The 72,089-nt window shown below is 41.3% G+C and overlaps 1 protein-coding gene across 1 annotated transcript; it reads right to left on the reverse strand.

Annotated features, from left to right (window-relative positions):
* Nucleotides 1-32,567: 32,567 nt before the first annotated feature.
* Nucleotides 32,568-43,120, reverse strand: LOC143513831 (uncharacterized). The gene is made up of 4 exons (XM_077004539.1): nt 42,987-43,120; nt 42,581-42,645; nt 33,485-33,562; nt 32,568-32,682 (listed from the first exon to the last, which is right to left on the reverse strand). Exons 1-4 carry the CDS (start codon nt 43,112-43,114, stop codon nt 32,624-32,626), a joined length of 330 nt encoding a protein of 109 aa, XP_076860654.1. The 5' UTR covers nt 43,115-43,120; the 3' UTR covers nt 32,568-32,623.
* Between the last annotated feature and the right edge of the window lie 28,969 nt (nt 43,121-72,089).

Genomic DNA, 72,089 nt, shown 5'->3' on the forward strand with positions numbered 1-72,089 from the left:
TCTAATTGGCGATGACTTTCACAGTATTTCACTAATAGGAATACTTCTGGAGCAATATTATATAATCTTGTACACTTAGAGGGGGCCCCACACCACCACATATAACAAAGCTCTTGTATTCCTCTGTCCAATGGAAATAATATAGACTTCCATTCATGTAAGAGGTACCTTTTTTCTATGCTAAAAAACAATCAATTTCATTCATTGACTTTTGTAATCATTTATAGTCTAATTTCAGTTCCAGTGTTTTCATCCTATTCCTGGACAAGTAAAGAACTTGTGATTTGTGAAAGAACATCTGTGATTTAATGTTCAAAACCCCATTGGAATCAAAACGTCTTTGTTCTCTACATTATTTCTCAAAAAAGCTTTCCGAAATGAGGAAAAATTCTGTCCATAAGGAACAAAAAAAGGAAGTTCAAAACCCAGTGACTCATGCAGGACTCTATCCTGACATTGTCTCCCTGATGCTGAAACACCTATGTGAATTACAAAGAAGATAGCGTTTCCTCCAGCACTCATGTACTGAAGACCAGTACAATCTTGTTAGCCTCTGCTACAGGTATACTCACTTTCTCCTCTTTTTTTATCTGCAAAGATTCTCAGGAACTGATGTGCAGAGGCTGAACTCCCCAGAATTCTTAATAGCTGCTGTCCTTTGTGGCCTGTGACAGGTGAGGCGAGATCTGGAAGTGCTGCTCTCTCTGTCAGGGCTGTGCCAGCCAGCCGCACTGACCCGCACCAGTCAACCACCTTTCTGTCAATCCAGCCACTTTAACAAGCCCCTCCCTATTCCTGTCATCCGGTTGGTGTTCTTCCTCTTCTCTCTTCCCTGCTTTCTCCAGACGGCTCATAAGCATGAGCGTGGAGAGAGAGGCTGGCTGTCTCTGTGTCGGCTTGCTGCTGTTGGCATTCAGCTCCTCACTGCCAAAGTTTTTCTCATGTCAGTGCTTACTTTTGAAAAAAGCCAAATGTGCTGTCCCTATATATGGAATCAGATTCTAATGATTGTGCAGGATTGGCAGTGCATTATGTGGTTAAGTGACAAAGAATGAGGGATTTGGTTGAGGTGAAAGTGAAATTGGATTATGTTAGGCCTTGGTGTGTCACACCTTACCAGCATGTGACTGTTCAGGTGACTGTTGAAAATGAAGTCTACTTTAAACCCAACTGCATAGTCTTGCTTAAATCTTATGCTGCTGTAGTAATTTCTGCCTCTGGTCCTGTAGCACCAGTTATATAAGTGTATTTCTCAAATGGGTGAACAAATTCTTTTAGTATAAGGCATCAAAGCCATAGTTTTAAGAATTACTTTTATAATAAATTAATTATTAAAATGATGAATCAAGTTGAATATTAATGTTTTAATGATTACATTTTAGCCCAGTCTCTTTTCAACAATGTAATATTAATGACATGAGTTAGGAAAGTTCTGAAACAACTGAATTCTTTTTATAGCTGTTGGCAACTCATATTTGCAGTGTTGCAATTTACAATGGTGCAAACGAATGAGGATACTACAGATGGCTCTGGCATTGTTTGTATAGTGAAGAGCAAATATTTCTACGTCCAACCAGCTCAGTATGTGTAGCAAATGAGTTCTGTGTTCAGAAATCTAGCTGGATCTTTGAGAGCAGAGTCTACACTTTTAAGATGAGGGTAGTCCAGGTTTAGTGTTTGGCACAGCCTTTCGTGACAAAGTGCAAATATCAAGTGGGAGTTGAGAATTTGCATTAGGTTCCTACAGCTTGAAGTCCAGCATCCATGCACACACTTTTACTCTCACTTCAGTTGGTCCAGTGAATATATTCTGGTACAGCTGGACTCAGGCATAGCGACATGCAAATAGCTATTTTGTGTGTGTGTGTGTGTGTGTGTGTGTGTGTGTGTTTTGCATTCGCTGTCCTGGGGCAGACAAGGTTTCACATGACGTGTCACATGAAGTGTGAAGTGGGGTGTTCTTTGCACCACACTCTCGTCCGCTCTCTCTTCTGGGTAGGAAGATATGGACGGGTAGAAGTAAAGATGGTGTCTTCTGAATCCCCTTTTTGTGAAATACGCCCAGTTCATCTGGCAACAGAGGAGATGGCGCTTCGAGCGGTCCTGTGGGACAGATAAGAGCAGCCAGAGGTTACTGAGATGCTGACATTTGCTTAATGCAGCTTACCTCGCCTGTGTTATAATTGGCCAACACTGATAAGATCCTGGCGGTGACAGCAGCACCCACACTGAGATAAAGCAGGTTGAGGACATCACTCAATAGACTGAGCATGCACAGCACAGAGTTAATGTGTGCTGTCCTCGCCTTCCTTTTACAATGCTATATGCCAGCACATGTGGGTTTATGAGTGGAGCAGGCCTCGGTTAGCCTCATAAAACTACACCTCTATAACTGCAATCTGCATGGCTGATGTGAAGCCAAATTCACAAACGTCCCTATAGTCCCTGCATGTGGAATTAACTCTGAACAAGAGGTAATAAACCATGACCATCCACCTTGTTCGCCGCATGCACAGAGCATCTTTACACCCATAACCATATTTTAATTGTTCAGTATGGATTTTCTAGCTGATTTTCTATGGATTTTTCTAGTTAGTTGAACAGTTAGTTGAACTGAAAAAAAGATAACGCTTTGGGGGTGCGGATGGTTGGGCATGCGCTATGCAGAAATGTTCTTGCCTTTTTCATGATTTTATTGTAGTGCATGAGTCTGATAAGCTTGACATTTAGCCTATGTGGATAATATAAATAATCACTGTGTGATCACACAGAAAATATCAGTTCCTGCAAAACGGCTACGATCTTTTAACAAGAGTCTGGACAATAACCTGTGTTTTATGTTTTTAAAAATGGTTCCAACAGTTTGTTGCAAATAATTAAATTGTAAATGGTTTTTTACCATTTCTGGTGAACAGTCCCTTACTTTATTGACTTGCATTTTTAGTTATTCATCTCAGCAACATGTTTCGCAAAATGTGGCAAACACATATGGTGAGTAAGGTGGGGGAGTAAGGTGAGTAAGGTGAGGGAGTAAGGTGAGAAAGGTGAGGGAGTAAGGTGAGTAAGGTGAGGGAGTAAGGTGAGTGAGTAAGGTGAGGGAGTAAGGTGAGTAAGTAAGGTGAGAAAGGTGAGGGAGTAAGGTGAATAAGGTTATGGAGTACGGTGAGTAAGTAAGGTAAGCGAGTAAGGTGAGTAAGGTTAGGGAGTACGGTGAGTAAGTAAGGTGAGTAAGGTTAGGGAGTAAGATGAGGGAGTAATGTGAGAAAGGTGAGGGAGTAAGGTGAGTAAGGTTAGGGAGTACGGTGAGTAAGGTTAGGGAGTAAGGTGAGGGAGTAATGTGAGAAAGGTGAGGGAGTAAGGTGAGTGTAACAAATCAAGGAAGCGGGTGCGATGCAAATACGTATAATATGTAAATATGACATATAACTGAGAAACATTAACAAGGAGGGGGATAACAGACAAAGGGAAATACGCATGACCTGTAACTACTAAATTAATCACGGTAATCAACAGTGAGAAGTGAGAGGGGAACACAGGCTAGTGAACACGGAGAGAAGAGAGCACTGGATCATACAGAAAACCTTACAAACACAATGAATGACAACGAGGGGATAAAACAGAGGGGATTAAATACATTGAAACAGGGAAGAGAAATGAGACGCAGGTGGAAACACTGAGGACGGGGGCGTGACAGACAGAAACCAAGGAAACGGGAAAACAAGGCGGGGCTAGGGCAGACGACACGAGACTGGGGAGGAGGGCGGAGCTGGATATGACAGTGAGGGAAGTAAGGTGAGTAAGGTGAGTAAAGTGAGTAAGGTGAGGGAGTAAGGTGAGTAAAGCGAGTAAGGTGAGGGAAAAAGTGTTTCATGCTTACTCAGTGACACAGCCTTGACCGTAATTAGTGTGTTCCTGCAAGGACATCATAGAGTTCTGTTCAAAGAATGTTTCTTCCCCTGGCTGTGATCTTATGATGACACATTTTGTTGCTACACAGCTCAGCACAGTTTCAAGCTGCTAACTCATTAGCAGCTTTGCTAATTGGCTTCCATGCCATCCAGTTTGCAGACATGCTGGTGAGCCTCACTCAGTGTACCAGCCCAGGGCTCTGCCCCTTTTAATCTAGCTGTGTTGTTCAGTGCAAGTTTAAGGCTAAAGAGATTTGATGTGCATGTACATTTTGACAATACAATTACAATACAATACATTTTGACAATACAATTTGGACTAATTGTATTGTCAAAATTTATTGTTTTTTTTTTCATAAATCCATTTGCTTCTATTAACAAGATTGGTACTCCCATTCATATATAAGTGCATGTCTGTACATAAATATTCCTAAAGCAAAAATCCCCAGGTAAAGGAAAAATGTTCCTATCCCTTTTTGAAAGTTCAGCTATTGTCATACTGTCACATGTGCTAGTCTAATGACCTCTATAACTAATGACACTGAAATTATTAGTGATGAAGCCAGAATGACACTCATTTGTAATGAGCTTTTTTGCAGCAAGTATCCAGAAATGAAGAGCATGTGTCTAAAGTGTACGGTCACTTCCTATGAGTTTACTTCATCTCGGTTCGATAGAACAGCTAGAGGAGGATGCTGTGCTGAGAGGGTGAGAGAGAGGGAGAGGGAGGGAGAGAGAGGGGGAGAGGGAGAGGGAAAATTATGGCCAAGGCAAAGAGAAGTTGCAAATCTCTGACTCTTGCTGACTATGTTCGAGCATTGAATGCGTAACTGGATTTTACAGTCTGTCTAATAGAAATGACTATCCACTGTGGATTTATCCACTTGGCATCTTTAGCTTTGTTCATCTTCATGACAAGTTTGCTGACACCGTAACATTTTAGTTGAAACACTCGTACCATACAACTGGTGACTTGAAGGTATGCACAGCAGTAACTCTACACAATACTGAGTGTTTAAATCTATACTTGTATGTTTATGTATTACATCATAATAGGGAATGGCATAAAAGGGGGAGGAGCTTTTATAATCCACACACAACATTAGGCCTACTACATTATATATGGGTCACAGTACTGGTGATTGCATACTCTGCCATGAAGTAGGCACTGAAACAGGAGCCAGAGGAAACCAGCAGGCCATTCAGGACATTTAATGGGCCTTTATGTGGGCAGCTACCCAAGCTTCTCTGGAGAACTGAGTATCTTCCACAAGAGTGGAGGGAAGATAGCTCTCTTAAGATATCCATACCAGAAATACGGTTGTATTTATGAACAACAGATGTATTCTCCCTGGCTCTGTGAGAAATTATGGGATGAGCCACAGAGCCACAAAGGTCTGCTAGTATAATTTAAATTAAACAACCTAAATGGTTCCCAAAATGGTTTTCATTTATTGTTGGTTATATTAACTTCACAGATGAAGGTGAACAGTTGGATGATATTATGCCACAGTGTTGTCTGGAAGAGTCAGCTCTCCAGTGAGGCTGCACTGGGCTGTTTTAGAGGTCCAAACATTTTCAGTATACATCGGTCTATATCGGAGCAACACTGTCTTTCATTATTTGCAAGAATATGAAAAAAAGAAACACAAAACCTTTTCTTCCCTACATCCCTAAATCTGAGTGTGACTGAGTGAAATTCTGTTCAAAATAACATTTTCTCCTTCTTTGGTATGTTAGTGACATTTCATTACAAGAATAATCCCTCCCCCAATTGATATATGTGTATAATTTATCTCCATTCTGGCTTTATTGATGTCCTATTTGCAGGGCCGGAGTGGGCCACTTTTTCAGCCCGGGAGTTTCATGCCCAAATCCGGCCCAAAATTATTTTCCCCTCCCAATCGGCCCAAACTAGAGATTGACATGAGCCGGCCCATCGGGAATCCTCCCGAATCTTCCGATTAGCCACTCCGGCTGTGCCTATTTGTTTTATAAATGTCTTTATTTATTTACTTACATATTTACTTTTTATTTCCATTTATTCTTTGAGCATATTTCTGTGAGGGGGTTGTATTATTAAACTTGTTTCAATTGATAAAAATGTATTACGTTTGTTTAATATATGTATGCAGTTTGTTCTGAGCTCATCTGCTCTGTACTTCCTGTACCCTGGAAGTGTTTAACATCAAATCTGGACCTAAGCATTAACCTTTTGAAATGTTAATTCTGTGAAGATGTGTCACATTTGGAGCAACGCCTTCCCTTGCATTTTACTTCAAAGCGATCTCCAGATCTGTTAATCCTCCTGCCCGTTTCATCAGTTAACACCAGATTAAATCTATAGTTTCTCCCTCCAGCCTGAACGAGGACTTGGTAATGATGTGTCAGTAGCTGATGACTGCTTTCTACCGTGTCCTGGGCCGTGAGCGTGGGACGGCACTGCTGCAGCGTTGCTGTCAGACCCTGTTTGTCCTGCTGTCTCTTCATGAAACAGCCCTGGCCAGATCTTCTGCATGCATCCCTCTCTGCGCATCTCAACGTGGGCATTTTTGAGAAACTACAAGCTAGCAAGAAAAGGCAGTGATTAGAATAAGAATTCTCTGTGTAAAAAGCCCATAGGGTGGCAAGAAAGAAACAATAAAGAGACTTTAGAATTCAAGGGTTTTTTCTTTTGTTCTAACGTCTATACATCTAATTGTAAATTATCATTTATTACACTTTACTGAATCACAATCATTTAGAATGTAACTCATTTTAAAAACTGCTGAGCAAAGCGAAGAGAAACACCCTCAACCCAAAGTCAGTAGAACCACCAACACAATGTCAGTGTCTTCACCAACACAGTGTCAAGTATCTTCACCAACACTGCGTCAGTGTCTTCACCAACACAGTGTCAGTGTCTTCACCAACACAGTGTCTTCACCAACACAGTGTCAAGTATCTTCACCAACACAGCGTCAGTGTCTTCACCAACACAGTGTCAGTGTCTTCACCAACACAGTGTCAGTGTCTTCACCAACACAGTGTCTTCACCAACACAGTGTCAAGTATCTTCACCAACACAGTGTCAGTGTCTTCACCAACACAGTGTCAGTGTCTTCACCAACACAGCGTCAGTGTCTTCACCAACACAGTGTCAGTGTCTTCACCAACAGTGTCAGTGTCTTCACCAACACAGTGTCAGTGTCTTCACCAACTCAGCGTCAGTGTCTTCACCAACAGTGTCAGTGTCTTCACCAACACAGCGTCACTGGACAGACAGAGATCTGGGAGCACAGTCTACCACAAAATGATTTTTGCTTCCTGCAAAGAAAATCTGTTTATTAAGTATTTTTTCCACACTGAATCCAAATATGTTTTAAAAAAAATTTCTATAACCCATGTTTTTCTTCCAGTATTTTATTATGTATAGTTTGGAAAAGCAGTATCTAGGGAAGTGTATCCTCTGATGCCAAGACATGAAAGTGACCCTGGAGTGGGGCATTTGCCAGCGTGAGGCAGGGCCATAATGGCTAGCTGTTGAATGGTGTTCTCTTCACTAGAGTTCAGACCAAAAAGGCTTGAACGGTTGGATCCCCCCAAACCAATACTGTCATCATGTTTAAGACCAAGTGCAATAAATCACGTGCATAAATGGTATTCTTTTTTATTGCGGCTTTTTCTTGACAACAAGAGGCCCTGCTTGTATATAATAAATAGCACAGAACAATAAAGAAGAATACAGTCAAACAATCAACTTTAATGAGCCCACAACAACTAGGCCCACTTCTGCTAACACTCTGCTCTGTAGTGTCATCAAAAGTTTTGGTGCTTTAGCACAAAGACGTTATAAACTTTTCAGCTACCAAACAATTTCACAGTGATCAACAATGATTTTGGTCTCTGTCAAAAATACCTGTTCATTATGTATTTTTGCCCACTGAATCCAAATATGTTGTTGTTGTCCCAGAATACATCATATGTCATATGCTGTAAGAAAGACCATGGTTCCTCTATGCTGCTGAAAGACACTAGAGAGGAATACTCCTTCTTTTATCAACAAGCCTAGTGTAAAATTAATGTGCCCAATCACAAATAAAGATAAACCATTCTGCAAGGAAGGCTGGACATACCGATGTATCTCCAGTGTGTAGCTCTCCAGGTAAAAGTCACACGGTAGCTGGTCCTGTCATTCAAACTAAAAACTGTACAAGTACATAAAAATTCATTCAGTTTGCTAAATGGTAAAGCCTATCAGCCACTAGTGGGATATGTCAAAATAATATACTGATGAAAGCCTAAGGTCGCTTCCCTATAAATATGTCCCGTGTTCCCATGGCACTTATCTGTGACATACGTGTTTTATTGCCCACATAGGAGGAACCCTTGAGCCCCCCCTATAAAGTCCATTCAATCATAACCCTTGTTGTTGGTCGTGGCTTGTACGTCACTGTGACCCATAGGTTTGTACTTACTTTCGTTTTTCATTAAACCTCCACTGAGCCGAGCCCACACCTGCATGTCTGTCACACCAACCTGTCAGCCTGCCCTTTCAGACCGTCTTACCAGCCTCATGCTGTCCCGGGTTTAAATGTCTCCTCAGTCCTGTCCCTGTCCATCCATATATATATACATCCATCTATTCTTATCCGCTTATCCGGGTCATGGGGGCAGTAGCATAAGCAAAGAGGTCCAGGTTCCCCTCTCCCCGGCCACCTCTTCTAGCTGTTCACGGTGGATACCGAGGCGTTTGTAGCCGAAAGATATAATCTCAGCAGCGTGTCCTGGGTCTTCCCTGGGGTCTCCTCCCAGTGGGACATGCCCAGGGCACCTCCCTAGGGAGGCACCCAGGGGGCATCTGGACCAGATGCCCGAACTACCTCCTCTGGCTTCTCTCCACATCTCCCGGATGACCGTACTCCTCACCGTATCTCTAAGGGAGAGCCCAGACACCCTGTGGAGGGAATTCATTTCAGCTGCTTGTAATTGTGATCTCATTCTTTTGGTCACTACCCAGAGCTCGTGACCATAGGTGAGAGTCGGAACGTAGATTGACCAATAAATCTTTTGTTTCAGCTCTCTCTTCACCACAATGGTCTGGTCCACTGATCCGCCTGTCAATCACACGTCCCATCCTTTCCTCACTCGTGAACAAGAACCCAAGATACTTGAAGTATAAAATTCAAGTATAAAGTATAAAAGTTCCAGTATAATATTTTATAAAATGGTATATTTGTGAACTAATTGTTTTAAATATATACGCCTAAATTATGAATCAAAGTAGTTCCTTCAAGACAATGAGCAGTGGCAGTGTTTGTCTGATTCATGCTTGGGTTTTTATTTGTGTGTGTTTGTTTGTTTGTTTGCTTTTATATATGATTTTGGACGTGGACCAATTCAGAGATGTTTCTCCACTTCAATATTATTATTGGTTCCAAAACTCTTATATGAGGTAGGGCTGACTCTGGTCACTCCGGTCACTCCGGTCACTCTGCAATAACAGGGTCAACAGGTTTGTGAGCAGCTGAGAACCACGCTCTTTCAGTAGGTGCTCTGAACTCAAACAGCTTTTTAACACAGTCTTCAGCCATGACATTGGTTAGTAAGACTTATAGAGGTATCCCCCCTTTGTTTAGTCATTTTTATGACTGGCTGTTTGGCTGTTTATATAAAGACACAAATCTCCCCAAGACATAATGAAATAGGTGAGGAATGTTTTTTATTTGAATTTTGTTTCCAAATCCTTAGTTTTCTTAAATAGCATAATGTTGGAAAATTTGTACCTGAAGTGACAGCATTAAATAGCATAGACATGTTTAAAAGCAGCTGAGTTGTTTTTTAACACAAACTTTCCAGGACCTCTGACCTTTTGCATCTTAAACCGGTGGACTGTATAGTCTGCACTTCTGGAGATTACAGCTGCGTGATGCTCTAATGGACTAATGAGGGAACTCAGAGCAGATGGAACAAGAGGAACAAGCCTTGTTAGAGGACGCATCATTAAAAGCTCTGCCTCTCCCTTCAGGGCTGCATGCACTCGTGGGCACTTGGGGCCACGTGCACTTTTCCCACGTGTCCTTTTCCCACGTGTGCTTTTTTTGTGGTCCAGCAACTGTAATGAACAATGCATTCCACACTGAGCACGTTCTTCCTCCAGAGTACTTGCGCTGACGCAGGGTTAGCGTGAGTCTTACGTCCCAGCTCAGATTTCATAGTGCATTATGCAGGAAACGCCACCTTGACCCTGTTGACCCCTCTGCCAGCAAAGCATTTTTCCATTCTTGCTTTGTCTCTGACTTTTATGCATAAATAAGCAGTGCAGCTGGAGGCTATAATTTCATTTTATGGAAATGGCATCAGTCATATCGCCCCCAGGTCGATGGTCCAATTGTGCAGGTTTTTCATGCAGCTTCCCCTCTGAAAGGTCCATGTGAACATCTTCTCATTTCCATCACTCCATGAACACATCTAACCATTTAGTTAAATCTCCTTCCCTGGGTCTTCTGCACTTTACCACTCCATCTTCAACAGGAGATTATTCAGGCACCATGCACTGTTTGTCTTGTTATTGCCTGTCTCTCCTTCCTTTAGACAATTTCCACAGTAGCAAAGAGTCCGGAGAGGGAATGACAGCTGCATGAGAATCGTCACGCAGTGAGACCCAGGGCCACAACCCCGGGGCCACACACAATATCACTTTATTTGTTCATTTTTTTTTTTTTTGGTTTTGTGTTTCTGTGTAGTTTTTTTTTGTTTTGTTTTGTTTTGTTTTACTCTTCACAGCATTTTCAAAATAAATTATGTTCTCTGGTATCACATTCCATTGTTAAAACTAATAGATTTATTAATTTTTTGCTGTTTTTTTGTTTTTTAATATATACATTTTGCATTTCTTCACATGGATTTTAGAGAATCTGAGAGTACAGACATGTGAAGACATTGTGAGCCCCCCAGGGAGTGGTGGAGTACAAACGCACACTTGGAGGAAGCCGCACTCGTGACCCTCATTGGCCTCAGAAGGTGGTAGAGCAGACAACTTGGACAGATGGATCAGAAGCTGCACTTTCAGCTTCAGCTGAGCAATATCAAGCTCATGTAACAACCACGTCCAATCATTTCAATTGAAATGTCATGCGGGTTTGAATTAGGTCAATGTCCATCTCTTTTTCTGTTTTTCTGTTAGACTGATTTCCTACTTTGGCTCTGTGTAATGTAGATGGTAATTCTGCCTGTGTAGGGCTGCTTACACCCCGTACACCAGTACTGGCAAAATCTCAGCTTCCATTCCCTAAACTCACCTTTTACTTTTGGTTTAGTTTGTTTTCAAAACGGTGTCTTGCTCTTAGGTTTAGCAAACCGTTTATTATCTTTTGTCTTTTCTTTCTCTTAGTCTTTTTTCTACAGTTTCAGCTTGATAAAATATGGTGCTGGGATTATTGTGTAAAGCATCACAGATAGCGTCTTTGGCTTTAGCTTATAAAACGTCATGCGGCTTCTGTTTATTCTTCAGGGCAATCCCATCCCTTACTGCACAATGCCCAGACTCTTCTGAGTCGACTGAGAGCAATGACTGAGAGTTTAAATGACTGAGAGTTTCAATGGCTGAGAGTTTCACCCACTGAGAGTTTCAATGAATGAGAGTTTAAATGACTGAGAGTTTAAATGACTGAGAGTTTCAATGGCTGAGAGTTTCAACCACTGAGAGTTTAAATGACTGAGAGTTTAAATGACTGAGAGTTTCATGACTGAGAGTTTCAATCACTGAGAGTTTTAATGACTAATAGTTTCAGTGACTGAGAGTTTCATGACTGAGAGTTTCATGCTGATTTCTGAATCAGTGCTTGGCCTGCCAGCTGCTTTCAGGGCATGTTTTGGCTAATTGGTTTGTTGCTGGTATAATGAGTCTCTGTGCAATGCTGTGTGTGTGTGTGTGTGTGTGTGTGTGTGTGTGTGTGTGTGTGTGTGTGTGTGTGTGTGTGTGTGTGTGTGTGTACCCTACTAATTTATTGGACTGTCACACCAGTAACAAACTTTTCCATACGCTGTTACTCATTTGTTTTATTTGTTTATGGTAAGGTCCAAATAAAGAATTCATCATTCCAGACGCATTTTGCATAGTTCAGTAACTATTCAGTAATAGTTGGGTTTAATGACCAGGTGCTATGCGGTTTCTATACCACTTAGTCTTTGATGGCCTCATGAGAATCGATGTCTATTCTAGTTATTTAATGGGACTGCTTTTCCATGTTTATTCAAACTGACGTGTCAGTCAGCCACCTGGACTTACAGAGAGATTGCAGAACATTGCGTTGTAATTTTAGTAATGTTGAAGTAGTCTGGCAGACTTGTTCACAGTCAATATTACTGAGCAAGCATGCATTCATTATATATTTACAAATTCTAGATTATTGGCAGCGCCTTCAGTAGACTGCACTGTAATGAAAGTAAATAGCCTAACTCTGAAACCAGTGAAACTGTTTGATTGAACGTTGAGATGGTAGTGTCTATCCAGTGTCTTTGCCATAAGATAGATGTTTATATTCATATTGAGAGTATGTATTAGTTCATGGGACGTATAAACTTACTCATTGCTTTGTTGAAAATAAGACTGTGGTTCCTACATTTACATTTGTCTTCATAGCGCATTCATGAGCTCAAAAATAAGGCACTTACACATGGCATAATGAATCTTTTATGATATGAGTTAATGTGTAATGATGCAGTTATGTCATGCGCTATGGACCATATTCATGATTGAGCTGTTTATGAGACGCCTGCTTTCATTACAATCACACAAAAACAACTGCACTGCATACTTAGCTTCTAAAAAAAGGGTTCAAATAAGCTACATTTTAATAAGGACTAAACTTTAATAAGGAGAATGCCATAATTTTGGCATTAAATATACATTAACACAATGATAAACGCATCATCAAGGACTCATAACCTTCCATGTAACTGTTGTGAAAGATAATTTTTAATATTTATAACTTCAGCATGAAAACGTGAAGAAGAAGGAAGTCATTGCTGAAACCATTCCAGCAATCTCCACTGCTCATTTCATCATCATTTCGTATATTGAAATGGCATTATTAATCTCAGCTTTCCTATCTCTGCGGTTCTTGGCAATCTCAGCTCTGAACCCCGACACACAAAAGTAAATCTGCTGGTTTTGCCTTTTGGTGCAGGTGAAGCTGCCACTATCTCCCTAGGGACCCCATGGAAGCTAACTATGTCTTTCTCAGCCAATCTGCAGCTGGAACGTTTACCCAGTAAATCGGAGTGTTTGCCCAGGAGCTGGGGTGCCTTCCTGTAGCTCCAGCACCAGGCATCCCAGATCCACCGTTAAATGCCAGGCGCAGTTTTCCGACGGCCCTGTCAGAGTGAGGAGTGACGGCAGGTGTGAATACCACACAAGTGCCACGTTTGTGCATGTGTGAATTTGGGGTCAGACAGCCTGCCCGCAATTCCGGTAAAAAAAACGAAATTACATGAGATTGCTTTGGTGTGGTAAAACCGGCTCTCTCTAGCAGGGAGAGCTCCAAATATCTGCTTCAGTTAGGAGTACACCCACATGGAGCTTACAATACTGAAGTTCAGGGAATACTGGACATTTCAGCTGTGAACCCATAGCTTAAAAATGTTGTAGCTGCTATATTTATTTATTTATTTGTTTGTTTGGCTTGAAGGTGCAACTGATGGTAATTCACAGTATAAACCCATCCAAAGAACAACTTCCCAGTCATTTTAATTCTTCCAGAAAAACATTTTTTCCTGATGTCTTATTATGTATGCATATCATAAATAAATATGAATAAAAACTATTTAAAGAATATGCCCGTTTCGGCTGCTTGGCTCACTGTCCTTAAGAGCAAATCTGTAGCTTTGCGAGAACATTTATGTGAAGGCATTTCTCTCGCCGCTTTATTGTTCCTTGTTGGAGCCAAGAACGAGCTTCCATAATTCATCTGAGAAATGCCTATTACCTCCGAGCCAGGTAGACAGCATAGCGAGGGTCTGGCACCTGCTGCTAGCAGACACATAAAAGGTTTCTGCACTAGGCTCCTCTCCTCTGAACAAAAAAAAAAAAACAGAACATGGACTAGAATGCCTTAAGCTGGCGGATGGTTGGCAGCGGCAGAGCCGTCTCCCTGCTGGGCCGCTGTCTCCCTGCTGGGCCGCCGTCTCCCTGCCGGGCCGCCGTCTCCCTTCTGGGCCGCTGTCTTCTCCTGCAGCTCCTCCGACAGGAGGAGGGTTGCAGCTATGGCGAGGGATTCACATTCATCACCTGTGATGCCGTCGCCACCGGTGACTCCTATCTCATCTCCCGCTATCGTTTTACCTCTCATCCCGGGACGTTCTGTGGGGAGGAGTCAACACCTTGGTGTCTCGGGTGCAACTTATCTCACATTTTTGGAGCGGGATGCGAGTGTGATGGGGCTGCTAATGGGAGTGCGCTGTAAGTCAGACACGCGTGCACCCGCTCCCACTCTGTTATTGCTCTGAGCCTGCGGTTCAGATGATCAACGGCACACAAACAAATATTAGCCGCAGTACGTAGGCCGGTTTATTTCTCTGGGAATCTCTCACGGTCTGCGCCGCATGCCTCCGTATCCGACTGCTGTCTTTATGCACGGGCTGTTCTGTGTTGGAGAGCAGCTGGTGTTGAAGCCAGGCAGGTCCGTGTGTCTCCTCCAGACTCCCGTGTGAAGCAGAGCACCGACCACAGGGCTGCCGCCATCCCCCGCCAGTGTGGTTTGAATCTCACACATACGTTAGCATTTTATACATCAATAAGCATTTCCCTCTACCTCTCATGCATTTTAAACGACACTATTGACTCCAGCTGCCAGACCTCGAATGCTGGCCAAATGGAAAGTTGGGTATTAAGGCCTTCGATCGAAATTCTGCTATTCCAAGGAAGATTTGCTAGTTGAATATTGACTTATTATTATAATTCTGAACGAGGTTAGAAGCTAACTGGCTGTGGGAAACTGGAACAGGTGAGGTAGCCGAAACCTTGCGATTCAGTGACCGCAATCAAAACTAAGGTTTGGTTTTCTGTTATCTCAGTGCCAGGGAGAGCAGAGGATAAGACGTGCGTGACCTTCCGAACTCCACCCTGCGACAAAGCTAACCCCACCTGCATAACAGCAACATGGGAACGGGAGAGAAAGGGGGGAGAAGCTGGGCGGGGTGGTGTAGAGCAAGGCGAGGTGAAGCCCAGGCCGTAATTGAAAGGTCGACCTGTGTAGAGACTAAAGCACTGTGGCGTGTGAAATATGTTCCAGAGCGAGCAGAGGGTGAGTGGAAGAGTTAATTACCTGAGTCAGCCTGTGTCCTTCAGGCCTCTTGCACAGGGCAGGGAGGGCTAGCAGCCCCTGGCCCTGACGCTTGCATGCACCGCGGAGCGTGTAAGCAAGGGCTTACTGGACTTCAGCCCCCAGCCCCGCTTGTGGAGGCCACAGGTCGTTGGTGAAGGTTCTTTACTTCATTCTGTGCTGAACCTGCTTCTTCAGGTGTGTCCTTGTAGAATTCAGGTTCTCCACCTGTTATTTCTTAAAGTGTTTCTGAGTCAACCATAATTGCTCTTGCCTTGAGAACTCAGGCAGGTTCTGGTGATATGTTAAACTGATGGTTGGACAGATGCCCAGTGTTTATGTGGTTTCTCTTGCTGGGTCTTTTGTTTGAAAAAGCATTTGGCTGATAGTGTGTAAAAAGTGTATACACTGTAAGAATTAATGACATGAAGTAGCATTATTTCTCTGAGTTCAAATAAATGTTTTGTAGTCATCATCAGGCTGTGCATGCATCAGCACGCTGCAGTTGACACCTGAGTGCTGACTGCTGATCACGCAGCAGTTCTGAACGTTTCATTCAGCATGTCAAACCGCCCTTACGCCATCATACCATCGCCTCCCTTCTTCTTCTTCTTCTCTAAAGGCAGGTGGAACTGTGACGATCAAACGGGGCAGGTGCCAGGTGGAGATGCGTGGTCACGTCCGGCAAGCAGCGGGAGAAGATGCCGGCGGGAGAAACGCTGGCATGTTCACAAGGCACGTTTGTTGTCGTAGATTTTCATACGATAACCGGTAGCAGCCGAAAGCTGACGAGTCCTGGAGAAGGACGCAGTGGCCTCACCTTTACCACCTTCACACTGCTAACGTGGTGTGAATGTAAGCAAACTAAAGCAAACTTTTCCCTAAGCAGTTTAAGGGTGCAGTGCACCAGAAACACTCAAGCTTTGGATAGTAGTCATTAAATACATCATTACCCGCCTCTTTCTTTCGGCACTTCTTCCAGTAGTAGTGGGCGGTGATCTGATTCAAGGCAGATGAAGCAATCAGAGGTGCAGAATGCTGGAGGACGTGTGGCGGTCAGCACACGCGCTGTCGTCCCCTCACGTTCCCACACAGCACCCTGTGCTCTTCTTTCAGCCGCACGCATTGCTGCTGCCCCGAGATCACCATCAGTCTCTTGCACGCTGAGGTTAATAAATGGCTATCGACCAGCTCCATGCTGTCGTTACGGAGGGCTGACTTTTTGAAGGACAGCGGCATGGAGCTGTGCATGGGAGTGGAAGCGTGGCTAATATCATGTGTTTGGCCCCCGGGGGCCTGGCTCTGCGTGCCTCTGCTGCTCTCACTACGCCGGGCACCAGTGATCAGTGTCTCCCTCCTGTTATCACCAGTACGCCGGCACACACACACACATGCTGCCTCTCACAGCGTCCTGCACCCGTGGCCTGGCCTGCCTCCGTGCTCCACAACGACCTCTGTCATTTGCTCTCTCTCTCTCTTACTTTCTCTCTCTTTCTCTCTCTCTCTCTCTGTCCTGTCTCTCTCTCTCCCTCTCTCTCTCTCTCTCTGTCCTGTCTCTCTCTCTCTCTCCCTCTCTCTCTCTGTCCTGTCTCTCCCAGTCTCGCGCTACATCAGTCCAGTTTTTCTCGCCACCATCTCTTTCACGCTTCTTCTCTTCCTCATTCTCCTTTCTCTTTGTCCCTCAGTCTCCATCTCTAAAAGCGTCTGTGTGCTAGAAAAGCTGCGGTTTTGGACCCATGCGCTAAGTGCCACACAGAAGGAAAGACAGGTATCGCCCTCTCTGGTTCTCACTGGCTACGCACCAAGACAGCATGGCTGCAGTAAACCCGGCTCTTTCTGTCTCGTCTAAAGGTATTGCGGAGCTTTCTCTATGTGCTCAGCTCTGTAAATAAACATCAAATGGACAGGTGTTTGTGTGAGAGCATAGCTGATCAACATAAGTGGGCAATAAAACGTGCTGCTCATTTTGTGCAGACCCCGAAGGGACGTCTGCTAGAGATATTGGGTGCAGACTTTGCAAGGCCTCCTGGCATTTATTCTGTGCCTCACAGAGAACAATCCACAGCAGACAGACAGCAATGTCCCTGACTGATCACACACCTCAGCTTTCCTCCTGTTTTACTGCTGATGCCCTTCTGGAATGTGTGGAGTAATGTTTGAAGCTTCTGGAATGTGTGGAGTAAAGTTTGAAGCTTCTAGAATGTATGGAGTAGTGTTTGTAGTTTCTGGAATGTATGGAGTAAGGTTTAAAGCTTCTGGAATGTGTGGAATAATGTTTGAAGCTTGCAAAACCCTCACACACATACCCACACACATACCCACACACACTTGGGAGCTAGAGGATGCCTGGGCAGGCTGTGTTGTAATGCAGGCCTGCTCTGGTCCCCTCATCTTCCTTTATCTTCCCTGATAAATGTATTGATGTGAATTTTGTAATCTCCGATAAAGTCTCAAAAAACAAAAAAAAAACTCTAATATGCATCATCATGGATTTATTTCTTTGAACTGCGAGTCTTCTTTAGTTCTCCATGTTGCTGATCCCGGCTTTGTAGACCTGGAAAGCTTCATGCCTGTGGATCCTCAACAGGACTGATGAGATGTGCCTTTTAAAAATCATTTATTATTAGAGCAGAACACAGACATTCAGCAGATGAATCATGGAGATTTCAGAGGGCTTCAGAGAACTTGATTATTAAAAAAGGCATTACTCTGAGCTTTGGACAAGATGTGCCTGATTTTACTTGCCAGTCAGTCATGGTCAGAGGCCAAGGGCTTCTGCTTGATTGCTGTCCCATCTGCTTAAACAGTGTGCTACAGCATCTGTTTCTGGGAATGTGCAGGTGTTTCTTGCCAGCACCTCTATGGCTTGAGTTTGGAGGCTTCAGCTCTGCTCATTGTTAGTTGATGGTAGAAAAATCTACATTCTGGGTCCTTGTGTCTGACACATGATGATAGCAGAACTCCAGTGGTTGTCATCTACCATGCTTGTATTGCGAAGGTTTCTACAGTTTGCAGGTAAAAATGATATATAGTCATTTAGTGTAGAGTGTATAGTGTATCCAAATCTGGAGTTATGAGCATGATTTCCAGAAGATTGAGTCATACACTGATTTCTCATTCTTCTGAATGTGTCCATTTCCAAACTCATCTGGGGTGTGAATCAGTGCGTTGAGACCACAGAGCCCAGGCTGCGGTTTCTTTATGACACTGGCAAGGCTCACATGGTCTGGGACATCAGTAAAAGAGACGCCATGATAAAGAGGCTAATCTGGCTGATGATGGATGGTCCAGCCCTGCTCACAGGCAGCAGTGGGGCGTGGCCACAGTGTCTCGTCTGTTTATGACGGCTGGCCCGAGGCCAAGTTTTCCAGCCCTGTGCTGGATGTGAGACCAGTGTGGACCCCCGGGGCAGGTGCAGAGTGTAGCTCCCAGCAGGGCACTGCTCACACTAGATCTTAACATGCAGCACCTCAGTCATCTCATTACAGTGGAACAATGCCTGACGGGTTGCTCAGCCTGACGGGCTGATTTGGACGGCCTGAGAATGCGGCTCACGCAGCACCTGGCACTGATTTAGTGATTAGCCTCCAGCCCCGTGGGCTCGGCGAAATGTGTTTCTAAATTTCGGCTTGATTAGTTCCGTGAATGGTCTAGCGTCAGTTTTATGCAGGTGGTCGAATGAAGTCAGAGCTGGAATCAACTGACACAGTCATGTGCAGATATGAAAATGTCCTCCATGCAAATGCTCAATTTCTGAGAGTGATTGCGTACATCCATTCTGTAAGGTGATTTATGGGCTTCGAAGCTGTAAAATGCTGTATAACAAGATAAAACAATTGTTTCTATTAACTATTTGATAAAACTGTTATTCAATTTGGCAATGAAAACGTTTTCTTTCATAAAAGATGCTCATCAAAATGTAATACATGGAATTTTTTTATTTCATTTACTGATTTTTGAAGTTTGCAGGGAGGATTTAGTGGACTTGGTGTCTCTGTCTCCTTATGTTTACACATTTGAGTCTTTGTGTTACACAATCTAGTCAACAGCTTTGTGGAGATTTCCCCAGCACAGTCAGGTACAAATGCTTTTAGCCATAAACAAAAAGTGACCTTGTGAAGACATGGTTGTGCTTACCTAAACGCACAGGGGCACATTACACTAGCTATTTAAGCAGGAAAGTCTGTGGCAGCAAACTTGGGTCAAGTGAAAATCTTTTTCAGTTTAAAGCAAAGGAAGTGGATTTTTTGTTCTGAGTCTCAATCATTTTAGGCAAGATGAGACAAAGAATAAATCACAGCGCAGCAGATCTGTCCAGTGGTCCCGTGACAGAGCTGTGCTTGGTTCTCTTATCTGTCCTTCCTGGTCTCTGGTTTCCAATCACATCTTAAATCACCCTTTATATGCAAACATTGGTCCCTTCATCCCGCCTCGGCATACACATCTAAAGTGCAGGACGGCTTCCAATCGTATCCGCTGTATTATTCACACCTTTCTAAGTGTTGTGTTCTTCGTAGACAGGTGCCGGCCGTGGCTTTGTGGGGAAATAGGAACCGCACCTCATATATTGTGAGACTTCGTGACAGAACTGTGCAGGACCTTTCCATAAATAACGCGTCCATTTCTAACGTAGAATACACTGTATCAAATATTCAGTGACTCCTCGCAGCCATAAAGCAGTCTGGGAGGAGGTGCACAGGCCTGTCTGGTTTATGTGGACAAAGCCACGCGGTGTCCACGGGCTCTCCCGTAGGTTGTGTACTCCGTAAGATTAGCCCTTTGCTGCTGTCTGTCCATAGTGCCTCCTTGACACAGAGATCTGGTCCCCCCCCCCCCCCCCCCCCCCCATCACATCACATTGTTCAGACGCATTTCCAGGGAGACAGTGCTGCTGACGTATCTTGGTGAGTCATGCAAGATGTGAGTATGTAAGTATGTAAGTATGTCTCTTTGAACTCGTCTGTGGGAGAGTTCCAGCTTTTCTCTTAATAATTGTTCAGCACTTCATCCTCTGGTGAGCAAATGGTGGGTTGAACTGTGTAATAATATTTCTTAGAGGGAGTTCCTGTTTAAACATGAATTCAGTTTTTAATATCCATTTTGTTCAGTGTTTTGTTTTGGTGATTATGGTCACCTCAAACTGGAGAGGACGCACATAGACCCAAACACATTCATTTTTGTTTATTAATGATGTTTTTGTTGAACCTCACATAATAACTTGGATAGACAGGCATCCTGTAATGGAAACTGAGAAAGTACAGTGAGTTTTGAGGAAGAGAGTGTTTTTCTGATTTGACAGTAGAATGATTTAGTGTAATTGTGCAATTACTAATGCAATTACAGATTTTTTTTGGTTGTTTTGATTTTTATTTTAAAAATCAAATCAACTGAAATCAAAGATGCAGAAGAAATTTCTCAATAATCGTTTGGCGCCTTCAGCCTTCTGCAGTAGATTTATAATACTGACCAAGGGCATGTTTGATTAAAATATCAAATTCTGATAATTGATCAATTGCCATTCGTATTGGGTGAGTAAACCATTATTAAGACTAGCTGTTGGCTAATTTCACATTAGAATGAAAAATGTTGTCAGGTGTCTCTGGAAAAATAGATCATCCTATTAATACAGAGGGGTGACTCTTTGGATTTATGTTGGTGACACATTGATTCAATTAAGAGGGTAATGATGGATTACTGATGCAAATCATTTGATGGAGCTTTGTAGCGTCTAGAGGTGGGGACATCCATAAATAAATCAGGTGATTTGGCAAGGCATTCTCATTTGAGCAACATCTTTCATCATGTGCAAAGGCAATACACTGTCCTGGTATTGTGTATGTGTTTGAGAGTGTGTGCGAGCACATATGTGTGTGTACATGCGTGTGTGTGTGCACAAATAATGAGTGCGATTGACAATTAAGACGTGACATGGGAGGTGTTAAACTAGTCCTGCTGTGTCTTTCTACTTTGCCTCACCTGTTTTTATTTGGACAAAACTGTATTTTAAGCAGCAGCCTGGAGTTAAGTACGTGTTCTTTACAAGATAAAAGGTTTCTGGAACAAGACTACAATAGCCTTATAAATACATTTGTGTGTGTGTGTGTGTGTGTGTGCTTTTCCATACAAACATGCAGAATACGTGCCACAATGAAATGCAAAAGCACTATTACATTACATTTCAATGCACTTTATCTCTTTATTGAAAAACAATACACAAGAATTACCATTCAAAACCAAAACGCTGAATTTGTGCCAGAATAAAATATAATACAGCTCGAAATGTAATCACGGCACCGAGGTATTGCTTTTCACCGTACAGTATTTCTGACATAAATGTCTCCTTTAAATGTAATGATCACGAGATTGATTTAAACACTGATGTGATGAAAACATGCCACAATGAAAAGTAAAAGCTCCAGTGTGTGTGGATTTGTATTTAAAGAAAGAAACGCTGAATTCGTGCCAGAAGCCACCTTGAAATGCAATCGACTGAACGTCATTGTATTCCACTGTGTCTCTGCGAAGCTGTGTTCATGCCAGAATGAAATCTAATCACTGTCCAATAGGAACGCTCGCCTGAATTTGGGGCGGGGCTTAGACTCCAGTCAGAAGCAATCGCTCATATTAGGACTTGAAAGCAGCAGGAATGTCTTTTCATGACAGAATAAAAGAGGAAATAAACAGTCTAATTGGACAAATTGAGGCTGGTGCAGTTACAGACGACTACGTGCTTAACTTAATTAAGCTGAAGGTGCTGGACAATATTGAAAACGGACCTTGAAAGTGCCGTACATGTGCTTGAATTCCACCTTGTAAAGGTGGATGAACCCTGCAAACAGCGCTGAAGAGCGGAACGTGACCTCGACCCGCCACAGCGGAGCCCCCGCGATTGCTACCCGTATTTTCCAGATTATAAACCGCTACTTATTCCCTCTCGCTTTGAACCATGCGACTTATAATGAGGTGTGGCTTTTCTGCAGATGTTCCTTCACCCGTCAGGGGTGGAACAGAAAGTTAATCAGGTGATAGGACAAAGATGTAAGTCAAAGAAGAAAGTGCTCATTTTCATTTAACTCATGCAAGCAGCAGGCACGACGGAGAATTTTTTTCAAACGAACTTGTGCCGAATTCAGAGTCCCTTCGTTTGCACACGCATAAAACGCTACAAATGATATTCCGGAGTTACAGTGATTTTAACTTAGTTCATTGAGCACTCTAGTTATGTCCTAACTAGATATTTAGACATAATACTGCTGTAATACTGCAAAGAGGTGAACTTCGTATAGCCAGTGTATATTTTATTTAAAATAATTAACACCCTTGATCCAGTGTGGCTTTGGACATAGATAATTCCGTCCCGTTTGCTGTGATGGATAATTAAAGTCTAGCTCTTATTTATGCATAGAAACATAAATCGCAATCTGTAGCGTCTTTATGCGCGGATAAACGAATTCAACACAGGCATGAACTCTGAACTGACGGGCACCGTTCAGAAACTGATCAGGGGTGGGTTTCCCGAAACGTTCGTAACTCTAAGTACTTCGTAACCTCGTACTTACGAATATTCTTAAATTTACGAGTGTTTCCCGAAACTCTTCGTAACTTACGTCGTTCTTAGAGTCGTTCGTAAGTTAAGAATCTCCGGACCCATTCGTAACTCACTAAGTACTTCTTAACTCGAAGCTCTCGTGCAGTTCTACTTCAAAAATGATAGAGGCGCTAATTTCACTCGCGCGGGTTTTAATCACGGCATTACTACCTTTGCGTTTATGTGTATAATTAGCCTAGTAGCCTATTTTCTTTTGAAGTATTTACATCGCATATACCACAATGTGTCAACAGAAATCAAATGTACTACTTTGAATTATTTAGCATTAGTTTATATCTTCCCAATATTTAATTAAGTCTCTCCGTTCGTCATCGTGCAGTCAACAGCGTTTCAGACTCAAAATTAATGTATTCTTTGCAAATAAATGGATACAAGTTGGCCTATTAAGCTTGTTTTAACTTAACCAATAAAATGGATTGATTAATCGGTAGCACATATAAGTAACTTGGATTAAGGCTAGCAATTGTGCTTGTGTGATGAACATAGCAGCTCTTCAGAGTACTGGCTTTGAATAGAAGACATAATTTAAGAAGACGACGTAATCCACGAAGCCATGTAGTTCGCCTGAATACAGAATTTTGCCCTTAGCTCCACGACGCAGTTACTGACCGCCCTCCGATTTTATGCCACAGACTGTTCTGCAGACTGTTGGTGATGCCCACGGACTAAGCAAAGCTGACATAAATGTGTGCATGCTGTTACTAAAGTATTGCTTCGCCATGCAGCAAAAAGATATATATATATATATATATATATATATATATATATATATATATATATATATATATATATAGTTAAAAATCTATTTATATTTTAAATATATATATATAGTTTAAAAATATATATATATATATATATATATATATACTAGCTGACAGTGGGTATCCACTCTGAAGCTTGTATCAAATCCCCTGGTGTCCTTTCAGTAGCTGTGGGGCCCATTATCCCCAGTGCCTTCTCCTCCTCATCAGTGAAGGCACTTGTGGACATTTGACCTCCACCAGTCTTAGCCCTCTCCTTTCTGAGTCCTGCCCCCTTAAATTTGACTTGACTACAATTTTTTTTTTTGTTTTTTTCTGAATTTGATGAACTTCCTCGAGCTTTTGAAAACAGTAGGCTATACTTTTGTTTTTGGCTCAGTTCACTCGACAGAAAGTTTCATTTTCTCTGCTTGTTTGCCATGGTTTTGAATAACGTGTGAAAGGTTAATTGTGTGCCCTATTTATAGCCTTGATAAAAGCCTACGATCGGTCACAATTGCAAAGGTAATAATATGTTCTACTCATTTTTTCCTTATACTTGAAATGTCAACATTTATTAGTTGTTAGTTTTTATGATTGTCATTTTGCCAATGATGCTTTTGCGGCGTAATTATGAAAAAATGTATGTAAATCGGTGGTTCGGTTTTCGACTAGCGGAGATTTTCCAGTGCAGCTGCAGAGGCGGAGTCAACTAAGAACTACTTAGAACTCGTTCGTAAATTTGGAGACTACGAAGGCTTTTGGGAAACACTCGTAAATTTGGCGTTCTTAAAGTTACGTCGTTCTTAAAGTTGTTCGTAACTTTCTAAGATCGTTCGTTATCGGGAAACCCACCCCAGTTCAGTTAAATGTACAATGAGTCTCCGCTTAACGATGGGTTTAGAGACTGAAATGTCCGTCGTAAAGCAGCTTTCGTTGTTAAACGTGACCCTAGATTTAGATACGCTTTAATTTTTACGCATAAATACAGTATAAAAAACGAACAATGTTCTCGTGCGTACAGCGTGAGCAAGAGCGATCGCGTTGCCGAGATGAGCTTATCGTACACAACACTCCACTACACTTCACAATCTTCGCAGTTTGAGATTCGTTTGGTTACTTATTCGCAGCTCCTTATTCGGCGGCTGAAGTTGGTTCCTTATTCAAAAAGGTTGTGTTCACGATGCGTGTTTGCTGCGCGCTTTGTTTAAAAGAGATAGATTAAACAAACGAGCATAGGAGCATACATTTAAGAGGTTATTGTTTTCCATACTGATTTTGTGAATGTAGAAAAAAAATAAAAATATAATGAAAGCATTCCTTATGTAAAATGGTTTCTACTTCAAGTCGTTCCAATTGTATGCGATTTGTACATGATGATTGAATTCGTCAGCATTTCTAACGTAAGGAAACATTCTTAGATTTGAAAACTAAACACAGAAATGCTAATCTAGAACACAAATTAATTGGAAGAAGAAATACCAGCACACAACATGGCATATTGAGCAGTGGGCATATAAGTGAACGGATTTAAATGGGCAGGTTCAGAAGCTTATTGAAGGCCTTATTGATGGTGGACCAGAGAAATAACAAATGCATCATGAAGAACAGGTCACTCCTGTTAGGGTTTTAACTTCTATAGATTAACGGCGATAATTTTTATATCGCCCGATAAGAGTATCAAATTAACGACCGCCGTTAACGGCCCACCACTACTGGAAACACAACATATTGAGCATAGAAACATAGCGCATAGAAAGCGCACTGAAATTATTCAGAGGGGCAAGTTCAGAGGCCTGCTGTATGCCTATAATGCGTTGAGCCAGACAAGCAACACATGCATCATGCACTTTTTAGCGCATGTGGAACACTTCATTATTTAAAACATTACAAGCACATGTTGAATGAAATTTGACTTTTATTTGTAACATTCTCTAAACTTGAGTTTTCAATGGAAAAAGTCACACCGCCAACTGATAAAATCCATACCCAATATATACAGTCATTTTTAAGTCCTTCAGTTAACTTCTGTTTACCCTCCACTGTCTGCAGGCCTTGTTGCATATATTTTGCAATTAGTAAATCTATAATATAGGCCTACAATAAAGACAGTAAAAAGACCAAAAAGTACGAGAAGGAGTTATAGGCTACTGAGTGTTGTCATTACACGAATGCAGATGGGCATTTTTCACAGGTAATGGGGAACTTCCCGTTTCTTCTTTCACAAACGAATGTGTTAATTTATGTTGCCTAACAAAACCTATACAACAGAAAACTTTCAGCTTAACACATAGATTTGCAAACTCTACCTTAATTATTTGTATGTGGTCGTCCTCACGTTATCTATCATTGATTTGGGCTATAGCGACAGGTGACCAGTTGGCTAAAAATGCTTAGTAGTTTGGTGCTGTATGAGACATTTTACTGCACAAGAAAATGGTTTCACGTTGGGCTTAGAGGGCAAACGGTAGATTTGACTTGATGTGTATGTGACCTGGCTGGTGGGGCACGGGAGAAGAAGTCTATCTGTGACCGTGTGTGCTGTGCTGAAGACGCTTCCTTCCACTCGCTGAACTAAACTGCTGCTGCAGCGCATCTGGTGTTAAAGGAAGAGAGAGGTCGGGTGTGTGCGAGGTGGTGGCTCATTTCAGGGCATTGTTTTAATCGCTCAGGTTTTCAAAAGATCATTTCAAACCGACCTCAGTAAAATGATGATAATAATAATAATAATAATAATAATAATAATTATTATTATTATTATTATTATTATTATTATTATTATTAAAAAACGAAGTTTCAAAAGGGCACTTTCGTTGATAAAGGGCAGAGTTGGTGGTGCTCCAAGCACCACCTGATGTCTATGTGTGCACGCCACTGCTCAAGGATGTTAATTATTTTAAATAAAATACACACTGGCTATACGAAGTTCACCTCTGACCACGACTTTGCAGTATTACAGCAGTATTATGTCTAAATATCTAGTTAGGGTTATCGCATGGTTCAAAGCGAGAGGGAATAAGTAGCGGTTTATAATCTGGAAAATACGGGTAGCAATCGCGGGGGCTCCGCTGTGGCGTGTCGATGTCGCGTTCCGCTCTTCAGCGCTGTTTGCAGGGTTCATCCACCTTTACAAGGTGGAATTCAAGCACATGTACGGCACTTTCAAGGTCCGTTTTCAATATTGTCCAGCACCTTCAGCTTAATTAAGTTAAGCACGTAGTCGTCTGTAACTGCACCAGCCTCAATTTGTCCAATTAGACTGTTTATTTCCTCTTTTATTCTGTCGTGAAAAGACATTTCTGCTGCTTTCAAATCCAACTATGAGCGATTGTTTCTGACTGGAGTCTAAGCCCCGCCCCAAATTCAGGCGAGCGTTCCTATTGGACAGTGATTAGATTTCATTCTGGCACGAACACAGCTTCGCAGAGACACACAGTGGAATACAATGACGTTCAGTCGATTGCATTTCAAGGTGGCTTCTGGCACGAATTCAGCGTTTCTTTCTTTAAATACAAATCCACACACACTGGAGCTTTTACTTTTCATTATGGCATGTTTTCATCACATCAGTGTTTAAATCAATCTCGTGATCATTACATTTAAAGGAGACATTTATGTCAGAAATACCGTACGGTGAAAAGCAATACCTCGGTGCCGTGATTACATTTCGAGCTGTATTATATTCAATTCTGGCACAAATTCAGCGTTTTGGTTTTTAATGGTACTTCTTGTGTATTGTTTTTCAATAAAGAGATAAATTGCATTGAAATGTAATGTAATAGTGCTTTTGCATTTCATTGTGGCACGTATTCTGCATGTTTGTATGGAAAAGCAATGCATTTTGTGGATTGCATTTCCATTTTTGCCTAGTAGCGATTACATTTCGAATAGGCACGGAATCATCTCCATAATTCACACTCTGCAATACTATACAACAATAAACAAAAGAAGCTGAAAGAACGTCCCAATTGTTTCGCGTGTGTGATGAGGCCAGCTACTGAGCCAGTACCAGTTCTGCTGACTATGTCTGACTAATGAAGGTCTCTGTGCCTCCGATGCATCTTATGCAGGTTTCCTGGATCCTATTGTGCGGCTTTGCCCCCCCAACACAGGAGAGTGGTGTCCTTGCACAGTTCTGTGTTCTCCATGCTGTAACACATCGGACCCTCCCAGCCCATTAGTTGATATGTATGGGGAGACTTTGTGTGGCCATAATGCACAGGTTCTTTATAAGAAGTAAGAGATGAGTAATGACTAGTTGAGAAGATACTAAAACCATCATGGCAGGATTTGATGAAAGGATAACTCCTTTTTGCACGTGCTTAAATGAGCGAAAATCAAAAGTGCAGTTTGATTATACCCACGTGTCCCGCATAGATGCTGCAGTGATTGTGTCATGACGGCTGCTGCCCGATGAAGAGAGAACATGGCGAACATGGAGAACATTTCATATGTTTCTAGATTTTTTTTTCCTTTCATTTTCCTTCGTATGATAACTAGCTTGTGAGTATGATTGAAACCCTGATAGTCCTCCTCCCTTCACTTCCTGTCTCTTCCGTAAGGAGCGTTCTGCCGGTAGAACAATGCAGAAGATGCCTGGAGCTCCAGCCCAGATCCTGGATTATTTTTCCATCTTCATACATCTCTTTGTTCTCCTCCCTTCCTCCAAATGCACTCCTCAAGCCACAATCGAGTATCTGAAAGCCGAATGCACATTCGCACATGGCTTTCCTTAGGGGGAAGAAAGAGACCGACGTCACTTCATTTCAGCGCATTCTGAACAGAGCATGTAACAAAGTGGACAGCAATCTCAGGCCCACTGTGTTTAGGTTGTCATCCTTAAGGACTGTTTGCATGAACAAACTGCTTTTCTCCATGAGCCATCAAAATGGGCAGATCCAATAGCCATCGAGCAGTCAGAGCTCCATCCCTGAAGCAGGCGTTTAACCCGCATCTTTATATTACATCGATCCAAACCTGTTCAGTTGTGTTCTGCTCTGTGAAAGTGCAATTGAAGACCTCTCTCCAAAGTTTATCTGGTGCACATGTGAAACAGGTGAATATGTATCCTGATAGACTTCTCACCACAGCTCAATTTGGGTTGTAGCATTATTTTGCAAGTCAAGTGATCAAGGTTGCATGTGATCTTGCATTATAATGCTAAGAAGAGTAAATCCATGAAGTATTTAAAGGAGGTGCATACAGCAAGCACTCCAGAGCAGTACCTGCTGTTTTGGGTACTGACTGGACATCTGACTGTCTGACTGCTTGAGTAGCTGGTTGTTAATAATCACAGTTGCTTTATTTTCCTTCTCAGAGGTGAAAGAGAAAGGTCTATGAATATTTCTGTGGGGAACTTTTTTTTCAGAAATGTTTCAGCACCAGGTAGTAGTAGTTCGCATCATGCTTAGTTCTGTTTCAAGCTGTACAGAAGTTGGCTTTGGAAACTGCTTTTACAAAGAGTGCTTTTCACAGCATCAAGCTGGACAAGAATACAATCAATACACGATCAATATCACAAGACATCAAGTACTGCTTGGGGAAATCAGTTTCAGAAGTAGCAGGCCACCAAAGTCCTGGGCCGTGTTCTCTGAATTCAAACTGTCAGTACACAGAATCTGCAAACTAGTTATGTGTCTCCCTTATCATGCCCTCGACAGTGGAGTGATACTGACAGTTCACCAGGTTAACACAAAGATTCCTTTGAATAAGCAGAATGAACAGCAAGTGTTATCTCATTCAACCACTCACTCACACCCTCTCTCTCTCTCTCTCTCTCTCTCTCTCTCTCTCTCTCTCTCTCTCTCTCTCTCTCTCTCTCTCTAACTCCCAACTAGCTAATCGATACTCAAGCCACGACTATGCAGTATGTCTTCTGCTGTCCTGGGAATAGATTAATCATGCCGGTCTATGTCTATGTGTTCACAGACTTTTTACTGGTCTGATTGCCGGTCTATGTGTTCACATACTCCTTACTGGTCTGCAGTGTTGTGAATAACGGCAGGTAACGGTTAGGTAACGGCGTCATTTTGTCAGTAACAGTATTTTTAACAGTAACAGTAACAGTACTTTTCCTGTCGTTACAATGCTGTTGACGTTCCTGGTCATTAAAAGTGGTGCGTTACTATATACTGATATACTAACAGTAATGCGAGCGGACCGCTGCCCAGGCTAGTGAGGAGTAACAGATCTCAATAGGTCACAGTTCTCGGTGTAACACCTGTTTAACTTAACAAGTCAGTAAGCAATTGGCTAAGGCAGCGTTATGGTAGACAGTCAAAGCCAGTGTTTTTACACGCGCGTTGAAATACTCCAGTGACACGACACAAACGGAGAAGAGGCAGAAATGGCGAGTCAGGAGCAAGCCGAAGAAAAATTTGCATTTTCAAGATGGCGATATAAACATTATTTAAGAAAATACTTGAAGTTCCTGAATGTCTACCAGACTGGGTATTTGATTTATTTAATTAAGAATAGAGGTTTTATTGTTAAGTTTACTTCTGTTGTAAACAAACCAGTTGTCTCAGGTTGAGAGAATTTAATTTAATTTCATAGATGTAAATGCACTTTATATAGTGTAACTGTTTACTTTTGCTTTTATTTTTTACAAAGATTTGGGATTTTAAAGGATTTTATCCTGCACTGGTCTGTGGATGTGCAATAAATATCAAATGTTAAACACCTTTCTGATCTACTCATTTCAACTGACTGTGAAAACTGCTTTTTCAAAAAAAAATCCTTATTCATTGGCATATAACTTTTTTTAACTGTAACGCAAATAGTTACTTTCCCTGGTAACGAGTTACTTTTATTATAGAGTAATTCAGTTACTAACTCAGTTACTTTTTTGAACAAGTAGTGAGTAACTATAACTAATTACTTTTTTAAAGTAACGTTCCCAACACTGCTGGTCTGACTGCCGGTCTATGTGTTCACAGACTCCTTACTGGTCTTACAGCCGGTCTATGTGTTCACAGACTCCTTCCTGGTCTGACTGCTGGTCTATGTGTTCACAGACTCCTTACTGGTCTGACTGCTGGTCTATGTGTTCAGAGACTCTTTACTGGTCTGACTGCTGCACATGATGCATTCTGTGCAACTGATTGCTCAATTGGCAGATATCTTCTATACACTGAGTTTGGAACTGTGGTACTACATAAACTAACGCTTGCAAGACATTTTGTACTATGCTGTCATAATTTTGCCTTCCTTGGTTTTAGACAAACCATCCAACCTGTATGCTTCTCATATCTCTGGCTTGTCTAAAATCTGCCAATGCCAAACCCAGGTGCACACTGGGAGATCAGGGGAAAGGGGGAGAAAAGCAATAGTAGCTCAGTTGTGAAGGAGGAGTCTTAGTCAGCAGTCTTAGCGACTGCTCGCTTGGGTTATTTAAAGAGGACTTCATGTCACCTTGGACCAGCTGAGACCAATTCCTGCACGACCTCATCTTTAGCAAATCTAGTAAAGCAATGGAAATCCATGTAATTGATTTGTTAGTGTGCACATACTGCCCAATGAAGGTAGCATCTGGGAAAGAGGTGGAATTGGATACATTTTTTAATTAACAGTATATAAAATGCATTACTGTACATTTCCTCTGCTCTTGTAAACATGAACTGAACACAATGAAAAGTCAGAAAACCAAGGAACTCTGGCCTAATATTACTTTTGAGATATTAACAATTCAGCAGATGGATATGTGCTGCATTTTTTAGATAACTGAAGCCATAATAATAAAACATTTTTATATATCTTTATCTTTAGTAATCTTTATTTAATTCAGTGAATGACTAATTATCGCATATGTTTCGGAAAACTTCCCTTCTATTTGTTTCCATACCAAATCTATGTTCTCCCAGGCATCACCTAACAGTCCCTTCCCTCTGTTTTCTCTCTTCATAGTGCAGTAGTGTAATGACTGAACAGATGATCTTTACCGAGTAATGGACATGGTGGTAGGACATCCCACTTACACACAATGACACTGAACTGTCCACTTTTCCATTTGCATACGCAAAAGAATTGGTCCTAAATAAATGCATGAATAAAATTTAATCTTTTGCACTTCTATTTGATACCTTTTAATACAGTGTGCAGACATTCTGTTGGGTTTCTGCACAAATTCTAAGTGATATAATGAAAGTTTGTGAAAGACATTTGCAAAACACTCAGCAGCTTGTTTACTATGGAGTTGACGTGTAAAAATAAAAACTGATTGTGTGATGACGTAATAAACAGCTCTCATCACATACGATTTGGATTGCCGACAAAAACATTTGGGTCTTACCTGTTTCCATCTCTAATTTCATGTATGTCACAAATTGTGCTACCTTTTGCTTTCTTAACTTGCCCATAATAACTGATAAGGTTTACAAGACAAAGATGTACAAACCCGGACATCTGCTAAATATCGGCCAGTGCATAATAATTATGTGCCAGCTGTAATTAGCACAATTAATAATACCCAGCGGCTGAATAACACTAATAACTGAAAACTTAGTCAAAGTCAAGTCAAAGTCAAATTTATTTGTCTAGAGCTTTTTACAGCAGCTGTTGTCTCCGAGCAGTCTGATGTCCGAGTCTGACTCCGAGCCCCCAGTGAATAAGACAAAGCTCCCTAGAGGAGAAACCATGAGGAGAAACCATGAAAAGAAACCATGAGGAGAAACCTTGAGAGTGAAAACTTGTCACATGACTCTGTATGTATGTCATATTTATGTAAAATGTATTACTTGAACTGACAAAAACGTTTCCAATGACGTTTGCAGATTTGCATAATCTCAGCAATTGACGGATAATAAAGTTAAACAAAAAAATGTTTTCTCAACATTTGTAGAACTTTACAGACCAAACATTTTTAAGTTCTAAAGCAAATTTAGTTTAAAAAATCTCATAGATGGAAATGTTCTAGGCATATACAAATCTGGTCACAAGGTTTCAGATCCCACAAGACAGCTTTAAAAACACTGCTAGTGAACAACAGGCACATACATATTTACTAGTTTTCCTTTTCTTGCTGACGATCGGAGTCCACAGGTGCTCTGTCATATAGTGTTAATGTCATATTTCCCAGAGCTCCTGGTATTGCCAGTTGGAACTGTTGCACCTCCGCAGACTGTCTAAATATTGAGTAGGAAAAAGGGGGACTGTTATTCTCACTGCTGTTACACAGGAAGTTATTCAAATGAGCTCTACTGTTCTGAGGAGAATGACAGTGGTGATATTTTGGAACTGAGGGGTATAAATAACAAATGATTTTTCACATGAATAATTGTTTTAGAATGGGAGCGGTGTGTGTATATCAACTGTGGTCATATTGGCGTTTATGTAAGGAGAACTAAGAGTTTATTATGTCTTGGCCAAGATGGCCAAGAGCACTGTATGTGCACCCAATTGTTATTCGCTATCTGCATTGGGGGAGGTAAAGCTCACCTGCCTAGGTTGTTTGTGTGATGTGGCAAGAAAAATCCATAATACAAAAAAATAATAATAATAAATCATAAATACTGTTTGTATGATTATTATGAGCCCATTTCTGTCTGGGTATATGTGGTGTCAATAACGAGGCTGCTTATTAATTAATACCAGCCACAACATCAACCTGTTCACCTGCTACTCATCGCCCCTCCCCCTTTGCAACTATTTAAGCTTTGTGATCGCTGTTTCAATAAAAGCGGCTATTCTCCGCACTTGGATCCTTGTCTGCCTGATCAGTATGTTACACTATTTTACATTATTGCTGTATTGTGTTCAACTAGTACCACGGTGGGCATCCCTCTAAAGTATGCATATGACTAAAAATCACACTCGGTAAAAATAAGCATGATATCAGTAAAATATAACCATGTGTGGAAAAACAGACAAGAGAACATCCTCCTGCTAATTGTATAAAATCCAAAATGTATGTGAGGTGACACACACCCTCTGTCCTATAAGGACGTAGAGCAGATAGATTCCTCCTCCTGGTGTGAAGTGGGGGGATGTGATCCTCTTCCCTGTCTGACACCCAGGGATAGTAACAAAAGTGACACGGTAGCTTAGTCACTTTTAACAAAGGGCCAAACATAACCGCTGCAAAAACACCCTCATCAGCAACAGCCCGGGAAGAATGGCACAGGTGTCCCAGAATGCACCAGTACACAGGGAAGAGAAGAGGGAAAGGGAGAGAGACAGAGACACGCAATATGCCGACTTATTACAGTCTGCATGTATGTTAAGATATGATAAGCCGACATATTACAGTCTTATTATAGTCATATTACAACTTATTGTATCTTAACATAAATGCCGACTGTAATATCTCTGCTAATTGCATCTTAAGATAAGATAAGCCTACATATTACATATGACATAATACATGCATGTTAAAGTTATGATAACTTCTAAAAAGACAGCTTTATATCTTGCCACCGCATCCAAGATCCCCATATTCTGTAGGTATTTCTGTGAAAATTATTTTATTTTGGCAAGTTAGAATAATTATTTTATTTTTGCTTTTTTAAAAGCAACATCACCCACTTGTACATGTAGATCATCTTTTTTGTCTACTGAAAATCTACTTTTAATGTGAATCTATGAAAAACTTCACTGATGACTGGAACAATCTTCAGCCAAACAGAGAATGACACACGTGATAAAAATAGTGTCCGTACGTAGCATCCCTATTGACCAGCTTTTAATGGTGTGAGCTAGCTTGCCAGATGTAGATGTAACAGGATGAAAATGGAAGGGAACTTCAATGCTCAGTGGACACACACACACACACACACACACACACACACACACACACACACAAACACAAACTGACATAGACATCCATACTAACTTTTGTCTCACAATTATGTTCCTTGTATTCTGTTTCTCTCTCTCTATCCATCTATCTGCATCTATCTGTCTCTGCACCCTTTCTCCCTCTCTCTCTCTCTCTCTCAGTCTGTCACCTCGTGCTCCTGAAGAGCAACAACCCTGCTCTTTCCTGTGCCTTTGAAATCGATCTCCACCATTAAATTGAGGGATGCTAAAGTCACTATCGATCTTACCACAATGCTCTTACCTTAGCATCCGAACCTTCAGGCAGAGGCCTTATTGACTCCCTAAGGGTTATTAAGACCCACTTCTGAGGGGCTGTGGGGACAGAGAGCAGGGGAGAGGTGCTCTCTACATCAGAGAGAGCTAACTATGCATCTGAGACCCATCAGTGTAACAGTTTGGTTTAGACACAATACGTTACACACACACACACAAACACGCAGACTTTATATTAGTCTAGGTTATTACCTCATATAGGAGACAAATACAGTACAATGGCTCTGCTGAGATGAGTCAAAAACAGCATAAACAAAAATCTAATAATTATTCTTCTTACCGTTCCTGTGGGTGGTATTCATTCCCAGTCTCATATTTATACATTTATGTAAAAAGTACAAAATCTGTTGTAAATGGTTATGGTAGTCACATTACATACAGTACTTTTAGGCAGGCCCGTTGACAGTCTTGCTGGGGCCCGGGACAAGAAAGTTTCATGTGCCCCCCCGCGCACGTCATTTGAATTTCCTCTGTAGCAGACAATCCTTCTGTTAGGTCATATAGTATATAATATAGCCACACATCAAAGCTGTTTCTGACAGCTGACTGGTTTATACTTGAGGGTTCGCGCGAAAATGACGTAATCGCAGTGGCTCCGCCCGTACGTGAGGGCCTCGCGCGCTGTCGGTTCGCGAGGTCGTGCACCTCTCGAATTTTGTAACTTCGCGCGAGCCGCGCTTCAGCGCCATGAACAAAGTCATGTTTGTAGGGTTCATACACATTTACAAGGTGGAATTCAAGCACGTGTACGTCACTTTAAAGGTCCATTTCAATATTTTCCAGCACGTTAAACTTAATTAAGTTAAATATGTATACATATACTCGAAATGATTCGAAATAATTCGCTTTTTATCACATTATTTAATGGTTGTTTATTTTCAAAACGCCCAATCTTAACGTCTTCACGAGAACTGTTCAGTCAGACAGCCAGGCCCGTTGACAGTCTTGCTGGGGCCCGGGACAAGAAAGTTTCATGTGACCCCCCATCCCCCCCCCCCGCACGTCATTTGAATTTCCTCTGTAGCAGACAATCCTTCCGTTAGGTCATATAGTATATAATATAGCCACACATCAAAGCTGTTTCTGACAGGTGACTGGTTTATACTTGACGCGTCGCCAGCGGCGCGAGGGTTCGCGCGAAAATTACGTAATCGCAGTGGCTCCGCCCGTACGCGAGGGCCTCGCGCGCTGTCGGTTCGCGAGGTCGTGCACCTCTCGAATTTTGTAACTTCGCGCGAGCCGCGCTTCAGCGCCATGAATAAAGTCATGTTTGTAGGGTTCATACACCTTTACAAGGTGGAATTCAAGCACTTGTACGTCACTTTAAAGGTCCATTTCAATATTTTCCAGCACGTTAAACTTAATTAAGTTAAATATTTATACATATACTCGAAATGATTAGAAATAATTCGCTTTTATCACATTATTTAATGGTTGTTTATTTTCAAAACGCCCAATCTTAACGTCTTCACGAGAACTGTTCAGTCAGACAGCTATTTGTTGTGAAACGAAGTAGTTACAATTTCAAGCATTTTCAAGTACTTTAGCCTAATTCCAGCACTTTTCAAACCTGGAACACAACGCAACTTTAAAATTCGTCAGGTAAATGTTTTTCCTTTCTTTTCTGCGCTCCAGATTTCTGTATTTACTTTAACTATCCACCACTGTATTTCTGTACCAGCCGGCTACTGTACCAGCCGGCTACGGTCGGTGCTGGATCAAACCATTTTCCAGTGGGAGGCGGGGGTGTATGCACTTAATGGAAAATATGCAGATAGGTAAAAAACATATATATTTGAGCCATTGAGCTTATTATGAGTACATAATTTTATATTAATGAAAGATTTCAAGATTATTTAAAAATTATAGACTTTAAATAAAAAATTAATTGCTGGGCTCTTTGATGGGCCCCCCTGGCCCTGGGGCCCGGGACAACAGACCCGGTTGTCCCCCCCTGTCGACGGGGCTGCAGACAGCTATTTGTTGTGAAACGAAGTAGTTACAATTTCAAGCATTTTCAAGTACTTTAGCCTAAATTCCAGCACTTTTCAAACCTGGAACACAATGCAACTTTAAAATTCGTCAGGTAAATGTTTTTCCTTTCTTTTCTGCGCTCCAGATTTCTGTATTTACTTTAACTATCCACCACTGTATTTCCCGCTGTTGGGCCAGTACCAGCCGGCTACAGTCGGTGCTGGATCAAACCATTTTCCAGTGGGAGGCGGGGGTGTATGCACTTAATGGAAAATATGCAGATAGGTAAAAAACATATATATTTGAGCCATTGAGCTTATTATGAGTACATAATTTTATATTAATGAAAGATTTCAAGATTATTTAAAAATTATAGACTTTAAATAAAAAATAAATTGCTGGGCTCTTTGATGGGCCCCCCTGGCCCTAGGGCCCGGGACAACAGACCCGGTTGTCCCCCCCTGTCGACGGGGCTGCTTTTAGGCAATACCTTTTGAGATTTTTAAAAATATCAGTCCTCAATCTGACCTTATTTAATTTAAAACAAAATAATAAAAAACTACATGAGGGTTCTTGCATTATTTTTCTTGCATTATTTTATATTATGTTATACTGTACATGACAATTGGATTATAACAAATATTTTATCAAAGACACAAGTAGCCCATGGAGTTTGTAATCATGTTTGCATATTACCATTTAAGATATGTCTTAAATCTCAGTCTTTATTGTCTATCTTTTTGCATGCTTCCACCCAAGACGATTGCATGCAAGCACCTACAAGCACCTGGGAGATGGTCTGGCTTGCCGGTGGATGTACTGATGTCAGGGTGTGCCATTTCCTTAAGAGGACATGCTGATGCTAGCTCCTACCTGAGGCTCACCATCTACACCGAAGGGACTGTGATTACTTGGCCAGGGAACAAGGACTTGAACTTTATATATAGAACCATCCTGCGCACCACGGACTTGTGCTAACGGGCCACCCAATGGAGGATGGGTTCCCTTTTGAGTCTTGGTCCTCTTGAGATTTCTTCCTAATCCCCACCATCATAGGGAGTTTTTCCTTGTCACTGTCGCCTCTGGCTTGCTCATTAGGGATCTGGACCCATACGATTGTAAAGCTGCTTTGTGAAAACGTGTTGTGAAAAGTGTTATATAAATAAATTAGACTTTGACTTTGACTTTAATCTATTTGTGTTTCTAGCATTATTAAATGCTAACACAATGTTTCTGGACTTTTATCAGACTACAGTTTGTAGTAGAAATAGTAGTAGTAGTAGTGGTAGTAGAAGTAGTAGGAGTAGGAGTAGTGGTAGTAGTAGTAGTCAGCCCTGTCGACAGGGGGGGACAACCGGGTCTGTTGTCCCGGGCCCCAGGGCCAGGGGGGCCCATCAAAGAGCCCAGCAATAAATTTTTTATTTAAAGTCTATAATTTTAAATAATCTTGAAATCTTTCATTAATATAAAATTCTGTACTCAAAATAAGCTCAACTGCTAAAATATATGTTTTTTACCTATCTGCATATTTTCCATTAAGTGCATACACCCCCGCCTCCCACTGAAAAATGGTTTGATCCAGCACTGACTGTAGCCGGCTGGTACCCGCCCAACAGTGGGAAATACAGTGGTGGATAGTTAAAGTAAACAGAAATCTGGAGCGCAGAAAAGAAAGGAAAAACATTTACCTGACCAATTTTAATGTTGCATTGTGTTCCAGGTTTGAAAATTGCTGGAATTTAGGCTAAGTACTTGAAAATGTTTGAAATTGTAACTACTTCGTTTCACAACAAATATCTGTCTGACTGAACAGTTCACTTGTATTACGTTAACAAATACGAGCCTCTTGTAATTCCAGTAGGAAACATGAGAGAACGTGAAGACGTTAAGATTGGGCGTTTTGAAAATAAACAAACATTAAATTATGTGATAAAAAAGCGAATTATTTCGAATCTTAATTAAGTTTAACGTGCTGGAAAATATCGAAATGGACATTTAAAGTGACGTACAAGTGCATGAATTCCACCTTATAAAGGTGTATGAACCCTGCAAACATGACTTTGTTCATTGCGCTGAAGCGCGGCGCGCGAAGTTACAAAAGTCGAGAGGTGCACGACCTCGCGACTCGACAGCGTGTGAGGCCCTCGCACGGGCGGTGCCATTGCGATTATCTCATTTTCGCCGCGAACCCTCGCGCCTCGCGACGCATCAAGTATAAACCAGTCAGCTGTCAGAAACAGCTTTGATGTGTGGCTATATTATATACTATATGACCTGACTCAAGGATTGTCTGCTACAGAGAAAATTCAAATGACGTGCGCAGGGGAGCACATGAAATTTTCTTGTCCCGGGCCCCAGCAAGACTGTCAACGGGCCTGGTAGTGGTGGTGGTAGTAGTAGTAGTAGAAGTAATAGTAGCAGTAGTAGTAGTAATGGTAGTAGTAGTTTTAATAGTAGTAGTTGTTGGTAATGTAGTAGTAGTAGTAGTAGTAGTAGTAGTAGTAGTAGTAGTAGTAATAGAAGTAGTAGAAGTAGTAGTAGTAGTAGTAGTAGAAGTAATAGTAGTAGTAGTTGTAGTAATGGTAGTAGTAGTTTTAATAGTAGTAATAGTAGATTTAGTAGTAGTAGGGTTGGTAGTACTAGCAGTAGTAGTAATAGTGATAGTAGTAGTAGTAGTAGCAGTAGTAGTAGTAGTAGTAGTAGTAGAAGTAGTAGTAGTTGTAGAAGTGGTGGTGGTGGCAGCAGTAGCAGACAGTAGTCGTGGTGGTGGTGGTTGTAGTAGCAGTAGTAGTGGTAGTAGTGGAGGCAGTAGTTGTAGTAGTAATAGTAATTTGACAAAAAATGTTAGTGTCAAGCAAGATGAACAGAAAGCTATTTTGGAGAGCTAAAGTTAATTGGTATAATAAACGTGTAATAGTCCTAGCATTGGATGAGCTTAAGATGAAATCAGTGAGAGTAATTCTGCTTTTGTACGGTTATTCCTCATGTAATTTTGTGCCATTCTGACTCGGGTATACCAGAACTTTGCAGTAATTTTATTTTTGTATTTTTTTTCTTTTCATTGCTAATGTAGAATGCAAGTAACTTCTAATAACTTATATGTTCACAATTTCCTTTTGATGAACTTTGAAAGTACATTTGATATGGATCCCAAGTTACTGATGACTTCATTTCCGCTTATGATTGTACATTCAGAGGATTTAGAATATCAACAAAGTGGTGTTATCGTAACTAGAAACAGAAGCTGCTTTGCAGGGAAAAGATCTACCCAGAAGGTGGTAAGAAAACCAATAAAAAAGAAAATTTACATGTCCTTGCTCAGAGAATATGTCCTGTGGAATGTTGTCATTTTAAGCCTGGGGTGACACAGCCACATCCACACGTTATCCACAGCCACATGTTATCTGCCTTCAAACTTTCTCACACATTTTCCTGCTCCACAGGTGAGTCTAATGGGTCTAATACACTCCTCATTAGCATAAATTAACAGAGCTTTGCCACATTCAGCAGTAGGTTCTGTAAGTTCTGCTGATAATATTTTGAAATGAAATAAAAATGAAAAATACTATAAAAAAGAATTATGAGATCCATATTTAAATTTGATACACAAAGGACAAAAGATTAAATGAAAATGTAAATAATCATGTTAATTTAATCCTGTGTAGTGTTATTGTATTCTGCAACCATCAAAGTGTCATCTCTGCTATTCTAGAATATCTGTGTATAACGTTTTAGACTCAGTAAATGCTGGTTTATAGTGAGCTAATCCATTCTAATTTTCTTGACCTCTTGGTCATTTTAATCTTGTAAACTACCACTTGCTGTCAGCAAGATGTTTTCAGTCTAATTTAATATTAATCTAGATCTTTGTTTTCTGGTAATGAGCTACGACCTGAAGGGTGAACTTTCATATTTAGCTTTAGTAACTATGGGTGTATAGCCTTACAAGACTGGCATCAGATTTGTTGTTTCACAGACCTTGTAAAGGGTAATTCCTGCATGGTTTATGAAATGGTGATAAAGTTATATAACAAACCTCATATGAATCTAACATGATACAAACTGACTTGCGCACAATAACTTGCAAAACGTTTGTTTAGAATGTAATTCTACTGTGCTTCTTCTGATATTTTAATATGATAATAATGATTACACTGCCACTCTCTTTGAGATGCTGCCAATCTGGTATGAAGGTTCTAGACAAGGTGATGCCCCTCAAAGTTCCCATGGCGATGCCTAGCTATGTGGTCATGTGTTTTGGTTTTGTTTTTGTTCCAGCCTTTGTGTCCGTTTTCTCCAGTCTTGGTTTGTTACACCTCTATCCTACTAGTGCTTGTTGGTCTCTATAATGCCCCTTGTTCCTGTGTCTATTTAGTTGGTCTTTAATGTTCTGATCAGGGCTCTCATGTTTACTGTTTTCCAGTTACGTTTCCTTTTGTATTGTTTTTTTTTTTTTGCCCCCATTTTCCTTGTTGGTATTTTTCCCTTTTGGGAATTCCTTTCTGTGATTCTTTCTCTGCATTTCTTTTCATTGCTTTGTTGTGTCATTATGCCAGTCAGTTTACCAACTCACTCTGTATTCAGTGACTGGATTTTTGTTTTTGTCACGTTGAGGAACCCGGCCCCTCCCTTTTGGGCGTGTGTATACGTTGTCCACGTGCTTTGTCTGCGTCTATCGATATCCGTGGTTAGGGTTACGTCGTGTGATTTATAAGTCTCACCTGTGACTTGTCTCGTAATCACGTGGGGCTAATGTGGTTTGTCTATTTAATGTGCGCTCGCGCAGTGTCCTGTGCTTGTCTTTGTCTAAAGTCTGCACGTTTCTGTGTGCGTCTTTCGATGTTTCTCGTGCGCTATTGCGCAATCTGTGTAAAATAAACGTGATGTCTGTTACAAGGAAGGATTCAGTGTCTCGTCCTTCGTCCCTCGCCGCACGTCACAGTTTTTTTTTGGTTTTTTTTGATAATTAAAAACCTAAATTCATTCTTTCTTTTTTCATTTGTGATTTTGGGAAAATATTTGGCAATAAAATATGAACTTCAAAATATGAACTGGCTGCAATTGCACTTTAAATATGTTCAAAACTTCTAAAATGTACAATGCATGATTTTTGAATAAATTTGGCCTGTGGAACATCAGTGTTCAGCAAATCTGCCATAGCAGGGATCCACTTTCCTTGGTACACATCATAATACACATGATGATATATGAGTATTCAAGAAAAATATAAAAACTCTGGGTGAAAGAGAAATTCTGAAATCATACCAAGATGCAGCTTGCAAAAATACAATATTGAACAGGTATTTTTTTGCATGGAGCAAAATTATTGTTGGCAAGTGGAATTGTTTTGTTATTGAAAAGTTTTTAACATATTTGTGCTAAAGCCCAGAGTGTTAGCAGAAGTGGGTCTAGTGGTTGTGGGCTCATTAAAGTTGATTGACTGTATTCTTCTTTATTGTTCTGCGCTATCTATTATATACAAGCAGTGCCTTTTGTGTCAAGAAAAAGCAGCAATATAAAAGAATACCGGTGATGCACGTAATTTATTGTACTTGGTCTTAAACGTGATGACAGTATTGGTTTGGAGGGATCCAACCGTTCAAGGCTTTTTGGTCCAAACTCTAGTGAAGAGAACACCATTCAACAGCTAGTCATTATGGCCCTGCCTCACGCTGCCAAATGCCCCACTCCAGGGTCACTTTCATGTCTTGGCATTGACACCACACATTAAGCTTGTAAAGGCAGCATCAAGTCCCTCTTTCAACAGTTTATAAAAGAAATCGCTTCAATATGCAAATCAAATAGAGGCAGAATCTGCATTTTGTTTTTGCTGTCATCACTGTGGCAGTGATGCCACTTGGATGCCGCTTGTGATGAGAACTTTAAGATATATGGGACTGTGTGAAATAGAGCTCTGGCACTACAGTCATTTCCTCCAGAGAGGTGGTGTATACCTACGTTTTTCCTCAGTCAGCCTGAGTGAACAGTCCATTAAGGAGGTGAAGATTGTGTGGTTTTCTGTGCTGCAGATTAGAAGAGACTAAAGTCAGGCTCTTATGAAGATAGGGGAGGCCTCAAAAGGAAAAAGGCTGAATTAGACTCAGATTAGATCTCTCTCTCTCTCTCTCTCTCTCTCTCTCTCTCTCTCTCTCTATCAGTATCATGAGACTAGGTTAGATTTAGCTAGCAATGAATTCCAAAACCTCCTGCTTTCTTCCTCTCATCTGTCTCCAAAGACATGAGATTGGTTTTGCTGAGCTAGACAGATAAGTGTGTGTACCATTTCATTAAATGCAGGCATATAATTTATTAGTGTAATGCTCCAAATTGGGTGACGCTGAACGCCTAGACATTCCTTACTCACCTGTCCCCTCCATCCCTTCCCATAGGGTACCAAGAACATTCATCCATGAAGAGAGGATGTAATGGATGTGACTGATGGTGATGGGGATGATGAGTCCGAATGCAGCCCTGGTCATCAAGGACTTCCATGTGTAGCAGATGGAAAAAATGATGTTTATATTTTGTTGTATTTGTGATTTATTTTATTAATTTCACAGAAATCCCTTTTATTTTTATTTTGTTTTGAAAGTTCTTTACGGTTCTGTGTGGCAATGGGAGTGCGTATATTCCTTTTGTCCGGTCTGTGCACCCGTAGTTACTCCCCCTATTGTCGCGTTTGGCGCAATTTTTCCCTCAGTCTGTGGCGAACCTGACTGAGAGAGGTATGCTGTGTAGCGCTCTACATAAATTGTGCATTTTAATAGTTAAAACAGTTATTTTGTGAGCATTTCTAATACACATCGATACTGTAAGCCTAGCGACATGTACTACGGTGTTGCCAGTAATATTTCTGAGTTTTAAAACGGTTTTAAAAGCAAAGTTACACTCTTTATCAGGCAGTAAGCGCCCTTTGCTAATCGTTCGGCAAAGTAGCTTCCTAGCTCTATCGTCTAACGGATAAAATGGTTTTCTTTCCATGTTAGGCATGCCTGTTGAAGCTAGTGATGATGCTTGTTGAATATTTTTGCTTTGCTTTTTATGGTGTTTATACAGGTGAGTGCTCTCATTGCCATTTTAGTTTGTTTGTTCTTGGTCGATGTACTGTGTATTCAAAATGGAGGACTTTCGTTTTATCAATTCTTTCTTTTTGTATTAAGGGATAAATGCGGGTGATTTTAGTTGAGATCTCAGGATAACAAAACAGATTAAGATAAAAGTGGGAATGTATTTTGAAATTGGTGTATAATAATATTAGGGATATCAATGTTGAAATTAGGTTATATATATATGTATTTTTTTTATTTCTCTGTATACATGCATGCGAGTCTGTGGCGAACCTGACTGAGAGAGGCATGCCTGTTGAAGCTAGTGATGATGCTTGTTGAATATTTTTGCTTTGCTTTTTATGGTGTTTATACAGAATACACAGACTGAAGCTGATTCCGGTGTCCAGAGTTTTATTCCTCACATACACAACGCAGAAGGAGTAGCATAAACCCACAGACCGGCTACACATGCAGCCACAGAGTGCACACCCTGAGCACTGCCCTCACTTCAGTGGATCCAACGAGTACGGGCCCTAGGGTTGCCACCTGTCCCGGTTTTCCCGGGACTGTCCTGGTTTTCACGTCGCTGTCCCGGTTTGTCCCGGTTTTCCTTCTTTTTAATATTCGGTCCCGGCAAAAAAAAATAAAATAATTTAATGTCCCGGTTTTCACTAGGTTAGTTCAAATGACTATTTAGACTGTTTCTGCACGCTTTAAATCTGTCTTTTTTTCTCGCTGTGTCCATTCCCCCCCGTAACATTTTACGTTGCCCCCCCCCCCCCCCCTCAACAATTTACGTTCGACCACCCCCCGTCAACAATCTACGTTCGCGTATGACAGTGTCCTTGTTTTTTGTCAGACCTAGGTGGCAACCCTACCACTGACTCCAGAGAAGTACAACAATTTAACAACAATTTGCATATCCAGCTGTGCCTTTGTGATAGTATACTTTCTGAGTATTCAGAAATGAGAAAGTTTAAGCTTTACTCCAATTATAGTCTTATTGGCTTATTTTCTCTACACTGCTTGTAAACATTTTCATATTCTTCATCTCCCACTCTTGATGTTGTAATAAATTGAATCTAATCTACAAACTAGGCAACGGATTCTTAGTTAAACATGCAAGCCATATGGATCATGTCTATTGACTGAACAGGCTTTATCTTACTGGCATAGAAAAAAACACTACAATTGTAATTAGGTAGATATACAAGAAAGTCTCATTCTGCTCTGATTGCCTGGTGCCATAAAATTACCAAGACAAACAATGGCTAGCTCATTTTGAGCTGTAAATGAAGAAATCAAGCATAAAACATGCTTTGTTTAATGACCCGTTCTACTTTCTGTCATGCTAGACCACAGTAATTAGCACTCCTCTCAGTCTAAGAGAGCATTCATCTTCTTTGCAGCAAGCTTCTGTCAATAGACAGGCCACCTCAGGACCTAAAAGAATTAGTGGTGTAGTTTTGTCCTCTGTAAGCATATCCAGTTCAGCTCTCTCTGATCAAGTAGCATGCTGAAGTTTGAGCAAGGGTACCTGCAGCACATGCATAGTTGTATAAAGTATTAGAGACCCATACATGAGTAAAAGTACTCAAAAAATCAAAAAATTGACTTGAGTAGAAGTTGAAGTGTTCTTTAAAAACTTTACTTTAGTAGAAGTACAGTATTCTGCATTTTTAGTACTTAAGTATTGCAAGTAGTTTATTCTACAATTTTTTACTCAAGTACTGAAAGTAAAAAGTACAAAAAAAAGTGTTTTGAATTAATTAAAGAAAGCCATCAAGGTTTTTTTTCAATTGTTTTTACTTCACTTACAAATCTAAGATGTCAAAGACCACAAATACAAGTGTTCTGTATGTACACAACAATCTCTTTTAATGAGATAAAGAGAGATAAAAGAGATAAAAAAATTTGGAATCATTTAGAGCAGTGGTTCCCAAAGTGGGGGGCGCGCCCCCTAGGTGGGGCGCGGAGCTATTGCAGGGGGGGCGCGGAGCTTGGAAGTAAAACGTGCACATGTGCTTAGGGATGCACCGATTCCGATATTAATATCTGAAACAATTCTAGATCGGGTATCGGTGACAATGTGACCGATCCATAAAAACAGATCTATTCAGTCTAATTCTATGCTTGTATTGCTTGCTTTTCGGAGTTAGTTCAACCTTAAATATCCACTCTGTCCCGGATAGAAGTGAACCTGGACAGTTAACAGTGAACAGTTAACAGTGAAACGCGAAGCACACAGAGGAGAGGTGAATCACTGACTCGTACTCGCGCTGGTGCTATTCCACTTAGTCCGTTTATTTGCTGGTTGACCAAATTAAACCTGGGCTCCAGCACTAATTGACTGTTCATACACGAACTGGTGAGTTGTCCAAAGCTCATTGAATGCGTTACTTACAGAAATGAAATAATGATAAAATAAAGAGCAGTGGTCTGAGTCAACAATATTCCATACGCGCACTCAACTCGCTCCCTTAAAGAGACAGTACACATATTTCTGGCCGTTACATGCTTTGTGCTCTGCGTGATGTCTGCGCTTGCAAACTAGCCGCATATGAATTGCTGTTTCTCTTATTTCATCTCCTTATTTATTTTAAATTATATTTAGAATTCTTGAACCATTTAAAAGGTTTCTTGCAGTTTATTTTTTTCATGTTTGACCAAAGTTGTGAACCTATTGTTTTTGTAAGTTTCAGGTTCTTTGGTATTATTTATTTTACATTCAATGTTATATTCATAATTGCACTGACTGAACAAATGCAAGTTGTGTTGTTTTTACATGTTTTTGTGTGTGTTTAAGTGTGCTATACTGGTACAGAGTTTTCAATAAACTTGTAATTCAGTATGTCTGTGTTTAAAAAAAAATGTTTTAAGTCGATTCAGCACAGTTTTACTCTATCGCCGATACTAAGCCTCAGATATCTGAATCGGTATCGGAAGTGAAAAACGTGAATCGGTACATCCCTAATCAATATGGGGGGGGGGGGGGGGGCGCAAAAATATTCTCATCTACTAAAGGGGGGCACGGCAGAAAAAGTTTGGGAACCACTGATTTAGAGTATATGTGTATTTGTATAAATATGTAAATTAAGCTGAAGGTGATGGAAAATACTGAAAATAGACCTTCAAAGTGCCATACAAGTGCATGAATTCCACCTTGTAACTTCGCACGCACAAAAATCGAGAGGTGCACGACCTCGCGACGCGACCGCGCGTGTGGCCAACGCGCATGGGCGGAGCCACCGCAATTGCGTAATTTTTGCCGCGCGGACCCTTGCGGCAGTCACGACGTGTCAAGTGAACCTAGATTACGAAGCTCAAGTGTTCAGTGAAGGCAGCAGCAGAGTAAACGAGACGCGACCGGAGCATGCACAGTTTTCTCATGAGACAGCTTGATCGCTTGACCCGGTGACAGCGCCAGCTAACATGTTTATAATTGTAACGAGTAACTATACAGCATGTAAAAATGTATCGGAGTAAAAGTATTAAACTGATGGAAAATATGTAGTGAAGTAAAAGTGGAAGTAGGAGAAAAAAAATACTCCAATAAAGTACAGATACAGCATTTTAGTACTTAAGTACAGTAGTGAAGTAGTTCTACTTCTTTACTATACAACTCTGAGCACGTGGAACCAGGGGTAGGCAGGCCCAAGGCATACTTGAATTACATGGCCGCTTAGAGCCTCCATGCCACCAGGGGCCCCCAAGAGCACCAAGATATCATGATGGGCATGGTCCCCAAATAAAATTCTGATTAGGGCCCTATAAAGGCTTGGGCTGGCCCTGAACAGGAGCTGCAGGACTGTGGGTAGGACCAGCAGGACTGTGGGTAATGTAGTGTTAGGGCAGAAGCACATGGGTGATCATTCAGCTTATTTTGGTCTATGCACCTATAAAAGTGCATCTGCTTTGCATGAAGAGAGGGAATGATGGTTTGAGGATAGTGATAAATATTTGGGCTTTCAATTTGGAGTTTCCTTGCAGCAATAGAAACACCCACCTCTTGTCTGATCCACGTTCACAGTATGAAAGATTAACCCTCATTGGCTGGCTTTTTCCTGGGCAGACTGCATTAGACTCCAGTGGAACTATCGTAGATCCCCAGATGTGACAGAAACTCCTATTAGCATGCAGATGTATGCAAATGTAATCATGCATTTACCAGGATTTGATTCACACTCCTTTTAATGTGCGACTGTGATTATTAGAAAACAATGATAACGATCACTGTCTGTGTTGTCAGATGTTTGAAAGGGTGCCGTGATAAGTAAAAGAGCATGCTCTCCACTTGGCTGATGATGGGTTTAATTCAGCATCCTTGTCATTTATGAAAACAAATATTTCACACCTGCAAGTTATGAGTCACTTACTCTTCCTTCCTCATCAGCTAAGCAGGTTTGAACCTCATTCCCATCATCCCGTTTGCTTTTATGTCAGCTTGCTTGTCCGCTGATATCTGCCTCCTGAGCACCTGCAACCTCACTGGTGCCTTCAGTTCAGGCAGTTTTCCTCCAAGCTAATCAGTGCCAAAGGGTAAAGATGTAACGTCAGCAGAGGCAGGACGTAGAGGAGCAGGAGTAGAAACAGATGATGCTTTTCTGCTGGTAGAATATCAGGGTTCTTGCCACATAGTTCCACACAGCAGCCTGTCAGTCTGTGATATTGTCAGTGATATTGTGAAACAATCAATGAAAATGATTTTGCATTCTTACCTCCATGCTGTTGTTTTTATGCTTTTTTTGTTGTTGTTTTTGTCATCACATATGGTCACACATGTTCACACATATGGAATCAGTGAACGAGACAGACACAATCAATTGTTTTCTGGGATTTCTTTGAATTCGCTGGCAGCTCCCCTCAGGGGCCCCTCTGGTTAAGTCATCACTGCTGATGGCTGATCACACTGGCTGACCACAGCTTAGATTCATGTTTGAATCGCTTGCTGTGATAGAAAAGGGAGAAGACAGCATCTCTTTGTGAAGTGTGCCTGCAGCTCCATCCCAACACTCAATCATCATTACAAAAGCAAACATGCCCATGTCAGTCTGTCTGTGTTCTAGCTTTACACACCTATCTTCCCTTAATCATTCCCCTGTGTTCTAACTTTACACACCTATCTTCTCTTAATCATTCCCCTGTGTTCTAACTTTACACACCTATCTTCCCTTAATCATTCCCCTGTGTTCTAACTTTACACACCTATCTTCTCTTAATTATTCCCCTGTGTTCTAACTTTACACACCTATCTTCTCTTAATTATTCCCCTGTGTTCTAACTTTACACACCTATCTTCTCTTAATTATTCCCATGTGTTCTAACTTTACACAACTATCTTCCCTTAATCATTCCCCTGTGTTCTAACTTTACACACCTATCTTCCCTTAATTATTTCCCTGTGTTCTAACTTTACACACCTATCTTCTCTTAATTATTCCCCTGTGTTCTAACTTTACACAACTATCTTCCCTTAATCATTCCCCTGTGTTCTAACTTTACACACCCATCTTCCCTTAATTATTTCCCTGTGTTCTAACTTTACACACCTATCTTCTCTTACAGTAATAATTCCCCTGCTCTAACTTTACACACCTATCTTCCCTCCTGTGTTCTAACTTTACACACATATCTTCTCTTAATTATTCCCCTGTGTTCTAACTTTACACACTTATCTTCACTGAATTCTCTCCCTGTGTTCTAACTTTACACCCCTTTCTTCCCTTAATTATTTCCCACTGTAAACTCTGGTGCTTCTCTCAGTTTGTTTAGTGCTTGCCCAGCGTTATTTCTGGATGCCTATAACCTCCTGTTTCTGACTTTCCTGACGTTCCTGCCCTGGTTTTCACCTCTTCAGTGTTTGGATAGTGTTTTTGTTCTTGAGCTCTCTGATCTCACGGTTCCTTTGCCCTACTGTGTCTGGTTTTTGCCCTTGTCTTGTGTTTTCTGCCCTTTATCTGCTCTCATAAACATTACACATTCCATAAGGGTCCCTTCCTGTCTGTTAAGTCGTTACAGAACACTACTGTAAAACCAGCAGGCATCCAGTCACACTTAGACCAATAGTGGATGCTGTTAATGACCTGCAACAGAGGTGGACTGAAGCCTTTTCATCTTGGCTCCCCTGACCAGTGCAGGCTTCCTCAGCCACTTGGATCTCTAGTTCAACTCACTACACTCTTCACACACAGTAATATAATGATATTACTCAGCCTTTCCAGTAGTTCCAATGTGTAATAATAATATGTACATTTAATCCAAACTCTCAAAATGCTTTATGCAGAAATTAGTTACATAATAAATTATTCTTGAAATACAAGATTAACAAGCATAAAAATTCTAATTTACATGAATGAAACAGAGAGGTTCAGTAAACTATTTATGCCAGACTTCACAAGAAAATGTTTCATATAGCTTATATATAGAGCTTGCACTCTGAAAAACCTTCTGTAACACTATTGCAGAGTTTAAATAAGATCTTCCATCAAATGTGGAAGTGGAAGTGATCATAAAGATTCCCAGTACACCTGAGTGGTTACAATGGATCACTTTAAAAGATTCGCAGCATATGCCAGAGCTAGGTTATTCAAAAGCCTTAAATATCAACTCCAAGCCTTCATAGAACTGCATTCACACCAGAAAATTGAATAATAAGATTAGGGTATGCAATATTTTTCCTTTGCTGGTGAGGCTTGTGCATGCTGACCTAGCTAAATTTAAGTAGACACAGCAAAGCAGACAGACAGTGTGCTGTATTATCTAAGGTTAGCATAAGGTTTATTTTGGATATGTTTTTGCTTTTTAAATTATAATGTTCAATTTGGTGATATCACTTATTTGAGATTCAAATGATATAGCCTGTATCAAGAGTTAAGCCAATGACCGTAATAGGTACATTTCATTTTATGGTTACAGAATAACCATAAAAGTGTAGAATTTTGAAAAATCTTTAAAAAATAAAAATATAATTTACATTAATTAGGATTAGGATTGCAACCAGAAAAGTGTTTCTGTATCCAAACCACTAAATATAATGTCAAATGCTGCTATCAAGTCTAGCAGTATTAAAAGAGACCCTCAACCAGGACACACACACACACACACACACACACACACACACACACAATTGGACACAATCAGTGAATCACTGCCCACTCCAGACAGCATTGGTTCTGTGCTGCAATTCTTTCAGAGACTGTAACACTTGCTGCTTGTTAGTCCTTTTTTAATAAGAGCAAAGTTGACTTTCTCGAAAGACTTAGACAGAGAAGGTCTGTTGGAAATGGGACAATAATTGGAGAGGTCAGAGGGGTGAGGTTGGGGTTTCTTAAGCAAAGGATTTACAATTGCTAACTTTAAAAAATGCCCAAGCGACATGCCCAAGCTGAATGGAGAATTTAATAAGAACCACCAAAGACTACATATGGTACTGAGTCTAGAACACTCATAGTTGGTTTTGTGAACAGCATAAAGGGATCTTGTTATGTCCAATGGGTCTGATATCCAGAAACATTCTTGAAAAGGAAGGCTGTGCACCATCAGAGGCATTAGAAGCACCGGGACTGGAGATGACCTGCTGCTGAATGCTAATTGATCCTTATTTTCTTATTAAAGAAATCTGATAATTGATTGATACTATTGGAACATATTGATACTACTGAAACCTAATGGCTCTGGTCAATTCTGAAAAATATTAATGGCCTGACCATGATTTATTATTTTTTTGCTGTATTAGATCAGAGCCTAGTAAGGGTTTTGTTTTTAGCTTGAAAATAGGCTCTTATGGTTATGACATGGGCCTAATAGAACACCCCCAACTTATTTTTCTACAATCTTTGCTCACTTCTCTGTACGAAGGGAAATTTCTGCAATAATTTTTTTTTCTAATATGGGATAGAGCTACATTATCCAAAGTTGATTTTAGAGATGCATTGAATCTGTTAGTCACCTGATGAACCAATGATCTCTCCACACATACAGATTTTGTTTAGGTCTGAAAGATCAGTTATGACATTAGTTATGACATTAGCTATGATATCAGTTATGACATCACTTATGACATTAGTTATGACATTAGTTATGACTGCTTCTTCAGGTTGTCATTGTTTTCTGGTTATGTGTCTCTCAGGTACTCACCCAACTACATCTACAGGACTGTGGTTATAGGTTTGCCCTAAATAAACATTGCTCAGCTCTGCGTTTACGCCCTGCCTTGCATCCACTCTTGATGAAGAATGACCAACCCTCAAAGGACACAATGAGTGAGCAATGGCCCTGTCTATGGCTTAATCATTCGGCCAAAACTCTGGTTGTATCCCCACGGAGTACGACCAACCACAAAATTGCCTCACTGGGAAGAGCCAGTACCTCAGCACTGCAGAAACAAGCATTTATCATCAGTCAAAAAGATCCTCCAGGGGAGATGATCCCCCACTGGACTTCTTCCCTGATGGGAGCCCACTTGAAGTTGTTGAATTTTTCAACTGTGCAAGCATCTGATTGCACATCAGTTTTGCTTTCCCTTGATAAAGGATGTGCTTACTGGGGAGGCTAGACAGTAGGCAGACACTATGCAGGTGGCAGATAACTGGAATCACATTGCTCCCAATCCTGGAGTGGATCTAACTCAGGCAAGATGGTCACCAACCTTGCAGTGTAAAGAACTACCTGAGGGAGGTGTGGCACCTGAGGGGGGTGTGGTACCTGATGGAGGTGTGGCACCTGAGGGGGGTGTGGCACCTGATGGAGGTGTGGCACCTGAGGGGGGTGTGGCACCTGAGGGAGGTGTGGCAATCAATCCTGTAAAAGAATAGGTAAAACACAACAACAGAACATAAACAAACCCCACGTTCAACACCAGCGCTATATTAGGAAGACAGTGGAACACCATTACACTACAGAGGTGCTAAGTCCTAATCATTATTAACACCATTATCTTCAGCCCAAAGTCTGGGAGTTTTTTTTTAAACAAGCCACAATCAGGTTGAGGCCTTCGACATGTTTTTAACCATTTTCTCGATTTGTTTAAAGGATTTATTTATTTTTATTTTTGTGACGGGCAGGTGTGAGCAACTAAAAAGGAAGCGATCACGCCAAGTCTCAGGGAAAGAGGATGGTTTAATAGAAAGTGTGCAAACCAAAAACCCGTGCATTGTTCCAAATGAAGGAAATAATAACCAGCAGTCAACTGGTACAAAGACAAGACATATATAGACGAACAAACGACCCTCAGGTGAGACGGATCACGGGTCCCGCCCACCTGAGGGACGAACATCACGTGACCAAAAACAGGACATCTGCCGCTGTAAACAGGGGCGACCGGCAGGGGGCCCCCCCACAACGTGACAATTTTAAGATGATGCCAGCTAGCTCTTCAGTGCAAACAGAGTTCCTGAGGTTAAAAAATCTGGTAACACTTTACATTAAGTGTTTACTTACTAACGTTAACTAATGCATTAGTTAACATGAACAACACAGGAAGTAACACATTAACAATAATTAACTAATGTTAAGTAAACATGTAACAGTTGCATTAGTTAATGCTGTGTTTATATCAAGTGCAGGCTATGTGGTGTTGACTAACTAACATGAAGTAATGCATTAGTTAACATGAACAACACATGAAGTAAAACATTAACAATAATGAACTAATGTTAAGTAAACATGTAACAGTTGTGGTTCCTGTTTTGGCTCAAAAATCTTAACATAATAAACAAATATCCAATATGTGTGACGGGCAGGGAGTGCGAAATAAAATGGAAGTGATCACGCCAAGTCTCAGGGAAAAAGGAGGGTTTAATGAAAAAAAGTGCACAAACCAAAAACCCATGACGTGATCCAAATTAAGGATATAATGACCAGCAGTCAACTGGTACAAAGACAAGACGTATATAGACAAACAAACGATCATCAGGTGAGACAGATCATGGGCTCCCACCTGAGTGATGAACACAGCGCAACAACAAGACAACTGCCGCTGTGGACGGAGGCGACCAGTAGGGGGCCGCCTCACCGTGACAGTTCCCCCCACCAAGCCGCACTCACCTCCACTGGGTGTGTGGCACCCTGCTTTCCGCTAGGGGTCACCCCAGCCTCCTGGGGAGTCAGCCCCTCCCGGGGCCTCCCATCACAAGGTGGACTCCTCCACCCAACCCAGGAGCGCCAGAGACCAAGGCCCAGAGCACACCCATTGCGGGCTGGGGAACAGCCCCAAGGGCCTCCTGGTCACCCCGGGCAGGAGGAAGGGCCTCCATCTTCAGCAGGAGTTCTTCAGACCGGAGCCCCATGGTCCCCAAACATCCGGGGGCCCCAGCCCTAGAGGGAGGGGCTCTTTCAGACCGGACTCCGGTCACCCCACAACATAAGGGGGCTCCTGCCAGGTGGAGACCTTCACAAGGTCCAGGAACACTACGATCCACCGCCAGGGGAAACCTGCACACAACACGTGCACACACACACACACATTCTAACACAAAACACATACGTGCACTTACCCTGATCCCCCTACCATGGGGGAGGGGTCTCCGTCTCAGCAGGGAGCTTCCTCTGGCTCAGGAGAACCCCCCACGTTCCTGGTCAGGGACTCCCTCAGGAGCTACGCCCTCCGTGCCACACCCCATGGCACGGGACCACCACCGGTCCCCACCCAAACAAACATTTAAGGGGAGGAGCATGTGTAGAATTACATAAAACAATGCACAAACACGCTAGGACAAAACAAACATGCAAAGACAAGACAAACAAAACGGTGTACAAATGTTAAACGGACGGGACCCACACATGCGTGCTCTACACATACACAATAGTGACGCGCCACTCCAGTTTGCAGTCGCTCCCCACACAAAACACAAGACGAACGGGGAGTGAGGCGACAGGTACGAGCGGCACCCACGTCACACACAGAACACTCGAACATACGACAACCACACAACACAAAGAGCCTCACTGGCCTAGTCACCGCCATTTAAGCATGGCAGGGCTCATCAAACTACATACAACAAATACCACGCAGACAAACACTTACCACAAGACATGACCACGAACGAAGGAGAAAGAAAAGAAGACTGGCGGCTTCCGAAAGCGGCTGGTCATTCTGTGATGGGCAGGGAGTGCGAAATAAAATGGAAGCGATCACGCCAAGTCTCAGAGAAAAACAATGGTTTAATGAAGAAAAGTGTGCAAACCAAAAACCCGTGACACAATCCAAATTAAGGATATAATGACCAGCAGTCAACTGGTACAAAGACAAGACATATATAGACCCTCGGATGAGACGGATCAAGGGCCCCGCCCACCTGAGGGATGAACACAACGCAACAGCAACAAGACAACTACCAGTAGGCCAGTAGGGGACCCGCCGTACCGTGACAATATGTCTCACTTCATCAATGTATGCAGGTATATTGCTTATGCTTATATACTTCTATAGCTACACTCACTGGCCACTTTATTAGGCACACTTTGCTAGTACCGGGTTGGACCCCCTTTTGCCTTCAGAACTTCCTTAATCATTTGTGACATAGATTCAACAAGGTACAGGACACATTCCTCAGAGTTTCTGGTCCATATTGACATGATAGCATCACGCAGTTGCTGCAGATCTGTTAGCTGCACATCCATGATGCGAATCTCCCGTTCCACGGGTTCCATCCATTCTGATGCTCAGTTTGAACTGCAGCAGATCCTCTTGGCCATGTGTACATGCCTAAATGCATTGAGTTGCTGCCATGTGATTTGCTGATTTTACATTTAAATTAATGAACATCCAAGAAAAACACAGAATGTTCCTGCCAAACACAGATCGTCTTACACTCCTTACAGCAGAGTCCCCGACAGTCCACCCGCAGGCCTGGCTCATGGCAGCTGAAACTCCTGCTCCAAATGTTCATACTGCCTCTGCTCCACTACACTGCCATCATGGGCCTCCTATCGCAACATTTATGTACAAGCAAAAGGGGGTGTGCCTCTGAAGTGGCTCCTCCTAGAGTTATTAGTGTTAATCCAACCAGCACTTTGGTCCACTGAAGCACCCATAATTCCTGTAGCAGGCATTAGGGAACAGTAGCAACTATACCTCTACTGCTGATTCTGTATGAGGATTCCACATTAGCCCATGATGTGAGATAGTGTTTTAGAAGAGCTACAGAGGGATCTTGCATTTCTCAGATCCACTATCTGAATGTGCCACGTATAATAGTGCAAATTAGCATGCAGGAATTCTCTAAATCACTTTAATGCTGCAAACATTTTACAAGTGTGAAAATAAACACTATCGTCCTGCTATCAGGCAACTGAGTAATTCCTCTTAGAAATCAAACAATTAATCCATGCACCTCAAATGAATTAATAATATCTATAACACAGCATGAAATGAGAAGAAAAACGCGAACATCTAATATTTTCTGGGAATCAATGTGACAAAAGTGTTCAGTGTGTATCTAAATTGACACCTACCCACACCATAAGAAAGCGAACAAGATAGCGAAGAGGAACGGTGTAATCGCAACTGCATCATACTCTTCATGGGCTTCCAGGAGCTGAGCTGATCAGATCTGAAACCCTGATGCTCGCCAACAAAGCTAAGAATGGCCCAGCTCCTCCATATGAGATGAGATTGGTAAAATCCCAAACTATACCTCGCAAAGCAATGTTTCAAGTGTCATGGAAGATAGGCATCAAGCCCCTTCTCTGTTCTGTCTCCCAGACAGTGGAACGAACTTCCACTGGCCAACCGAACAGAGTTCCTTGCTGTTGTCGATCACAGACTCAAGGCTCATCTATGTGTGGAATCGTGTACTGCATGATGTTTGCCGTTGCATTTATATTCATATTCTGGGTGTCAGTATTAACTTCGGTGTCCAGCAGTATGGTTGATAAATTCAATTAGTAGATTACAGAGGACTTTTGTAAGTCACTCTGGATAAGAGCATCTGCTTAATGCCTTAAATATGAATGTAATCTGTAATCTAGCACTGGTTCACTCAGCACACAACACAGAGTTTCACAGAAAGGCTTAAAAATTCTGGAAAATCACAGAAAGCTAAAGCACTAAATGAATTAACCCATTCTCATCTTCAAATTGTCATATTTTGACTTTTTGGAGTGGGTTCTGCCTAAGATTGAACATATGACAATTTGGGAATGAAAATGGGTTGGAATTAATGCATGATATAACTGGAAGTGTGACAAGTTATTCACCCAATGAACACTTCTGCACAGACAGACAAACATCTACTCACACCATGAGACAAACGACCTTGTCCAGCGGTGTGAGATATGTACATAACATAAACAGTTCTGTTATTTTACATTTTTACATTTTATATTTTCATGCACCAAAGGATGACATACAAATATTAAAATATATGATCATTGTACACAATTCGGTACATATGTATATTTCCAGAGCTTTCCCTGAACAAACAGAGCAGTAATGAATGATAGACCTCCTCACTTTGGGGCATATCATGGCCCTTTGAGTTGTTGCTATTTGAATCTGCCATGCGCTAATACACATTTTGCCCATATAATTCGATCTGATTAGTCCTAGATAATTGATGAACAGCTCAGTGATGCGAACGGCCCTTTCATTACCCTCCACTGATGGCCTGCTTCTAGGAGCCTCTCAGAAGCACTATCTTCTCATCATCTTCATCTTCCCTCATGCTCCTGTCCTCTCTCAGCCCTTTCACCCTTTTAACTCTGCCGTCCACACCCCATCATCTGTGTGTGACTTATTACCCTACACACACACACACACACCTCGCATTGCTGTTATTATGTGTGTTTCTCTCATTTTTCTTTTTGACACTCTCGTACACAAGCTCTCTGATTCTGTCCTCTCATGTTCACCCTCTCAGCCATGGTCTTCCTCTCTACTTGATTCCCCCTCTTCCTCTCCCTTTGTCCATCCCACCGTGTATAACTGCCCCATTCGTTTCCTGTCTTGCGCTCAACATCACTCTCAGGGTCAGGCCCGTTGACAGTCTTGCTGGGGCCCGGGACAAAAAAGTTTCATGTGACCCCAACCCCCCCCCCCCCCCCCCCCTCGGCTTACGTAATTTGAATTTTCTCTGTAGCAGACAATCCTTGTGTTAGGTCATATAGTATATAATATAGCCACACATCAAAGCTGTTTCTGACAGCTGACGTAATCGCAGTGGCACCGCCCGAGGGTCTCACGCGCTGTTGATTCGCGAGCTCGTGCACCTCTCGAATTTTGTAACCTCAGCGCAATGAACAAAGTTGTTTGCAGGGTTCATACACCTAAACAAGGTGGAATTAAAGCACTTGTACGTCACTTTAAAGGTCCATTTCCCAGCACGTTAAACTTAATTAAGTTAAATATTTATACATATACTCGAAATAATTCATTTTTTTTAATCACATTATTTAATGGTTGTTTATTTTCAAAACGCCCAATCTTAACGACTTCACGTTCTCTCATGTTTCCTACTGGAATTACAAGAGGCTCGTATTTGTTAACGTAATACAAGAGAACTGTTCAGTCAGACAAATATTTGTTGTAAAACGAAGTAGTTACAATTTCAAGCATTTTCAAGCACTTTAGCCTAAATTCCAGCACTTTTCAAACCTGCAACACAATGCAACATAAAAATTTGTCAGGTAAACGTTTTTCCTTTCTTTTCTGTGCTCCAGATTTCTGTATTTACTTTAACTATCCACCACTGTATTTCCCGCTGTTGGGCGGGTACCAGCTACAGCTACAGTCGGTGCTGGATCAAACCATTTTTCAGTGGGAGGCGGGGGTGTATGCACTTAATGGAAAATATGCAGATAGGTAAAAAAAAACATATGTATTTTAGCCATTGAGCTTATTTTGAGTACAGAATTTTATATTAATGAAAGATTTCAAGATTATTTAAAATTATAGACTTTAAATAAAAAATAATTTGCTGTGCTCTTTGATGGGCCCCCCTGGCCCTGGGGCCCGGGACAACAGACCCGGTTGTCCCCCCCCCCTGTCGACAGGGCTGCTCAGGGTTGCCAACTCTCACGCATTGAGCGTGAGACACACACATTTGACTGTCTTCACACGCTCTCACGCCACACATCCAATTTCTCACGCCGAAAAAAAAAATCTAGTTCAACAACTTCCGTTCACCACCCCTCCCCCCCCACCTTTTGATTTGAAAGGTGTATTTTTAGCTTCTACAGGTTTGTTCCAATCATTTTAATAATTGAAATGCTTTAATAAAATTATTTATGTCTCATATAACTACAATGTTAAACATACATGTTATGACATTTACGTTAAATCATGAACCGTAAAAAAATGCTACTTTAGCTTGCTTACTTCTAGCATAGTTAGTGCTAATTCCCTTCCTTTAAGTTGTTTCAAATTTAGTCAAACTAGCTGCCAAGCAGCCATAAAGGTAGCCAGAACCAACACTAACGCTAGCCAGATTCATCCTTCATGACATAAACGTTACAATAACACAAAAATGACCTTCAGACATTATCATATATCTATCATATATTATTGTTGCTTACAAACATTGTTCTTCCATCTGCTCCCGCGACATACCAGGGGTGAGTTTCACGAAACGTTCTTAGTGCTAAGTACTTTTTAACCTCATACGTTTCATACGAGGTTACGAAGTACTTACCGCTACGAACGTTTCGGGAAACTCACCCCAGAACAGTATCTGAATATTACGTTACAATCCGAGCCGCTAGGTGGCGCATGTCTAATTGCATGGCACATCTAGAACTGCAGGTCTAAATCTGCAGGTCTAGAACTGCGGTTGGCTCTCCGGCTGTGCAAATTGGGTGCAATTGGATGGATGCATCCCCCCCCGCTCAACAACTTTCGTTCAAATCTCACTCCAAGTGATCTTCAAAAGTTGGCAACCCTGACTCTTGTGTCCTGTCTCTGTCCAGCTCAACAACACATTCATTTCGTCTCCTGTATACAATTTACCTCATCTGTGTTACTGCATATTTTTACATCTCAGATGAGTATCTTTCTCAGTGCCCCTCCCCCCACCCCTTAATTTTAGGTAAATAGAATTTTAAGTTAAAACCTCCCCAATGATTAAGAAAAAAGACCCAGTGCCTAAAGGAAGGGTTAGATATTACACTCAAAAAACAAGTGCTTTCATTTGGATTTTCCGTTTCTCCAGGTGGTATAGAATAAACATGAATACTTATGATTATCATGGCTGGGACAAACCATGTAACAAACAATTTTAGGATAGTTTCAGATAGAAAAGATACGTCAGGAGGTAAGGACATTAAGAAGCTTTGTCATTTCATGAGGGTGTGTGTCCTTGCTTTAATATTACTGAGCTAATGAGTTAAACTAAGGGTTGCAAAGATGTGCTGTATGTGCTGTATAATGCACTAGCTACTGGCCACACTCAGCCAACATGTCCATATGGACTCCAGTGCAGCCACTCACAGTTAACATTGAAAGCTAGACCTCAAACAGTAGCAATTAATGTTTTATAGCCTTAATGAAAGGATAGTGGGATAGTGAAAAATCAATGCAACGTTCCACTTAGTCAATCACTCAAGGCATGTTGGAGTCCAGAGTTTGCTTCAAACTGGTTGATGTCAGTGTGAGCCCCTCCTCAAAGTCACTGAACTGCCCAGTTGTTTCCATAAAAAATGCATCACCAGATATTAACGAAGGTCTTAATTATAGTCAATATGAGATTAGTCAATATGAGAATACAGTAGAACACAATATAACATCGAGGTAACATCAGATCAGGTCGTAGACCTCAGATTGCCTTTCCCAAATGGATAAAGTGAATGTGCGTGTGTGTGTGTGTGGTGTGTTGTGTGTGTGTGTGTGTGTGTGTGTGTGTGTGTGTGTGTGTGTGTGTGTGTGTGTGTGTGTGTGTGTGTGTGGTGTGTGTGTGTTGAGGAGCTCAAGTGAAAGAGCACTGCCAAAGGTACTAACACCAGCTTCCTTTTGAGGACACTTTATTGTTTATAACCACCAGTGTGTGCAGTGGATGAGTTTCTGCAGCTCACCACAGGATCTAGGGAGCTTATTGAAGCATGGGAGATTTAACCACTGTATTTCACACGTAGAATTTAGTACATAAACATTATGATTTACATATACCTGGAAGGCTATATTTATTTAATGATTTTGCAGACTGCTTAAAAACATGACGCTCGCAGATCTTTAAAGACATGGATCTTGCTCCTCCTCCCAGGTGAAACTGTTCAGGTAACAGCTTCATGATGTGACCGTGTACGTGCACATTGTTCATGGCTGCATGGGACCCAGATCACTGGTACTTGAATAGTCATTCCTGCCAGTAATGGTGCCAGAGTCGTAATATTTATTTACAAAGCTCCATTAAATGTATTACCACCCTTCTTCATCTCTGACAGGTTCCCGCATTCAGTTATTACCCTGGGTAGCTGCTATTATCTTTGTCTGATCTGAGAAAGGAAGCAGTATCACATACTGCATCTCTGATTAGATACAATGTATAGCTGTATAGACCACTCCAGTATTTCTTACTTATTAAGGTAGATGGAATCCTCTAGAATATTTTGGTCTCAGCTGGTTTTAACCTGTATAATGAGCATTTAATTAAAAAATGGGATTCGTTTCAATGTCTTTCTGTTCAGTACACAGTTTTCTTTAACAACTTAAGGTACAATTTTCAAAATATTCAGATTTAGTGAGGGTTTATTCACACTAAAATTAACACTTAGAAATCTCACCCACTCACCCACTCAAGATTACTTTCAAAATGTTTTCCATTAACAGATTACATGATTAAAACTGCATCCAGCGACATGAGATAAAAGATTACACAAGGACACCAAATACATTTTATTACTTTAAAAGCTTGAAATGCATATCTTGAAAGACACAACAGCGTTATATGACAATTTTATAAATGGCTTTCATGCAGGAGCTGAGCATGCCATGTGGTACGGCTTCCACCTCTCCAGTCCTGTTCCTACGCTGCCACAGAGTCACTTAAACCAGCAGGAATCATGACAAGTGTGCTTCTTCACTCAGAGAACCTCACTTTAGCACACATGCAAGCAGGACACCAGGGCACAAGTTCTTCATGAACAACAGGGCACTAAAGCCAGCAAAAACGTCTTACATCATCAAGTGTGAATTCCTGAAAAAAGGCCTTAACATAGATATACTAACATACACCACGCAAGGCCATTTATGAGCAATCAAGAATTTACCAGTGATTTACCAGTGATTTACCAGCAGGCACCAATATAGCATTGAAAATGTGTCTTTATGATTACTCAGAATGATTTAATATTCATGTTAATGGATTTCAAGGTCGGCACTATTCATTTACCTATTTACATTTTACTGAATCTGTCTCTTTACTTTCCTCTGGTAGGGTGTGCATGTGCAGTCATTGTGTGAGCGTGTCCTCCACAGCGGGAGCATAACTCTGTATGTGGCACGACACAGCTGTCTACCTAAGTATGATTAGGGTAAAGGTCATGCCATTTACCGTCTCCATCACCATGACTACTTAATACCTCTGTTCTCTTGCATGTGGACCCAAGCAGAAAAACGAAAACTCAGGAAGACGGTGAAATGTTTTAATTCTGAGTATTCTGTCTCACAACACCCTGGTTCCACATACAGGCATCAGACCGGCGCATCCAAGATTGGAACTGACGGTGCTGCTGTAAATGCAAATGTGCTGTGTTTAATCACTGTCTCACTGCTCCAGCAAAACAAACATCCACAAAGCCCAGAATCTCTTTTCTTTTTGCCTGAAAAATGATCCCTGATTCTATAAACCCTGAGCCCTGTTTTTCTCGCTGTTAAAATGACTGATTTTTTTTTTTTGGCCCCGGGTTGAAATGGAGCTTTAAAATTAATTTAAAGGCAAATGGGTTGGTGTGGAATGTATGCAAAACACAACATAACATTCCTCTAAATAAATGTGTGGTAGATTTGAAAAAATGAAAATAAATGCATAAAAAATATGCATCAACAAAGAAACACATCGTCAAATTTTTGTAGGTAAAGAAAAGCGTCCGCACTACAGGTGAAGAAAGTTCCGTACTACAGGTGAAAAAAGCCTCCACACTACAAGTGAAGAAAGCTTCCATGCTTTGTAAGGGATTCTGTGCTTGCTTCTCAGTTTGCCTGATTGTTACATGAGGATCTTCGACGGAGAGCTCGAGACGTACAGAGCACAGAGTGAAATGTTTCTGAGGAAGAGAGAGAAACACTGTGATGCTTCAGCATAAGTTTGCAGTCAGGGTTGGACGTGGGTGGTGATTCTTAAGTACTGCAGCTGGTAATGAATGTTCTCGCTGTTCTTTACTAAGCGCGAACAGTGTGTATGATGAGACACAGAAAGCTGTCATATTGAGGGCAGGCTGTTTTTGAGACACAAGAAAAAAAGGATATCAGGCAGTAATCTGCCACTACTGAGATAAGTTTTTAACATATCAGAAATCAGTGGATGAGACCTCAACTCCATGTCCAGTGGATGAAACCACAGCTTCGTGTCCAGTGGATGAAATCTCAACTCCATGTCCAGTGGAAGCTAATTCAACTCAGTGTACAGTAAATCCAGTGCCTCAGCACTGATGTGTCTTCGTTGGTTTCAAAGGAACGAGACACATTTTAGCTTCGGGGCTCACCTGAGCCATGGAGACATTGTCCTGACACTTGACATTTGGCTAAAATGGCCACCGATACCTGAACTCTCAGGGGCAGTGAGAAGAGTAATGCTGGGAGCTACAGTGAGTGGAAAACTACTGGCATCTCCAACAGCTGCATCACCTTCAATTAGCTGCTTCACCACTGCTGTCCCCAGAGGAACTCTAATTAGAGAAACACTGATGACTGTGTAGCTGAGGGGATGAATTCTATCGAATGAGGCCAATATTGTCAGTTTAAGATTAATGGTGAACCAAGTTGTTTGTTTAATTGAATAAAGTGCATGCAAATTTCCAGGGAAATGGTGCATGAGGCTCTTTTTTGGGACAGTTTTTCATATCAGAAAGATAAATGTGATGACATTAATCATGAAGCACAACGCTTTTCTCATATCAATCCCAATTCATGTGCGTAATTGAATTTAACCTCATGGCTGGTTGATGGCAGATAAAGAAAAACCAGAAAGAGTGACAGGAGAACTGGTATCTGGTTTAATGCTGATAATGGGTTGGAGGGGATGAGATTAGACTGTGAATCAATAATGTGTGGTGAGTGGGAGAAGGCCATCCACATATGCCCAGATGGATCATCGGGGACTGTGAGGTTCTGAGGGATGCACAATGTGAATCACATATTTCGCCATTTCCTTTCTGCTTTCAAGTGTCCTCTGTAAGATGGGCATGAATCAGGTTTGTCCAAAGTACAGTTAAACTATTGAATGGGATTTTCTCAAGTCCCTGGTTCCTGCACAGTGATTTCAGTATATTACAGTCTGGCATCATAAATGTGTGGGTGTTCTCCTTCCGCAAATCCTGTTTGTGTCTAATTTCTGTCCAAAAGGATCTATTGATTGTTTACAGATTTGTAGATCTGTAAACTATAGAGTAGGTTGATTATATTTATCATGCATAAAACATATAAATAATAACTTAATTTATTTATAAAAATCATAAAATAACAAATGATAAGTGTATTTTGAACACATGACCTTCTTCAGACCAGAGCTGTTCATACGTGTGTGTGTGTGTGTGTGTGTGTGTAATTGTGGCTGGAGACAGGAAGTGTGCTAGCAGAGGCGGGCAGTGAGGAAACTGCAAATCATGGCAAAGTAAGTGTGTGAGTGCACTTCATCTACACACACCATTCTGTGAGCCCCTCTTTGATCTTTTGATCTTCTTGTTTCCATCAGTTCCATTCTCTCCTTCTGTCCTGTCTCTCCTCACATCTGGTTCAGGAACATTTACCTCACTTTCCACATTTTAAACTATTTTTTTGTCATTGTCTTGGATTTTTATTGTTATAGTTTCAGTACAACGAAATCTTAAGGTGCAGTAAGACTTTCCTGTGCAAAATTTATAAAACTAAAATAAATATAAAATTATAATATAATAAATAATAAAATATAATAAATACTATAATACTATATATTATAAAAGTAAAACATATAATAAAAATAATAAATATAAAATCATCATTTTATATTTCAAAAGCCAAGATAAAATTCTAACCAGATCTAACATATATTTAAAACATTAGCACACATGGTACATTCACCACACTTGATGATTTCAGTTCTGTCTTAGTTTTTATCAGCAGCAATTAACAGTACCTTGCATGTATATTTCAACTCTGAATAATTACTGATATTTGAATTGGATTGTTATAGATTAGACCTCTGATATGAACATCTGATATGTCCCATAAAGTCTTATGCTCTGTATTCAACACTGACATGAACAGCATTACAATTATTAAATACTGAGGTGCAGTGGAAGACCCCAGCAGCCAAGTTTCTTGATCAGGGTTTTGTGCCAAGGCTTCTTACAAATGATCATGAAATGTTTAGTGCTGCTAAGTGAAGAGTTGCGGTGTTAAAGCTCCTCACAGTGCTGAGTTTGACTCTGTGGGAGTGAACTGAACGCCGGTAACTCCAGTCTCTCTCTCTCTCCACCCACATCCCTCCTGCCTGCTCGGGAAGAGCAGCTAGGAAACCAAATGCTTGATCGTTAGCCTTCAGCACCGAGGACATGTTGCTCATGTCTGAGATTCCATTAGAGCTGCACTCCTACTGAAGAGCATAACACGGGTCCCAGAATGCCAGAAATAACAGAACAGTTTTTGTTTTTATTACTGACATTCTGCAGCATGCAAAAAATCTCAGGATGAGAAAAAATGTATTAGGATTAAACAGTTCTGCTCTAAACATGTCTACGACCATCACCTTTAAATAAACATCAAAGAACAACAATAAACTAACCAGAAAACTGGTTATGATGTCACATCATTTGAACTAGAAATGTATTAAACATACACAACGTAACCAGTGGAAAGAAGCCCACTCAGCTCTTTCCAATAATCGGTATCCACAAGCCACAGGGATCATATTCAGAATTTATTAATGAGTTAGAGATTTTCTCTATAATTTAGATACTTTGCTAGAATATTACTATTATATTTGGTGATTTCAACATTCACTTTGATATTGGCCAATACCCTGTGAGACTGGCCTTTAAGTTGATATTACAATCCATTTTTTTGCCCAATGCATGAGAGACCACACACACTCTGGTGGACATACATATGGCACAGACATAGACGATAGTCATACTACCCCAGTCTGATGCCATCTCATCAGACAAGTAACACCAAGGTTAGCTTTGTTGTCCCCAAGGATCTGTGCGCATGCTTTTTTTTCACATGCCATCCCTATAAGTGAAATTAGTCACTCTGCTAGTTGCCATGCCCCGCCCCCTGCTGTTAGTCATGTCATTGTTTTCTCCATGTGCTCTGTGTTTTCCTTTTCAGTGGTCATGCCGTGTCATTTACTCCTACACCTCCTTGTTATTGGCTATTGGTTAGCCTGTGTGTATATAACCCAGGTTTCAGTTTGTATTGTCTGGTCATAGCTCATTGATTCCTTGTTTGTATGCTCTAGCCCAGTTGGTTCATGTTTCTTTGTTCACAGCTGTACAACTCCTCAACTCACAGCCCTTCTATTCAACACCACCCCATAACATCAGTCTGACCTATAGCAGACTCATAATAATACCAACACTACACACACACACACACACACACACACACACACACACACACACACACACACACACACACACACACACACACACACACACACACATACACAATGCACTTATTACCTCACTGCAATTTGCACCTCCTGTATACACCTCTAACACTCATTCCCATCATTCAGATATGATATTGCACTGTTTCGTTTAGTTAATTTATACTTACTTTATTTTCATATTTATATTTCTTATGTCATTTCTGCTCTGTGTGCCCTCAATTGCCCCTTGGGGATAAATAAATTTTTCTGAATCTGAATCTGAAACAGTTATATGTCTCAGGTAAACCAGAGGACAAATATCAGCTTAACATTATTGAACGTGTAAAGAACATGAGATCTCTCACTTAATCCTGGCAAAACAGAAATTCATTCTATTAGGCAGCCAGGACTATGCTATCTCATTATGTAATAAACCTCAGTGGTATCCAAATCACTTCTTTAAGAGGTAAAGTTTTGGGCTAATTACAGATCCCAGTATGATGTTTACAATCATGTAAATAATATTTCTATGATAGTCTTTTTTCATCACAGGAACATTGTGTAATTAGGAATACTGTATACTATCTTCACGTGATGTAGAAAACCTAGTCCAGCCCCTTATCATCTCCAGGTAGGACTACTGTAATGCTTTACTAACTGGCTCTACTAAGAACATAAACAAGTTCAAAATGCAGCAACCGCAGTTCTTGATCATATTACTCTTATCTTAAATACATTATACTGACTGAGAGGTCAAATGTGATTTTGATTATAAAAGACTTCTACTGACATACAAAGCACTGAACATTCTCGCCCCACAGTACCTTATTGAACTTCCAGTGTCCATGTACATCTGGGGGTGAATGGTCATTGTAGATCTCTGGGGCATGTAGATCTGGGGGTTTATGATCATTGTAGATCTGGGGGGCATGTTGATCTGGGGGTGAATGATCATTGTAGATCTCAGGGGCATGTAGATCTGGGGGTTCATGGTCATTGTAGATCTCAGGGGCATGTAGATCTGGGGGATCATGGTCATAGTAGATCTCAGGGGCATGTAGATCTGGGGGATCATGGTCATAGTAGATCTCAGGGGCATGTAGATCTGGGGGTTCCTGGTCAATGTAGATCTCAGGGGCATGTAGATCTGGAGGTTCATGGTCATTGTAGATCTCAGGGGCATGTAGATCTGGGGGTTCCTGGTCAATGTAGATCTCAGGGGCATGTAGATCTGGGGGATCATGGTCATAGTAGATCTCAGGGGCATGTAGATCTGGGGGTTCATGGTCAATGTAGATCTCAGGGGCATGTAGATCTGGGGGATCATGGTCATAGTAGATCTCAGGGGCATGTAGATCTGGAGGTTCCTGGTCATTGTAGATCTCAGGGGCATGTAGATCTGGGGGTTCATGGTCAATGTAGATCTCAGGGGCATGTAGATCTGGGGGTTCCTGGTCAATGTATATCTGGGGGTATGTACTGTACATCTGGTGGTTCGTTGAGGGTTACCTTTACTCCTTCTTCCATGCTGTTGCTGAGCTTCAACCTGTCTCAACTGTGTGCCCCCCCATTCCCCCTGCTGTGCCCCCCCCCGCCAACACACACCCCAGCCATACATTTGAAAAGCTTCTTTGTGCTATGTAAATAAATTTGACTTGACTAGATAATAAAACAGCGAAGAAAATTAGGCCACTGTCTAGCCCTTGAGATCATTTTTATTCCCTCTATGAATCTCATTCGCCTCTTCTCCCTTGTCACATGTCCAGGGTTAAACTGGGATTGAGGACATTTGGAGTCCTTCTACGTTCATGGGCAACAGCAATGTGGAACCAGTACCACTTCATTTTTTTACACAAACTTGCAAACTAATTTGGCAACACAAAGTTTAGCTACCAGGGCTACGTGAAAGAAATAACAAGTGCGATGTTACAACAGCAAGAAACAATACCAATGGCACAGGCAGCTGAAAATTCAAAAGTTCATGAATAATTAATGTACCAAATTAAAACACCTTGAAAATGTACTTGTAGAAATTTTAAGCAATTGTGACTATTAGAAAGTGAGGATATGGATTCTGGCTTGTAGCTGTCTAGGGGTTATATGTTAATGCAGTTTATCAGATTGCACAGTGAAATAGATTTTCACATAGATTATGTTGGAAATTATTTACATTTCCATCAAATTATGGTCCCAGAGCTCAGCTCTGCTTCTGATTTATATACAGCAGAGGTGCTGAAGCTCCACCACAGCATTGTCCAGCACCATCTCACCCCTGCACACGTCCATAGGTTATGAAAAGGTTTCTGTTGTTAGGCCTCTTGGATAGTCAAAGCATGATCAAGAGCTCTGCTTTGAGAAAAATGCAGCGTCTGACCTTACTAAACACTGAGAGACTCTGTTCATGCCACGAAGGATTTGAGAGGGGTGGAAGTTCACAAACATGAGGTCATCTAGCCCCAGTTTATCAAATCAGCCACAGCATGCTCTAAAGACCTCTTCATCATTCATATCACCTTCAGTTCTCGTGTAAATCGTTTGGCCAAATGGGTTCATTTGCCAGTCTGGTGGTTTCAGTGACGGGTTTGTGGCTCAGTGCCCACATTAAAGACAAATGTAGGGCACAAACTCTGACTGGGCCAGGGTGAGACACGCCCTCCTCTCCTGGCACAGTCACAGCATGGATATACTACAATAAGCATGTTGTTATTATTTTAAGCTTTTATTAGCCTGCTGTGCTTCGTGATGCCAGTCATTGTTGTTACTTCGGCTGTCTTTTGTTCCAGTTAGTACATTTTAATATCTGACTTTGTTTACGTTGGTTTCATTAAACTCGCCAGCTGGAGAGTCGTGTTTACGTCTTCCTGTTTTCCAGAACATTCTGAGTGCGTGATACATATCACTTAAGCCTCGCCAAGCATGTGCCACACATGAATCACACTCACTGGCACTGACACAGGTTAAAAGTGATACACTATGATCCCAAACATTGGACATGCCTGTTCCCGTTGAGAACACACACCTGTTGTACCTGCATTTGAGAGGATAATTATTTATACACTGCTATATGCTCCAAGACCCAAATATGTTTATTCAGCTAGAAGTGCAATGTGCATATATAGTAAAAAGATGGAAGCCTTGAGTTTATTTAAATGCCAACTGTACATCTTCCTGTTTGTGGAGCTTTAATATACACTGCCAGTTGGTATTTACACCTTGTGTGTTATCAGAGCTGGCTGTACCTGGCCAGAGAGCCAACCATGTGTTGGTCAACATGCTGGTCTCTGATGAGTAGAAATGATTACATGCCAGCTCAGCTGGTTAAGTAGCTAATGGCCTGTTCCTCTATGCTCCTCTCTATGAGGACAGTCAGCCACTGCATATTCTCTCTCTCTCTCTCTCCATTTCTCTTTCCCTCTGTCATGCTTATTTTATCTGATGTCTTGTTTGGATATGAGTCCAATTACAGAACAGCCTGTTTTCCATAGCAGCAGCAATCAGGCCTTTTTGCACCAGTTGCTGTGCAGCTGGGTCTGTGCCTGAGACTGAGCTTTATTCTCAGCACAGCTGCACCGTGGCGACTGGGCTCACGGTGACCCTTCCACCAACAGTCTCAACTTTCTTAACGATGCCACTCTTGTGAACCATCACAACTTCCGTCTCGCAAAGTCGGCGAAGCGAAGCAATGCTCATTACATGACATCTTGATGCAGTACAAATGCTGGCACTCCATAAAAAGTGATCTCTGAAAACGTTCCTAGAAAATAACACAGATTACGCACTCTGTTCTGAGCAGCTGTGCACCAGAGGGACTGACACTGGGCAGATGTGCAGTAGTGTCACAGGTCCCTTTCTGGTGATGTTTCCTCATGGTTTTGGTACTTGTCTCCACCCTCATCCTCTCATGTTTTTTCTTTGCCCTGTACTGATCCCATGTGTGCCTGATTTTGCTTTGATTTCCAAGTGCATCTATACTCTGGGTTTAAGAGTCCATTCCTTGTCCTTGATATTGATGTTATTACTGATGTCATGTTTGGTCTGTGTCATAGTTAATGTCACTGTTCAGGTACAAGATTGTGTACAGCGTATACACATGCTTTCTTTTGGTTGTGTTTGCTATGTTTTCAGGTTTCATTTTCTTGTCTAACATCTTCCAACATGGTTTTGAATTTGCGCCTAATTAACGTCATTTATCTCTGCTAATGTGTCCGGCCTCATTTTTCTTGTCATCACACAGCCATTCTTAGATTTTTGGTCATGCAGATTTTTGTCAAAAACTGGCAAAATATTCCTATCTACCCTTTCATCAAGCAATCTCATTTTATATACAGTATATTACTGTTTTCTCTGAAATGTCACATCCCTCTGGTTCCAAGTCCTCTGAGCATAACCTCAGCAAACAGAGTGTATATGTCTTGTTTATTTGCATTTATTGAAACCTGTAAATATTGTGGATTATATAGCTGTTTTCTTAGTAGAAAATTGAATATCTGCTATCTGCTATTTGATCAAATGTAATCAGTCTTGTTGTCCTAAATGATGTAATGATTTGACCAGCTGTTCTCTCTTTACTTCATTTGAAAAGCTGGACATGTTAGTGAACCAACAGAGCTCATAATTGTTTGGCGTGTCAAACTGATGGCAGAGCTGGAAAATGAGCTGTATAGAAAGGAAGAGAGAGAGAGAGAAGGCAATTTCTCTTCTCCTGGCCTTAATTCATTCTATTAATGTTCATGGCCATATCTCATGGTGCATCTACATCGTGTTCAGCGCATCTGAAATAAGACACCAGCCCAAAGAAACAGCCATGCAGCCTTTTGTTATGATTTTGAACTTTTACAGTTACATTTTTGGCCTTACCTCTTTGAAGGGTATTTACTTAAGTTTCCTGTAATTTTATGACCTAATTACACACCAGCTGCATCAATTAAACAAACTGGCATGCATTATTGAAAAAATTGTTAATACTACTTTGATTTGGAGTTGTCAAAGCCGTGAAAGCTATTTATTTTTTAATGGATTAATTTATACACTCACACTAGCAAAGTGTATTTATCACAGTTCCACGGTGGCAAAGGTTGGTAAGAACATGTCCCCTTAGACCCATCATTACAAAGCCTGACAAAAGAATATAACAAAAACACATATCCACTCTAGCATATCAGCACCAGGGATTACCTGGACCCCTCTCTGTGCAAAATCAAACAAAACAGAGACACCTGTTAATACCTGCGTGCTCTTTCTTTATGCATATAGTCTTCATCTCAGTTATACCTGGTAGTACAACCTCTGACCTCTGGAGTTTTTTTCAGTAAAGACTAGGCAGCAAAATCAAACCATTAGCAAAAGAACTCTGGCTGATGCTATCCTAATTTGTAATGCCACGTAAAACATTTGCACCCAGTACACTACATCTGCTCCTACTTATTGTTCTGGGCAGAAAAAGGTTAGCCTGGACACACACACACACACACACACACACACACACAGAGAGAGAGAGAGACAGAGAGAGAGAGAGAGAGAGAGAGAGAGAGAGAGAGAGAGAGAGAGAGAGAGAAACACACATTCACACGCTCACTTCCTGTGAGGCTGGGTATTCAGTATCCCTTTGAATAAAGGGATATGGGTTTCGTCTGTGCCAAGGAAACCTATAGTGATAGTTAAGGCAAATTTATTTTACCCACTAGTACACACACACACACA

Source organism: Brachyhypopomus gauderio, chromosome 5 (assembly GCF_052324685.1).
Source record: "Brachyhypopomus gauderio isolate BG-103 chromosome 5, BGAUD_0.2, whole genome shotgun sequence".
NCBI lineage: Eukaryota > Metazoa > Chordata > Actinopteri > Gymnotiformes > Hypopomidae > Brachyhypopomus > Brachyhypopomus gauderio.

What these genes read in the sequence shown, in the direction of transcription:
- LOC143513831 (XM_077004539.1), bottom strand. Translation starts at nt 43,114, where the DNA reads ATGGAAGTCCTTGATGACCAGGGCTGCATTCGGACTCATCATCCCCAT. An exon ending in CAGGCTGACTGAGGAAAAAC is followed by an intron (nt 33,563 to 42,580) that starts GTAGGTATACAC and finishes CCTGGGTGTCAG; the next exon opens with ACAGGGAAGAGGATCACATC. An exon ending in ACGTCCTTATAGGACAGAGG is followed by an intron (nt 32,683 to 33,484) that starts GTGTGTGTCACC and finishes CTCAATATTTAG; the next exon opens with ACAGTCTGCGGAGGTGCAAC.